At 41.6% G+C, this 62469-nt stretch overlaps 2 long non-coding RNA genes across 3 annotated transcripts; both read right to left on the bottom strand.

The window, feature by feature from the left end:
* Positions 1-21491: 21491 nt before the first annotated feature.
* LOC130681909 (uncharacterized) lies at positions 21492-30618 on the bottom strand. Its single transcript, XR_008995186.1, has 3 exons — positions 30505-30618; positions 25452-25494; positions 21492-22173 (listed from the first exon to the last, which is right to left on the bottom strand). It is a non-coding gene; the product is annotated as an uncharacterized LOC130681909 (long non-coding RNA).
* Positions 30619-52318: 21700 nt separating this feature from the next.
* Positions 52319-59056, bottom strand: LOC130682707 (uncharacterized). Of its 2 annotated transcripts, none has more exons than XR_008995999.1 (2): positions 58822-59056; positions 52319-53492 (listed from the first exon to the last, which is right to left on the bottom strand). It is a non-coding gene; the product is annotated as an uncharacterized LOC130682707 (long non-coding RNA). The 2 variants fall into 2 exon arrangements; XR_008995998.1 differs by having other exon boundaries at positions 58849-59056.
* Between the last annotated feature and the right edge of the window lie 3413 nt (positions 59057-62469).

The following is a 62469-nucleotide window of genomic DNA, read 5'->3' as shown; positions in this document are numbered from 1 at the left end:
ATTTTCTTCCAGAGTTATGCACTAAATGAAATTAGCTGGAGAACGTTTGATGGCGCAGAATCCTGGTTTTGAAGATGTTTACGCTCTATGCCGGACGCGCCTGATGATGTTCTCTATGGCACAATTAATTTTGCAAAGTTCAGAAATGTTCCAAATAGAGCCCCTGGCACGCAGTCACAGGGCTCTGCAGACACACCTTTAGTAGGAAGCTGGTTTGTTTGTTTCATTTGTAATTTATTTGATGTACAAGCACGAAGGCCAACGTATTTTTTAGAGACCTTTGGGTGAAATTCCAAAGCAAGTTTTAAATTGGCAAAATGAAGCTTATTTTCTTAAATAAAATTTCTCTGTTGATAATATAACTAAAATAAGCCAACAAAACACCGGTGAGTACGTTTTGAATGAAAAGTAGGCTTCCTTAGATGAAAGTATCTCTTTCGCAGTAAAACAGGTTCATACTAGTGTCCTATAGGCCAATTCCATCCATGCGAATATTTTGAACACCAACATGAAATGCTTCCTCTTATCCCTAAGTCTTTGGAAAACATGCTTCTACTGCAGGTATGCGAAGCCCTGTTTATGATGCACAACACTGCTATTTGTTCACCCCCATTCCTAAGTCCATGATGATTTGGGCAATTTATCATTATTCATGTTGGAGAATCCATTGTGCCTTTCCCATTAGGTACAGTACCTACACTCGTAATAGTTTTTAGGAACCCCATGAAAATAGTATAATTTATTTTCACATCAGAAGGACACAATTTAACATTTAGATCTAAGGATGTGTTTAAATATGTATTAACATAGATGTCTTTACAGTAATGCAAACTTAAAAATATATATAATTTTTCATTTTTTTTTAATGGAGAAAGGAATTTAACAAAGGCAAAAGTGCCTCTGACCCAAGAAAATCATAATGTAGCCCTGTTGCCTAGGGTTGAAAAATTCCTTTTCATTAAAAAAAATAATGCATTTTCAGCATATTACATAAAATACTAACTTCTGTGACTTTGTTTTCCATATACATGTCTATACACACATATATACATACATACATATATATATTTACATATATAGAGAGAGCAGGGGCAGGGGAGAGAAGAGACAGAAACATTCAGGAAATAGTAATGCCTAGCCTAGAATCCACTGGATACACACCATGTATCCAGAACTGTCCACTGCCTCATTTAATCCTCACAAAACAACTGTAAAATAGGTACTGTTATCACACCTCGGGGCTGATGCATTTTAATGAGTCCTGAGATTTATGCAATTTGTGTGTTCCTCTTAAGGAAGAACAAGTGCAGCAAGCCCATGCCGCTCCAGCACCACCCAACACGAGAGCAAGTGACATAAGGAAAATCCAAATGGAAAGAGACCTCAGTCTCAGCTTATTGTGGTTAAAATATTTTACTTCTACCAATTGTACAAAAACACATGACCACATGAATGCATTGCTAGGGCTCCTGCCAGGGCCCTGGATGGGGGCCTAGAAAAAAAGCCTTGAAGCTTACACTTAATTAGCTTCACAGAGAACCTGCCACCTATTTAGACCCATTTCATAGGACAGGAAACTTAGGAACTTGCCACAGCTTCTAAGAAGCACCATAGTGCCCTCACCCTACCAAAGTCTCATTTGAAGAGTAGTGATATACCCACTTTTCAAGAGAAATAATGGATTTTATATTTCCATAACAAAGCAAGGGCTTTAAAAATATCATAGTAATGTTCTGATTATGACCAGGGCATAACTCAGTTTGTAGCACTCGATATGCTACTGTTACTGATGCTAACAGGAGTAAACTTTATATAAACGTTATATAGAAGGTAGATTAACCACTGTGGATTCTTAAAGGAATTTCAGCTCAATTTCAACTGCTATGGATTGATACCATTTTTATTTCCCTTGTCATATGTCAGTCTATGTAGTAAATACTATTTTATAATTTGCTTTTTTTGCAATTTCATGAGATGCTGCAATCAGAAGTATTTTATTTGTTGCTTATATCAAATAATTTTAAGATCATAACACATAGCAATTTTCATTAAATGTTCAAAGAATGAAATAGAAAATATCACATAATTAGAAGTAAAAGGGTAGGTTATATAACAAGCTAAAATTAAATGGGAATGAAGAAGCAAAATGTTGAACTTTACCTCTTAGAAAGGAGAGTTTGGCTTCCTAGTAAACGTTTTGTGCCCAGGATTTGTGCTGTTATTTCCAGCTATAGGCTATTCTCTCTACTTTTCTGTTTTGCTCATTTCTTTTTTTGTAAATAAGATTTCATTTGAAATGGTGAAATATAAAATAATCTCTAAGTGAATCAAAAATCATAATCAACCTTTAAAGAAAGTTCTGGAAATGAAAGGCTTTGTTGTTTGAAAGGATCAATCACCCACAAAAGCAGCAACCTTGAGATGATAAGATTTAGTTATTAAATTATGTCTTGGCCCTTAAACTGGCTTCTCAGGATGTGTGATCTAACATGTATAGTGTTTATCAATCACTGAAATAAGATATGGCTTTGTTCCTGGAAGGTTTTTGGAACAGAATAAAAATCTACAAATTGGGCACAGTTACTAAACCAGTGAATAGTGGAAATGAGTGAAACTGTTCTTCATTTTAAATCTGACTGATAAATGCATATTTAAATTGGTTTATTTTAGAGCACAGTTTTGGACAAGACTTTAAACTTTAATTAGGTCTCTGTAACAAGAAGACATATGAGAGTAATCAGCTAGTTTTCTCTAGATGTTTTATTCTTTATCCTGACTGGCCTGGAATATTATTTGAAGGGCATGAAAAATGCAATAAGTACCGTGAAAGACAGTATCTGCCCAGGATTCTGTTCAGAATAATTCTTTCAGATAAAAGATTTCAGGGTGTTATATAAACTATTTTGTTAAATTATTATGTTTTTATTATTTACTCCTACATTATTCTCCAACAGGATTGCATTTTGTTTTTGTTTTTGTTTTTTTTTAATTTACCCTGTGCCTTCCAGAGAGCCCTAAGGTAGTTTACAAGGGAAGATGAATATTAAAAAAAAAAAAAGGAAAGATAAAAACACAACTCTGGCTGAGTCAACCAATAGCATTTGAGCACAAAACTTCGCTCCAAGCTTCCTTATTGCCAAGTGAAATAGGGGAACTGAAGATGTTCATAACTCTCATTGTCAAGTGGAAGGAATTATAGTTTATTCAGGAGACAGTCTTGGCCGAAGCTCTGAGAGGAATTGACTATAGGATCCTTCTATGAGAGATATTCAAGTCTACATCAAGAGGGACATCACCCAACATGGTTTTGGCCATCTTTTGGTGGCAGAGCTAATATACTGTTTCTGGTGAATATACTGTTTCTGGTGAAATTACTGTTGTGAAAAGTAAGTAACTAGACTCCTGCAGAGGTTTGTGTTTTTTTTTTATAGTGGCATTTGAAAGCAAGCCAAGGACCAATAGCAAATCTTGATTTCCCAGTTTCTTTCTCTATAAAAAGGGGTTATTAAAAATACCTACCTCCTAGAGTGGTGGAAACAAAAGAATTAATTTCTATGAAACCACTTATTGCTGTGTTTAATTCGTTAGTGTTTTCCTTAGCTAAGGTACATATATATGTATAGTTTTTCCTCCTGTCTTACAATTTGTCTTTTATTGTAAACCACCTCAAATCCATTCTGAAAGCATGTTTGGTGTAAGTGGCTGACACAAAGTAAGCAATAAATATTAGCTTCATATAGTATCAGTATTATGATTTCTACTACCACTCCTAAATCTATCACAGAAGATATATGAGCCTGCTCTAAGGCTAGGTATGTTTGTGAGGTGGTTATGAAGTCCTGATATCCTTAAGTGGGTAAAGTTTAGAGGACAATGAGGAGTAAATAGGTAATATTAAGACACCCATGGAATCATCTGGGTTCTTGCGTATTCCTTTTTATTGTTTGCCCATCATCTCTTGTCCTACATTGTTTGATTTGAGGAGCATTGCATAAGGGTCCCTTTCCCGGATAGACTAACATTTAGTTAATGCTCTAGGTCTTCAGACTTTCACCTTTAAAAATCTTGTTAAATTTCCTATACTTCTGAGATATTAAATGATCTAGCTGTTAAAGCTAACTCCCAGACCCCACCAGAAGCCTAGGGTTGGGGGTGGGGGGTATATTAGGAATGTGGAGGGAGCCAGGGAGAAGAGTAGGGAACACCACAAGCAAACCCTCTCTTCCTGAGTAAACCCAGTCTGCCCCCCTGCTCCTCCCCCTTCTCCATACCTCCCATTTGGCCCCAACAAACTGCCGTCTGGTTGGAGTCTCCATTTCGAATCCTTGTCCTTCCTCTCGGTAACCTCCTTTTTCTTCTGCCTCTCACACTGTCTCTTTTCTGCAGGTCTCCACTCTGACCTCATGTCTTATCTTATGGTCCTCCATCCCTTCACCTTTCCTCTCTTCCTTCTGACTTCCTTCTGACCAAGCCCTCTCCTCTGTCCCCACTTTCTTCTATCTTCCCTGTGTTCTTTATCAGCTGTCTCAAGTCATTTGGGGGCAAAGCAACACATTAAAATTGATGCTGCCTTATTCCTTATAGTCCATCATAGACCCAGAATCCTGTGCTAATATTCTCAGTTGAGCTAATGGATCCCACAAAAGAGCAATTTACTCCATTCTCGGTGGTGATATTAAGCCCATTATTTAATTTATTCCTACAGCTACTGCACTCAGTGTGTTGCTAGAGGCATCTTGCACAGATGGAGAAAGAAGCCAAAAGATTAAGGAATTGAGCTGAGGTCAAACCAGAGGTAGTGAAGTGGTTTCAAATCAGACCCAAAGTCCTTAAATCCTTAAATATATTATTCTAACTACTGCATTTAACCCACAGCCTGCAATGCTCTGTACAAGATCAAAAAATCTAAAACCAAAAGAGAGTGAGTTTTTGTTTCCAGTTTCTGACGTCAAGAGTTTTCAATAGTTACACATTTGCCAACAGACTTAATTCAAGGTCTCTAAAACATTGGGTAGCTGAAAAATAATGAGTCAGTTAAATAATTAATTTCAGTAACAGCAATGTCCCTAGGGTTTTCTTTGGTACCTAATCTGGTACACTGCCTGGGTCTCATATCGGAAAACAGAAGTGGCCATCACTATGGCAGCTCTGGTCTACAGGGACATTTCTGTGGACGATTCCCCTGCTGGAACTTAAAGTGACTGAGGACACCACTCTCAAAGGAAATGTCTGCAGCTTTGTGATTCTTTTTTGTGACATGCCCGAGAAATTTTGGGTTTCTGGCTATTTGTTTAGTCATAGAATTATATGCTCAAAGAGGTGACAGATGCCTTAACACTACCTAAATAAAGGTATCATCCAATTCAAATCTGAGTGCTCATAGAAACTCATTCTACTCCCCTAGGTAGGCCTAACCTGGGCTACAACAATTAATCTTAGCTTACTAGATTTTTTTCTTAACTCTGGGAAAGAAGAACAGTTGTACATGTGACTCTTAGGTTGAGAGATTAATATTGGTTATTAACACAAATAGTCTTAGTGCTGGGCACTTTCTTCATGTTATAGAACCAGAGCTCAAAGAAGTAAAATGAAGATTTGAACATATCAGTCTAATTCCAAAGTGATTATAACGACTTAGAAGACACTGGCTAAAAGTAGGGTTCAGAATACTCAGTAGATAATAGCAACGATCATACACTGGGCACTTACAGAGTGCTAGGCACTCATTCTAGCCTCTCTGCAACATGGGAGTTGCAGGGAGGGTTGTTATTCCCATTTACAAGGGAGGCCACACAGATTCTGACAACAGTGCAATTCAGACCACCACAGCCTGGCTCTGAAACCCACACTCCTAACAGTTGGCCCCTGTATTTCACTATCAGTCCTGGCTACTAACCCTTTTGCCACTTCCAGTTTCAAAAGCTTCACTAGGATCTTACCTACAACTTATCATCACTGTACCTGAGGCTTTGGCAAAGTTGGGTTTTAACTGAGCACTATGCAAAGTCCTTCCCAACCCAAAGGCATGCTCTGTATGTCTATCCTTTGCCCAGTTTGATCCTCTCCTCTCTTCCTTGGCTTACATCTAACTCTCTCTCATACAGCTCTGCTTCTGGTTGTATTACTATTGAGATAGATGACATGCTGTTTCTTCTGCATGTGATTTGAGTTCTGTCTATCAGACAGTAATGTGTCTTTGTAGGAGCTGGCTCACCCCATTGTCCCCAAGTTTCTCTTCTGCCTTGAGACCTCATGATCAGATTTTCACACTACCATTTACCTCTGTGGGATTACTGCTTCCTTCAACATGAGAGTGTCTTTATAGTCAGAACTGTCCTGACAGTCAGGAGCATCCCCAGATACTTCCATTGGGTTTAAAGAGAATGTTCCTTTTGCTTATGCCTTACAATATCTTTATTTTACACACAGCAGTTTAATTAGAAGTTGCTCAGCATTATACTAAAAATGTATTCAGTTACTGAGGCTTGGATGTTTAATACATTTGTCCATCTTTAGGAAATAAAAATTTCTGTTAAAGAACAAAGACTATGAGACTTTGAAACAAAAACTATGGGTCAGAGAGGCATAAGAATTCCATAAATACAGTTGTCAGTATAACAGCTATCAATGAAGATTGATCAATGAAGATTGCTTTGCTGCAAGTGGTGGAAATGTAATCTTAACCAAGTTTGCAATGCAGGGAAAAGGGAGTGGGGACAGTTCATGGAAAAGCATAAAAACTCTCTGATGGTTATGTAGATTCATGATCAGGGTTGTGGAGGGAAGGTCAGTTCCTACACAAAGGAAGGTGTGATGGGTAGGTTTATGAGGAAGCATAAGATGGGATAAAAATGTACCTCTGTGATTTTTAGATTTTTTCATTCAGTATTCCCTGAGCGCTTAGTACCTACAAACACTAAGGATTTAACAGTGAGCAAAACAAACAGAGCCCTTATCTCACAAAGTTTACCTTGTAAGACCCTTTCAAAACATAGTCAGAATGTATTTTATTCGCCTGTTACAAAAAAAAAATCTCTGCTTTAAAATTAATTTCCTATTAATTAACTATAAATAGTTTTCTATTGCTCTATTTTTTATCTTTTGTTCCAATCACAGCACTAGATTAAGTTAGACCTGAGTGCTTAAAACATAAACATTTTATTTCTCAAAAGCCTCAGGTTAATTATTGTTCATAAAAGTATTAGAAATTAACATATAATATTCAGCCTAGAGGATATATAGGAAATTTGTTGTTCCTTTGATTTTAAACTCTTTTTAGTTAGCTAAAAGTAAAAATAAAATATGCAATCATATCAGTTGGTTTAAAAATCAACACTTCATTGATTTTAAGTATTTTCTAATTGCTATTTAAGGTTGAGGGAAACACAAAATAATCTCTTTTTTTCCCCCAGCCACTAACACAGCAATGGATCTACATATTCATATTTTTGTTCCCTTATCTTGTATCCCTATACTTCAGTTCACTAGTTTCCAAAGATGTTGAGAAGTTGACCAGAGGTTTATGAAAAAAAGGAATCCCTAATCAAAGAATTTTGGGTGACAGTGAGTTCAATAAACCCAAACAACTTTTTAGATTACAGGCCATTTTAGAGTCCTTAGTTCATTGTGGATCTCCAATTATAATATAATGTGATGTGATGTGATAATATGATGTAAGTGTGGAGGACACTGTCCTATATTCATTCTCCTGTGTTTTACTAACAATAGCCTGATTGCCTTTTGGGGAGCCACCCTGCCCCTATTCTTAGTCCTTTGGTTCTGGTGGGTTATCCCTCATTCCCTGGTTTATGAAATAGTCATATGACCAGGGAAGGGCAAGGAGGTATCTAACAACCAATTCCCCAAAGAACAATAGCCTTGTTTGTAGTGCTTGCCAAGTTCCATAGTGTGAGGACTCCCACCATGCCACTTTCAAGCCACCAAGGTGAAATCACTGCCTATGGAGCTGGGAAGACATGTACACAGTGAGCTGCGGAAACATCCAGCACACTATCAGATATGTCCCAGACGAAGTGACTCAGGCCATTTATCCCTCCAAGTACATGACTCAAGCCAGACCAGCTCCTTAGGCCAGCTCCTTGAATTTGTTTTTTTGGAACCACTGTGGAAGAGGCATGGTTTTTAGCTGGGTTTGCTGATATGAAGGAATTAGAATTAAGTCTGGTGATTTACTTGCCATGCGGTGCATTTCAAAGGAGACTGGCTGTGAATGCAGGCACCTCAGAAGAAAGCAGCAGAACCTAGGGATGGAGAGACCAAGGTCTGGTGTCGTTCTGAGCCCCTGCATCCAGTCCAGCTGGAACCTCAAGTCTCTGCAGTTACATGAGCCAACAAATCCCCTTCCTGCCTGCCTCCCCTCCTCATTCTCTCTCTCTCTCTTTGCTTTTTATTTTATTAAAGCTGTTTGAATTGGGCTCTGTTCCATTGAAAGAATACGATTATGCTATTCTTTTTTTCCAAGAGACTCTCATGAGATTACTATTTCCCAGAGCAACTTGGGAACTGCGGTTCTAGCTCATTCTCCCCCATGCACATCACAGGGTTCTGGACACTCTGCGGAACTTCCTCTTCTCTGTCTTTACCTAGAAACCTGAATTGGTAACTGTCTTCTAAACTTCTGATATGACTATTCTAAAGGCTGTTTAGATTCAACATATTTCAAATGAAACTCTTATTTTCTGCTGAATATACACTCCTCCTAAGTTCCCAGTTTTCACTAGCTTATGCACAAATTTCTGTTCCTGACTAAGAAGAACAACAGAGAAAAACACAAAACTCTTGCCTTATAAAGCTCTGATTCTAGAAAGAGAAACAAACAATAAGCACATCAACAAATAGGTAGATAATATAATGTCAATGTCAACTTGAAATAAATACTTTGGAAAAAGTAAGTGGGTTTAAGGGAAATGACAGGGGCTGCTATTCTACATGGGATAATTGGGGGGGGTCTCCCTGAGAAGGAGTTTTTGAGCAGAGTCAAAGGAAATAAGAGACAGAGACTTGGAAATATCTGGGGGAACAACAGATGCATGGCTGACATCTTTCAGAACTGCAAGGAGGCCAGGGCAGCTGGAACTTGGGGAGCATGGAGAGTCAGAGAGGCACCCGGAGGCCAGATTAGGTGGAGCATTGTAAGTGTGATAAGGACTTTTGATTTTCTTCTATACATGACCCTTCTGGCCTACATGTAAATAGCAAATTGTACGGGTCATGAAGAAAAATGCGGAGGCCATTGAGGGGCCTATTACAGTTGTCAGGGGAGAGACCATGTTAGCTTAGACTCTCATACTTCTGGCTACTTGGGTTGGGTATCTTTTTGAGTTGTTCTTCTCTTTCACTTGCTGCATTCCTACTTAGATGCCCAACTGTGAATTTTGTTTGTACAAGGCACCAAATAGACATTGGAAGCAGGTTGAGTTTCCCAGGTTCAGATTCTCAGTGTAGAGAAGTTAATTAGGGAGTGCTCTTAGGAAAACAGCCCATAGAACAGAAGGAAAGGAAGCAAGATAGGGCAGACAAAGAAGTTCAACTTAGTGCAGGAAGTTCTGAAGCTGGGACACCCTTCGGAGTTGTCTTGTGCTGTGGTGAGAGGGAGGGGCCTTTACACACTACGCGAAGTAGTCATTGGACACCAACCATCCCAGGAAGAGGGCATGGCCTTGTGTAAAGGGGCTTGACAGCTGAGGGCTCTCTGTTGGCAGCATTTCCAGTGACCTGGATAGTAAGATCTTTACTTAAGAGGGCCCAGGAACCATGTCATGACACCCACCATACCATCCTGTTTTACATTTGTCATTGCCCTGATTTAATTTCTCATTTCTCCTGCTTAGACTACAGCCTACTATGCTATCTCCAGAATTATACTCCCAGTAAAAGCCAAATTGCTCCTTATTGCCTAAAGAATTACATTTAGACTCCTTAGCCCAGCATTTAGAAGCTCCTAAGAGCCAAACATCATCTCCCCATCTCACACTCTGTAGACAGGCCTATTTGGCATACCCTGAAGTCCATGCTTCTGCTTGAACCTGAAATGCTCTCCACTTCATCTATCAAAATCCTGGAGGGCAGCTAAATTCTACCTTCCTCTTTCTCCAGAACCTCCATTTTAGTCCTCATTTCATTCTGCCTGGAGTGAGTTGTCTACTTGTTAGCTGGGTAGGAGCAGCAATGAAGTCCTCATTGTTTCACCCCCTCAGTCCCTTAATAGCATTAGCATAGTGGGCACCTAATACCTGTTGGCTGACTTGGTCTCTTTCAGCTTTCATCAGTGGCTGGACGATGTCCTGTGATGGCAGAACAGCAGAGTGCCTGAGAGCAGGCCTCCTAGGTCCATACTACCTGGGTCCAAATTTGGAACCCACACTTACTAGGTCTGTTATCATGGGCACTTTTAACATTTTATGTCTCCATTTGCCCATCTGTAAAATGAGGGTAATAACACCACCACCTTCAGAGAATTGTTGTCAGGATTAAATGAATTCATACAAGTAGAGCATTTAAAACAGTGGCTGCCATGTAATAGCACATGTAAGTGTTGGCCCATAATAGTACTTAGAGATTGTTAGGTGACCTGCCTGTGTCACCAGTCCTGGTGTTGACTGAGCTCAACCAGATGGCTGTAGAGGAGGCTGCTGTTCTCACTGAGATTTCCACACTCAGTGAAGGGGCCTTTGCACAGCTCTTCTTTAGGGGAATCTGTTCATAGAGCTCTTGTTTTCCTCTTATGAGCATTCCTTTAATGAGTGAGGATATTCTTGCAAAATATTCTGGAATTCTGTGCTTTCCTGGGGCCCTTTCAAACTGGACTCAGACCTGGTTTTATAATGAAGGTTACGCAGTTTTCCAATGTTGCAAGCAAAGAATGAGTACAAAGCATTGCATTTATAGTGAAGAGATTCACAGCTACTTCTGAACTGAAAGAGGCTTTAGAAATCACCTACTCTGGGAGACAAGAAAACAAGGAGAGTATGTGACTTGTCTAATTCACACAGATTTATCCAAGTTGAAGGACAAAGTTACTCAATAACATGATCTAGTTTTTGCCTAAAGACACCATAATTCAAACAAAGGTAGATCTAACTTGCTAAATCTCCACAGAACCAAACAAGAAATTTTTTTAATTTAAATACATTTTTGTTTTATTTAACTTATCATTTTATTTAAAATTTCTCCTAGATTTGACACAATACCTACTGGTCTCATAATGACCTTTTCTTGTGAAGACAAATAGTGACCATAATCATTCATTCACTTATGCATTCATTGATGGACTCAAAAAAAGTGTGTGGAGTGCCTTTTATGCATCAAGCACTAAACTAAAAATTGGAAACTCAGAAACAAATAAGCCCTAGTGTTCTGTGACTGATCCACATCAGTGGACACCGTGCATCTTCTGGGTAACTCGAATTCAAGCAACTTCAGCACTTGGGTTCAGGTTAAGAATCTATCTTCGTCAGCTGGAGGTTAAATATTATCAGTCGCAACGTCAGTGATTGCATTCAGAGCAAAGCTGCCATAGATACAATCAATCATCATTAAGTAAGAATGGTTTTCTAAAACCAAACACATACTGTGTTCTAGTCTCCTCCTCCCTTTCCCTTTCTGCGACTGACTGAACTCTGCAAAAGCCAGGACCAGAAAAGATGCCATTACAAATTTTGTAGCACAACATTGTGTTGTTATGACACAATATTAATGTAGATATTAACGTGTTTCTATGAGATGTTATTGAGCGTTAGGTGAAAAAAAAAAAATCCAGTCAAAAGAATTAGGAAAATTCTGGGTGCAAAAGCATTGAAGAGATTTCAGTCTTTCAAGCGTGCTTCCTTTTTTGAACTTTAAACATGCTAATCGCATCATGGGTCTCTACAAAGGGGATGAAGTTTTTGACCTAAGTCAGACTAACTTGCCTGCAAAACCCTTTGTTGCAGTGCATTTGTCCCTGAATATGTTCAAAGTCAAGGTCAATTGAGTACGTTTTAGATCTACCACCCATGAAGTTTTGCTTTTTTTCTCATTAAAAAATTATTTTATAGTAGCTTAAACCTACCTAGTATATATCACATAATATTTCATATTTTAATACTATTTTATATTGAGAAAAATGACTCAAGTCTAAGAATCTTGTCTTTACTTGAAAATCATTATTCAAGTACCCCTTACCTCTGTGCTACCAGTTGCTTATTTGGGGCTCATGGCAGGCATCTCTAATCCATTGCAGCACTCTTTCCATGCAGTTCTGAAAGAGTTTTGGCATCTTTCCCAGTGCCATACTTAGGGCTTTGGCCAAATTTCCAATCCATGAAATTTGGCCTGCTGGATTGAAATTATAACTTGCCTTTGTTGTTAACAACAGCTACCTGTAATTTACAATGTGCCTACTATATGCCATTGCCAAGCCTTTCACCTAGAATCTCTCATTCACCTCCATTTCAACTGCCATCACACTGGTTTAAGTTGCCAGTGGCTCTCATCCAGACAATTGCAATCACCTAACCAATCCTATGCCTTCCCCTACACTAAGAAAAAACCTCAAAACACTTCCATCATCTATAAGGCCTGCAGGACTGGACCTTGCCTACCTCCTCAATTCCTGTTCTTATCACTTACCTGAGGTGCAGCTATTGATCCACAGCTGGGTTTGCATGTCTGGAAGCTCATTCCGCTATTAAGGGATGAAGCCCCAGAAAATTCAGTCATGCTAATCAACTCACAAGGGATTAATGTGTAATGCACAATGCTAGTTTATTAATTTAAAATGAGAAGTAGAGCAATCAAACCAACCAGACGCTGTGTTGGCTTGTTTGTGACCTCTTTCTGGGGGCTATAAAGGGCAGTCACTGAGAGCTTGTGGGCTAGAATTAGACTGCTTGACTGTGTATTAACCAACTGGATGATCTCGGGCAAGTGGATCAGTACGCCTTCCAGTGTCTACTTCTCCATCAGTAAAAAGGGAATGATAATAATAAAATGCACCTCCCTGGGTTGCTATCATGAGGCCTAAATGTGAACATATACCTGTTATGCACCACTTAGAATGGAAACTGATGCGTAGTAACACAATAAATATTAGTTACTGTTCCTAGGATGGAAATCTACTTAAAGATCTAAGTTAATATTAGAGCAAAGGGAATTAAATAATCTTAAACAGATTCTTTTTGTAAGTCATATTAACCTCATAAATTACTCTTTATATATTCATCCATTTAATAGTTACTGATAACCAAAGAATTTCAAACCTTACCAGATTCACTTGGTAGTCCCTCATCCCATAAATGTAAGTGAATGAATTAATGAATGAATATTGAAATGAAAATTCATAAATCAATTCATATTTTTGCACTTGATTGAATCTGTCACTACTCCTACTCCAACTTCCAGCCCCCTCCTTACTTCCAGTTTGAAATGCTTAAAAAATCAATTAAGGTTAAAGCTCTTCACGTAAAGACCCTGCCTGCCCCTCCCATCTCCTCTCTTCCCCTCTTCTACTTGAATTCTGTTTGCACCCTCATGTCTCTTTTCCTCACACGTGCCAAGCCCCTTCCATCCTTACATTTCCTTCATGCTACTTCATCTGCTTGGAATTTCTCACCCCCAACCCTCATGTCTACTTGACTTCTGAGAAGCCTCCCTTACTCCCCAGATTAGGTTAGATTCCTTCATTGCACTTACCATAATTGCAATTTAATGATCATTGTTTACTGTATTTCTTCCCAGTAAAATCTATGAGGACAAAAACTCTTCTTTTTTGTTTACCATTGAATCCCCAGTATCCTGCTCATAGGTATGTGTTCAATCAGTAGTTGCTGAATGAATGAATATAATCTTTCAACAACCTGTATTTCCTGCATGGAAAGCCAAAGCTTTAAGTTGTCAAGTGATACAACCAAGTCACACAGTCACATTTGGCAAAATAAGTTTCTAACCCAGAACTTTTTGACTCCCACCCAAGCTCTTTACCACTTGATTTCTGCAAGCTACATGCCAGTCACCACACCCATTGTTCTCTTTAGCTTAAACTACATTCTACCTCATATCCTCACATCATAGCCTTTCTATCCTGAGCTCAGGACTTCTTTCATTCTTGAACCTACCCAGAACTTCCCTATCATATGTAAATGTATCATTTACTGCTCTAATTATAATATGCTACATTTTATCTCATTGACTTATTTTCTCTCCCATAACCCTGCAATTCCACTCCTACATGTATACCCCACAGAAATATGTACATGATCACCTACAGGCATGCACTGGTATTTGCATAACAGCACTACCCATAATAACCCCCAAACGGAAACTATCCAAATACCAATCCAAGTAGAATGGATCAACTATTTTACACTTACACAATGACACATTGTATAGCAACAAGAATGAATGGTCTACAACTTTATGTGACAATATGGATGAATCTCAAAAAGCAATGTAAGGGAAAGAAGGCAAGCACATGCTATATGATTCCATGAATATAAAAAGTTCAAAAACTGGCCAAACTAATTAAAGCCATTAAAAGTAAGGATAGTGACCACTCTTGCAAGAGCAGTGATTGGAAGAGGTGGCAAGGGGTTTTAGGGTACAGATGATGTTCTGTTTCTTATTCTGGGTGGTATTTATCAGTTGGTGTTTCTGTGGAAATTCATATATATATAATGTATACAGTATTCTTTATGTATATCACGCTTCTATAATAGGTTTTACAAAACAACTTTTTATCTGCTCTGATTACTTCAATTTACAGACACCAATTTGAAATCTAATGCCACTGTCCAATGTGCTGGTCACCCACTATTTGCCCAGATGAGAGCTTCCCATGCATGTAAAGAGTCCACTTTTAGTTGTTTAAAGTCTCATATGGGAAAAACAGCCCCCACCTGTGACAACCAAAAATGTCCTGACATTGCCAAATGTCCCCAGGGAAACAAATTGATCCCAGTTGAGAACCACAGGCCTAAAAGGGCTTACTTAGCTGATATTCTCACCTCCATCCCTAGCCTTCATCCTCTCTCATATCCTTCTATTCTCTCACTTGTACAAATCCAGCCATATGGCCTCCTTGCTGTTTTGAAGATACTAGGCATGCTGTCCCCTCACTTCCATACCTGCAGTGTTCTTCCTCCAGGTGTCTACATGACTCACACCCTCACCTCCTTCGAGGACTTGCCCAAAGGTCACCATCTCAGTGAGATTTCCCCTGGCTTCCTTATTTTAAATTGTTATCTTCCATACTCCCTACTTCTCTACTTTGATTAATTTTTCTCTTTAGCTTTATTACCCTCTAACTAGTATAAAGTTTGTTTGTTATCTGTCTCCCCTGTGAAAATGTAAGATCCAAGAGGATGAGGATGTTGTTTTCTTCACCGCTCTATCTCCTATGCCTAGAATAGTGTCTGGAACATAGTAGGTGCTCAATTAAAGCTCATTGGATAATCAATGAATAAAATTTGTAGCCCAATTCAGGGTCTGATATGCATATGGGAGGCAATCAATGAGTACTAGCTCCCTTTTCTTCACTCTTCTGTGATTAAACCACTGTTGTAAATGGATTACTTCAGGACTGAATCACTGAGTTTCTTCTGTCCTACTGCTCTCCTTGTAATTTACACACCTAAGATTAGGATCTGCCCCTTAGCCCCAGGTGGTACCATGACCGTGGCTGATTAGTGCTCTTGGTCTTGCCTACTACATTCCTTCCCACCACTTCTGGTCATGCTTAGCACACCTGCAGGACATTCATCTGCTCATACCTCACCTAACCTTCCTAGTGGAGATTACCTGTCTGCATTGCCACCTTTCTGTCCCTAGATTCTCCAGGTGCTGTGACCCTCTACTCCCTCACTTTCCTTGAACTGAGCTGCACACTGTCCTCATTCCTCCCGTCCTACCAGCAATAGTGCCACGCACCACCTTCCCAGAGACAGACATGGTCTGATCTCCAGTTCTAACATGACCTACCTACATCCCCAACTCCACAACTTCCTTCTGTCCAGATCTTGGAAAAATGGAGAGAGATTACATCTGCCTTTTCTCTGTTCACTCACCAGGAAACCTGAAATTGTGGCAGGTCTGTCCTTGAAAGGCTTGCCTGAATTTTCCTGCTTCCACTTGACTGTAATTTGAGCCAGCACTTGGAGCCGTAGAAACCTGACACCATTTAATAAGCAAACAACTGTAAAGGCCAGGAGTCAACATGCCGTTGGAGCTTCCAGTGACGGAGGACTTGGACTAGGGATTGGTCATCATTTTTAGTGCATTAATGTGACATTAGACAGTTTCTTTGGCAGGCATCACAATAATGTCAGCAGGGACTTATTTAGTAAAGTAATTAGTTGCCTGTGGTAAGAAAGAATCAAGAAACCAAAGACATAATATTTCTACCTCAGGTTTGCTTGTGTGCCTATTGAGGGGAAGTGTTTGGGTCAAAATCCAGATAATCCAAAGCATAAACTTGTGAAAATTTGTAAAACAACACTCTGAAAACTAAATTTTTAACAAGAATTTGCTCTATGGACACAGTACTGAAGTGCTCACATAAGCAAAACGATTTCACCATAATGCATTTGTGATAAAAACTGATGATCATTTATCAAGCTGTCTGTGGAATCCATGATTTGAACTGACACTGATGGCATAAACAGATATTCGAGATTATTAAGAATTTCATGAATAGCTCAAGGAATTCAAGGACACCAGTTGAAAAGACTATTATGATTTGGTTTCTGGACATCTGGCCATGGTATCCAGCCAACTCACCCTCCTCCCTCTTCTCTCCTCCCATTCCGACTTCTAAGTTTTCCTACAAGCTACTGAAGGAAGGGGCTGAGACAGATAAGCCCTCCATGCCCTTGAACTTTTCAGTTCCTGAACACTACTTGGGATGGCAGCCATTTATCACCTTCACAATGGAGGCTGCAGGGGTGGACAAGAATCTGGCTTCCTGGCTGGTTCTGTTTTCTAAAATAGTCTGAAAACAATAAATATGCTTGTCACTCTATCAGTCCTGCAGAGGAGGCAATGTAAAGTGAGAAAGGGCAGAAATTGCTTGATCTGCATGACCACACAGGTTATATATGGGTTATATGAATTGGAGATATTCCTCTGCAGTCAGATGTCAGAATCTCGAGTGCCAAGGCTGTGAACAACTAGATAGTATTTTATAGTCTTCTTAAATAAACCTCATTTTATTAATTGTGCTCCATTTTATATTTGAACGGTAACAAATATAAGTAGCTGTTGCATCTTCATTTTTTAAAAAAAAGAAGCCACATTTCTTAATAATCTCATTTTTGGAATTTCCCAAGTCTCTGGTAAAACGCCTAAATATCTAGATCTTGGCAGAGCTCCAAGTTGTCTCAGAAATGACTCTACAGTGCTTCAGTGAGCAGTGGCATAACACAAAACATGTTGATCTTGTGATGAGTCATTAATTAGTGACATTTATTGAACACTCACTGTATTACAAGGCAGCATACTTGCACAGTACAAAAAAAAATATGAGAAAGGGAGCCCAAGGGAATAATCAGAGGAAGTTTCTAGGTAAAAGGAATGGGTCAATGGAGAAACAGCTGTACTTACAAAGTACACCAAAACCGTACTTCCTTACCCAAAACTTGTTCCATGATAATAAATAAGTAAAACATGAGCTATAAACAGAAAAGCACAGCAGAATCAAAAATATTTTCCTGTAAAGAGAACCGATGTGGAGCATCTTGGTTAAAAAAATTCACAACAGAGTCAGTGGAAGTCATAATAAAAGTCTGCACTGCTTTCCTCTGTGATGTTTCAAGTCTCTGTAGCAATAGCTCTGATTCTGGTCTGTAGTAATTGACTTACAGGGACAAGAAGTTGCCAGCATTTTCCTCCTTAAACCTTATGCATCTGTAGAAAACCTGGCTTCCATACAAACTAAATAATTGTGAATTTAAAGCAAAGTTAATAGGTGTATAGGGTCAGTGTATCTAGTGGAAAAATTTTATTAACAGGCAACCTTGAAGTGGAAGACAGTTTCCTACAACAGCAATTAGATCAAACTGCAGTCTATAATACTGAGTTCCTCTCTATTTCTCCATAAAGGACTAGACAGTTTGCTTACTTTAAATACTTTTAAGTAAAATTGCTTGCTTCATTCATTTTAGAAAAATTCCCCTCTATGGGGAAAAAAAATCCACATGTGAATTTCCTTCCCTGTCAGATTGCTGACCCAGAGTAGCAGAAGTGCCATCAAGCCTGCAGGGTCAGACTGTGTGTTCCCTGCAGGTCCTCACTGCCCCTTGCTGCTGGGAACCATGGCCCCATTTCCCTTTGGGGAACCGTGTAACGCAGGTAGCTGTAACCTCATTCCTGTCTCCAGAGATGGCCCTGGGTGTCCGATGTTGTTCAAATAGGGTGTCTCTGGCCACAGTGATTGGGTCAAAGACTGACCTTGATCTAGGCCAGGCCAATGAAACCCAGTTTGGGGATTACTAAATCGGTGGCCACCATCTTGCTTCCCAGGGGAGAGTCTGCTTGAGAGTGAAGCTAACATGGAGGAAAGCAGAGGTGAAAGATGGGAAAAACCAGGCACTTGAAGCCATCTTCTGAGCATCTGGATCTAATATAAGCAAAACTCTGGTTCTAGCTGACTGACCATATACTTCCCCACTCCTTACCCCTTGCCAGTCCCTACCCAGCTGCCAGGGTGTCTACCAACTCACACCTCGCCAAACATCTGGTGCAGATCACCTGTTTAGACTGCCCGTCACTGTCTCCAGAATGTCCAGGAAGTGCCTCGCCTGCTGGGATTTCCTCCCATGAGAACCTGCACGCCATCCTCCTTTTGTCCTCTTACGCCCCACCTCTCCCACCCCAGACACCTTCCCAAGGCAGGTCTGGTCTCCACTTCAAACATGTCCTGCCTGCTCAATGAGCAACTCAACTTCATTCTCTCAAAACCATGGACACTTTAGTACTATAACCAATACATCAGTTTTCCTTAAGGTGATTAGAATTAGGTTTCTGTCACTTGCAACTGGAATAGCCTTTGGTCTTCACTGCAATAGAACATAATCTCTTTACAGCAGACTTATTTTTCTGAAAAAGCCAAGAGTCACCTAGAGTCAGGCTTTTTGAAAAAGACAGGCATTGAAGTATGAGAGTACCATTTTGTGCATAAAATATCTTGCAATGAAACACAATGAGTATAAAGTAAAATATGATGTAAGTAATTTCAAACATGCCTCTAGTAATTCAAAAGGGGAGACTCCATGGTGCCACCTTAAACTGAAGTGGTGCTTATTTAAATGTCTGTCATCACATAACTGGTAACCAAATGAGTGGCTTTAGAGCAACACACTCTCCAGTGTGGCTGACAGACCACCTACACTGGTAATATCTGGTTTAAAATTTAGATCCCTTGGATTTACTCTGGGCCCACTGAAGCAGAATCTCTGGGAATTGGGCTTGGGAATGTCCATTTTAGACAATATTCCAGGTAATTTTCTAGGCATATAAGAGTTTGAGCACCACTGCTTTAAGACCTCTTTCCTGTTGTTTTTTTTTTAGTTCATCTTCAGCTGTTACTGTCTGAACCTAAAAAGTAATTCTCAGAACATGTCATCCATTTGTAAGATTGAGATAATTTAGGAATGCTTAGAGGTTGGATGTGGTCAGCTTGGGCTAAGTCAACTATGGTAACAAATGACCGAAATATTAATGACTTACAATGTCAGAGGTTTATTTCTTATGCATTTACATTGCCATCCCAGTTACACTCCAGAATGCTGGGCTATTGGAACAATCTTTTTCTGGGACATAGTTGGTCTGGCAGGATAGGGTAAACAGACTAGGTAGACTAAAGGCTGTCTCCTAAAGTGTCTGCAGAGAAGTGACACATGTTACTTACAGAGCCACATCACATTGGCCAAAGTAGGTCATTAACTACTCCTGTGTTCAGCAGAGTAGGGAAAGATAATCTTATAAAAAAAGAATAGTACAGGGAGGAGCGCCAAACATTTTAGACAGAAATATAATCTACCACATACAACATTTGATCACGTTGGCCTTGTGTTCTTGAAAAAAATGGGGGCATCTGTGGTTGGATAAGTTTGGGGACTGCTGCATAATATACCCATTTCTGGAGCTACACAATGTAAACCACATATTAAAGGCTCCCAGAAGTTCTGCAATGGAAAAAAATTAAGATTGTTTAACTCCACATTTCTAAGCATTGTTTTCATGTAACCCTCTTCAAACACTGTCTTAACATACCTCAACAAGTTGAGGTGCACTGAAGAAGGGCATCATTTGTGTTGCAGACAAAAGAATATTTTCCTTTCCTCCTATCACAAAGCATGCATGGGGACAGTCGTGGTCGAATGTTGCATAATAAATTCTGGTAGCTTTAAGCTATTCATATATTTTTAAAATTCTGGTATTGTACTAAGCCATCAAAAACCTGGGGAATTCTATGCAAATATCTTTAATACTGTTCTAACTAGTTTTAGGCTGTTGAAACTTAATAGTGTTTCTGGAAAGCACATAAGAAATGAATCTAATAAGCAGGTTCTTCCAGGTATGGAAGTGTTCCAGAGAAGATTTTATACTTTTAAATCTTTCTCATTACCATGTTTGGAATTAGGCAATTCCTGTAAATTGAAGCAATGCATTTTTCTTTTCCATTTATGGGAACCTGTCATTTTAAACATTTATAAGCAATTCTGTAGTCATAAATAAGCATATAAATGCTCAGCCCTAGGAAAGTCACAATCAGGGAAAACTAACTTTCTCCCTTTTCTCTAATTCCACCCAGTGCACCTTTGTGCCTGCACTGGGATGCTAGTGATGTATGATGTTTATGTTGCTGCATAAGTGGAATTTTCATTTCTCAAAGTCATTATGTAGCTGGAGCAGGCCACAAACAGAGGTGGCCGTGGTCACTGCCTAAGTTTTTCAGTTTTAAGTCACTGGTGGTGAACACTTTGAAAACCTAGCCTTTTTCCCTGACACCTTTCTCTCCTTTATCACTGCCTCTCAGTCTTTCCCTGTTCCCTCCTTCTAGGTCTACTCCTTGAGTAATGGGGTTCTTCTGATTCTACCCCTGGTTCTCAGCTTGGTCTCTATCTGCCAGGGTGAGTCATCTGGCTTTCTGCCCACCTGGGTTTGTGTCCACTCCACTTCACTCCTGACGTTTGGTACCATATTCTAATTGCCAACAGGTCATATCCATTTGGTGCTGCATATTTGCTTCAAAACAAATGCATCCTGCACCCCAATAAACTCTTCATTTTTTTCCTCCCCAAACTTGTTCTTCTATTCTATTTCCATTCATTGTTCAAACACTTATTTAGTCTCCTAAGTTAAAAATGGGGCTTTATTTCTGTCCCTTCCATTTCTCTCACCCCTAAGCTCATGCCCACACTCTGTACAATCTCAGAAATGTGAGACTTGAAACTTCCTACCCCTACGCACTGTCTTAGTTCAGATGCTGACTTGCTTATATTACATGTTGTCTGAGGGTTGGCTTCACCTCTACTCCAACAGTCTTCTTTACTCCGAGACCCACCCTGGAGAAGCAGCCCTTTCTCATGTGGCAGGGGGAGAAGAGTCACTTTGTAATGCCACAATGGATCTTAAAGGTTTTACTCAGAAGTGGCAAAGAACACTTCTACTCACATTTTATTGGCCACTCACATAGCCAAGCCTGACCTAAATTGAGGCAGAAAAAGAGAAACATCTCACAGGGAGATGGAGCAAATAATTAGAATATTTTCTAACAGTGATAGAATGTCCCACAGTTCCTATATTTGAAATGTTATCCCATGTCCCTTCTTTCCCCCATTCTTCAAAATCCTCAAAGCTTTATAACTACCTCCTTTGTGAAGTGCTGTTGGCACTAGGCACTTACTTCACTTCTTTGCATTCTGTCGGGATGACTCCAGCCCCACCTCTGATAAAGTGTTTGTCACACTCTACTGAGAGCATCTGGTTACATTGTCCTTCCATCATAGGCAAGGACCACGGCCTCCTGATTTCTCTATCCCCAGTTCCAAGCATCCAGATACTCAGAACATGTCAACAGAATGGATGAATGAGGTAGTTTGTTGCTTGGCCATTTATAAGCAAGGCTGGGAAAGCTTTTCTGCTAATATGCAGTGGTAGGTGGCCAAGTAACTCATGCTGGGAGAAAGAACACATAAAAAACAGTGAGAAAGTTAGTTTGTTTTTCCTCTATGTCCACCATGCATTGTGTAATTTTCTTATTTTGCCATCAGTCCACTATGTATCAAGAACAAATGCCTCGAGATATACTATTTATGCATATAACCTTGACATTTATACACTTGTAATATTCAAATGAAAACAAATTATACCCATATAGTATTTGTCAAAACTGCTTCAAATCAGGTTATCTATTGAAAGACAAAACCAGCAAAATCATCGTGATCAACTGTCATTAAGTTTCCTCTTTGATAGCCTTTTGGGAAATTACTAAATCAAATTTCCGAGATGTTCCATTTTACCTCCTAAGCATTGCAGATGCATCCCTGTCATCTCCTCACCAGCCCTGCCTTAGTTCAGGTTCTCAACACTCTTTACCCCCACGTTTCCTGCACACCCTTCTTTGGTTTCCCTCTGCCCAGAATGCCCTCCTGGCACCCTCGCAGCCCCCTCTGATCAAGGAAAGCTTTTTATCAGGCATCACCTTCCTCTGAACTCTCCCCATGCCTTCTCTTCATCATACTTCAGCATTAAATCCTGGCCCTGTATATCTTTTTATCATTGTGTTCTATCATATTGCATTGTAATTATTAGTTTGTGTATGCTTTCTCTTAATAGGATAAGAGTCCTTTGAAAGCAGGTATTGTGTCCCTTTCCTTTCCTACTCAGAGCACAGTGTCTTTGCACATATCTAAGGCTCTCCATTAACGTTTGTTACATTGAATTGCTATTGAACTGAAGGCAAAAATTATGACTTACACATTTTGTGGTAATATAATACAATTAAACACACTTTTTTTGACTAGTGTTTTAACATGTTAGTATTTTCATGATTCACAGAAAATGTAGTCTTTCCAGTACTAGACAATGTATTTTGCATGAATTAATGTGAATTTTAATGTTTGTATACAAGTTCCATGCAAAAGTTCTTGGAAATGGACCAATTCTTATAAGAAGTTAGACTACTTTAAAGGAAATATTCTTCCTAGGTTATTATATGTCTAAAGAAAATTTAAAAGATACTGTAAGTCTCTTTATTATCTTTTCCATAGAAAACAAAAATGAAACTTCCACTGAAACATAAGAACTAAAGAAATAAAGGGAATTTCAGTTAATGTGCCTTAGAAAAACAGTACAACATGCTAATTTGACCAGCTCTTCTAAAGGAAATGAAGCCAAGTATAAATTACACCCATTTAATTAGCTCAAGAATGAAATTTTTAGTTTTGGTAACTCTATACGTGTTATGTAAGGGATCATGAGTGTAGGGAGAGAAAGAGGGTGAAAGAGGTTGTAATTTAAGTAAATCTTCCCAGAACCTTGGATTGTACCAGGAACATGGCCAGAATAAGCAAGGCTACTGACTTTTGCCAGGGTCATGTTAAGAGGTTACTTTATCATAGCCCTTGCTTGAAAAACATAATTTGAGCATAGAAGGGCCCCCAGCGTTCAGTGATCTCCATGTGCTTCTCATTACGGTCAGAAGAAGAAATGCTGTGGTGGCTTCTGTGAATGGAATGGGAATTTTCAAATCTCTTTCCGATTTGGCATAAAGGCTGTGTGCCAGCCTGGACATCAGAAAGGCCCAGCTATTTCTAGAGTACAGGGACTCGCGGTCATACAGTCACCTATGAACTACTGTGAATGGTTACTTAGTTGCCCATCTTCAGTGTGGGAAAGCATCTAACTAAGCTCAGAATGGCTATCTACCTTATAGTAAATAACATCATGATTTGAAAAGTATAAGTCAATAGCAAACTATGATTAGTGAGTTCTCTTGCTGGCTGAGCTATTACGGATTTGGAAGCTACCAGAAATGACCTGTCATGTCTGCACTTACTCACCTACTCCCTGCCAAGATAGGATGTTATAGTATGCTCTACTTCCCAGCCCTACTGCCCATCAGCAACCAGGATAGTATGAAAACTAAGCCAAGTTGTAGCATCACTGTTAGCTGCTTATCCAATATGCACTTCCCTCTTTTTTCTGACCAAACACTTATCCAGCTAAATATTCACTTTCCTAACCAATGAGACTAAGTACATGTTTTCCTGGGATTTCTGGTAAAGCCTTTGATTTCCTGTTAAAAGGAAACAGAGACACCACTTCCTTTCAAAGCAGGTGTGATGCTGGAACTACAGCAAACATCTGGGAAAATGAGGCACTAAGGGTAGAAGAGCAGACAGAATGACTTGCATCCTTCGTGGCATTATGAGCTGCAAACAATGGCACAACCACCGTCTCTGGATTTCACACATTCTGGTAATGTGTGAAAAATAAAGCTGTTCATTGAAGGCACTGTTATTTGAGTTTTCTGTTACCTGTAGCCACACACATTCCTAATTGATACATCAAGTCTGTTAACAGAAGCTCGGTCAGGGATGGCTCAGAGAAAGCCAGCCTGAGGCTATTAGTAGTAGAGAGAGAGAAGTTTAGAAAAGGTAGAAGCTAGTCAGGTTTTCCTTTCTTTTTTCGAATGTCCCTTCCATCCCTCCCTCCCATCTCATAAAATTCTAGACCAGTCTTGGAAGATGGAATGAAAAGTTCCTATTTTAAAATATTAGTCCTGATACATGACATACCAACATTATAACTTCATTTCTTTTAATCATTAAGTTTCTTCAAAACTAAGAGTCAATTGCATCTATCCTACATATGTTAGTTTTTCACCAAAGTTTGTGATTTAAGAGAACTGGTCAATGGAAAATGAAATAAGTCTCACGTTTACTTATAGCCTTTTAATAAAAAAAGTTGCAACTCTTTCACACCAAATTTTACATAATCTAATCTCCATTATGAAAATTCTACCTCACGACTCCAGCTGTAGTTACAGTATTCACCTTTTAATAGTCAGGTGTAAGACTCAGGTATAAGACTTCCATGTGGATTCCATAATTATATTTTGCAAACTGTATTTTTATATGATATTCCCTGTAGTCATTTTCTAAGTGCTAACATGTAGGTTTCTATAGGCATAGATCACATTTCTATTTTAAATAAAAAACAAATTCTCCAAACTGGTAACGTCTGCTTGATCAACTGGGTTATGGGTGTTTGCATCTGGAGCACAGCCAGACCTGAGGCCCATGCAAACATGCAATTACACTAGAGCCATCACATCAAAGCCAGTTTCTGTCCTGCCTCCAATGTTAGGCTTGGCACATTGTTCCATCTCCCTCTGCTCTAAAACTCAAAGAGTATTCAGAAGAGTGGGTATAAAAGGTCTGCTTGCTTACCTTCCTTTAACTCTCCCACTTGGAGAGGGGCCCACCAAGGAATCTAGAAATGAAACAAATGCATCACTTAAGCATTCTTACTAATATAACAGCCACCATTGACTGAAAATTTACCATGTTCCAAGAGCTGTGCTAAACTCCGTGCAGACACCATCCCCGGTAGCTCTCACAGTCTGTAAGTTGATAGTAGTCTCCTGATATGAGGTCCCCCATGCATCCAGTCAATCCCTAGACACATTTTTCTCTTTCCTACATTTTTTTTTCCCTTTAGCTTATATGTTGTATCTAGTTAGCACTAGCAGGACATTTGATCTTGCTCAGACAAGTAAGTAAGGAATAAAATATTTATAAAATTCAGAGCCTGCATTTGCTTAGGTCTGTGAGCACCTTTTCTCAAAGTCCTCAGATCTCTATGGATTAATCCAGCATCTCCCAGACCTTATCCTTTCAATGCTCAGGAAAGGAATGGTTTCTAATAGGATAGAAGGTTTATTAGCACCTGGCCTTGGGAATGTGCCTGGCAACTTTTCTTTAGAACTGGGTTTGCTCTAGTCAAGCTTATGAAATGCTCTGAGCTTTTCATTTTATTTTCCAGACCATCTACCCAGTCATCTATTTCAACCATCTGTCTAAGTTCTGCAATGGTTTTTTATGTTCTACACATCATAAATAAAGTGGCTCCCACTATGCATCTATTTCTTATCATTTATTGTGCTCTTACATTGAGATCTATGATTCTGTTCTCATTCTCTACAGTTAGGTTCCTTAGGATACTGCCTTCTTTCAGTGTCATGCTAACTCCTCCCCCATTTTTTTTTTTTTTACAACTTCACTATTGATCTTGTTGCATCATGTTTAAACAAGAAATAGTAGTGCATGGTGTTCTACTTCAAAGAACCATGACTATTAAAGTGAGTGTTTCTTAATTGTAAGAAAGAGACGGAAAGATCAAAGTGAACTTGCTTATTAAAAATAATTTGATTTTAACAACAGCCAGTTCTCAAATAAATCAAATTGAATCCCAAATTGTGTGGGGGCAAAAGGTGTTCCTGAAAGTGCCATAAAATTCAAATCTAGTGTCATTAAATCCAGAAATTTGGGAAACTCTTTCATCTTAATTAGAACGGTCATTTACATATTTATCTCATTTAATTTTCATAAGCCCAAGAGGTAGATCACATATTGAATATCCCCACCTAACTCAGATATTATTCTGAGACACAACCAATCAAGTAACTCACCAGAGGTGACTCAGTAAATGCAAGACGTAGAATTGGTCTCAAGTCTTTTCTCTTAATTTCCCTTCCTGTCCTGAATATAGGAATATAGTCTTCTATCATTTATCTTGTGGAAATAAAGTATTTCCACAAGAGAGCAGGCTGCCAGAAAGCACACTTGCACTGTGATGGGTAGAGACAGATCCTACAGGAGAGGCTGGTTCACAAGTTGAGGACTTTCTGGGAGGAGTGGCCAAATAGAGATATGAAAAAGGTACCAGGAGGTAAGAGAGGGGTGAATAGAGGGAGGTGGGAAAACATGTCGTAACTTTCCTTGGACCCTAGAAACCCATGTACCATTGTGAACATCATTTTGCTGTCTCCTATGATGCACTATCTCTGCCCCTGTGCCTGGCATAGCAGCAGTCCTGTTGCAGTATATGTAACTGAAGTCCTCCAAATAGCTGATACTTCAGAAGAGAAACAATGATAATAAATGTCTTCCAATAATAACAGCTGATAAAAAGAACTATCATTATGAAGTGCTTACTCATTAATTATCATCACCACTAAAAATCACGAGCATTGGTTGAGCCCTCACTATGTACCAGACATTGTTGTAAACTCTTTGCATACATTATCTCACATAATTTTAACAATTATTTGATCAAGTAGATACTATTATTGTCCTCCTTTACAGAGGAGGAAACTAAGGCATAGGCAGGAAAGCTACTTATCTAAGAACATGGATGCAAGCCCAGGGATTTGACTCAATGTCTGTGCATGGCTTACATGTTTCATTCAAAAGATTTCTGTTCACTCCCTACTGGTGCCTGGCTCTGAGCTAAAGCTGACACAATCCCTGCCCTCCTACAACTCAGTCTCGCAGAGACAGTAGTCAAGTGATGATTGAACCAAACATGTAACTGCAATGGCATCAAGGACCCTGAAGGAAGGGTTTGCAGTGCTAGGCCCTAGTTTCACCAGTCATCACAGTGCGATTCCTATTCTACACATGGGCTGCAGAAGCAAGGTTTAGGGAGGGAAGGGGAAATATTTAGGCACTTGTCTGAGAATGATCTACCAAGTTATGAATCAATTATTTCACTCTGGGGCACGTCACATTTTAGCTGCCATTAGCAAGGCATTTACGTTGGAAGCCTAAGTGGCAATTATGTGCACATTAAGAGCTCAAGAACATAGATTTTACTTTAGCACAACTCACCCTATATTTATTGGCAAAGGCTTCCTACTGCTTATGTAACAGAGACCAGGCATTTAACTGCCCCACGTGGGCATGCAGGCAAGAGACACCCAGCAGGGAACCCATGCTTACATTTTAACTTTTCATCTGTTTTGTGGAATGGAGAACTTGGATTAAAGGCTGTGTTTATTTCTGTTCAAAGCATGGGAAATAAAAGGTCTGTGCAGATTGTTAAGGATACCATATAGACAATTCATAAACTTCTGTGGTCAGTTTAGCCACTATAGTCAGGACCAGTGACTCACTCTGAACTGGGTTTTGTTAGTTCTTAGAATATTGTTTTGGTTTTGTCCTTAGCAAAGTTGATGTGCTCATGACAAACACTGCTAGTTGGGAGCGCAGTGGTGGAGGTAGGAGTGTGTGAAATATTCTGTGTGACAAAAGTTTGCTCCAACTGTCCTAGTTATTCCCGGACTACATTTGACCCAAGGAGCTTTTTAATTTGGGAGACCCCTTAAATTGGAGCATCTGGTGAAAACCCCACAGTCTGTGGAGGAGAAAGCAGAGGTGAAGTGGTCTGACTGATATTATCATGGGCCTGCCAGGGGCACAGATGGGCTTAGAACTCCAGCCTCCAGAGAGCCACAATCCACAGCTCTTACTCAACCTAAGCTGACCCCTGGACTGAAACTCTTAATTTCTCTGGGTGTTATTGTTTCTTCTCTTGTCCCTCTTTCATACCTTAAATGCTGTGACACACATTAAAATGGCATGTGCTTACATACCAACAATGGCTTGTAGTTATTGTCAACAAAAGCAATAGTTAGGTCATTCTTCTCTGTTTTCTATGAGTATAGAGTTTTGAACAGAAAACATTTAACAGAGGGAGACATAAAAATGCATAGACAAGGAACAAGGAAGAGCCTCATAAATTTAATAAATTCTACAAGTCATTTTAATGTTATGTGTAAGAGAAGAAAATACATACCTGATGGTAGTAAATGTGACAGACATGGAGCTGTGCATTTCAGTAATTCTGTTTCTTTTCTAATTAGGCAGGGATGATTCAACGAGAAGGGCAGGATTTCAAGTATGTAGACAGGGCGAAAGCTTATGTATGCTACCAGAATGGCAAATACCTAAACCTGGGTGTCCAATACAATAGCCACTAAGCACATGGGGCGATTTTAGTTGAAATTAATAAAGCTAAATAGAATTTAAAAATTCAATTCCTCCATCACACTAGTCACATTTCAAGTGCTCAATAGCCACATGAATGTTCATCATTGTGGAAGTTCTTTTGGACAGCACTGACACTGAGGATGCGTCAGAGAAAAGGAAAGATGGGTGAATGGGGGAGAAAGGGTAGCACAAGGTAATGTTTACCAAGAAAAGGATGTGCTTGATTAAAAAAACCAAGAGATGGGATATACTGATGTGATCCAGGGAAAGATCATGAATTGGGTTTGATCTTAGACTCAAGGCATTGGCTAAGTTTTAAAAATGGTGCACACTCTGGCCAGAATATATACGCACGTATGGCATCATCAGGGGCTGAAGGGAAAGAGGAGAAGGAAAATGCATCCCAACAATGACTGGAATGCATCAGTTTTAGCTGGTAGATATTCTTTTGTAAAGAAAAAAGTGTACCTTCCAGAAAACTATGAAGCAGCAAAAAGATCAGTGGTTTCCAGGGCCTATGGAGGGGAGGGAAGGGAGCAGTGGAGTGCAGAGGATTTTCAGAGTGGGGAGACTCTTCTGTGGCATGCAAAAATGGTGAATACATGTCACTATACATTTGTCAAAACCAGTGGAATGTACAACATAAAGAGTGAACCCTAATGTAAACTATGGACTTTATTTCAGAATTATATATCAATATAGTATCATCAATCTAACACATGTACCACACTACTGCAAGGTGTTAATAATAGGGGAGCCTGGAGGTGGGGTGGGAAGTGGGTAGGGGTAAATGGGAACTCACTGTTTTTCCTGTAAACCTTAAACTAGTTTTTCTGTAAAGCTAAAACTGCTCTAAGAAATAAAATCTGTGAAGTAACTATTTCCCATAAAATATTTTCAAGCACTCTATAAGTCTTCATTTTCACATAAATGATGAGATGACAATAAGCACATTGATGTAGTCAGCTGATAATCTAATTATGTGTTTATTAAAATATTTGTCATATAAAAAAAAGTGCACCTTCCTCCAGGTGTGCACAGTACAGTGTCAGGCACTCACCTTGGTGAGCCAACTGCAAACTGGGTTTTAGTCTATACTTGCCCCCTTCCTCAGGGGCCTTGTGCACAAACTGCACAACCATACATGGTAGTTCTATTGGGGCCCCATCTGTTACCATTGTGGGGCTCCAAACAGGGCTGGTGTGGTTGTAGGGACTGGGAACAAAGGCTAACCATCTCTGTAGGGTGCCAGAGACTGATTGGAGAAAGAGTCTTTTGAGAACAGATCACAGTAAACCATATGAGAAATACTGTTTTTCATTAGTGGAGAGCCAAGGACAGAACTCTGAAAGATGCTCAGAACTGGCAGAAAAGTGGGGTGGTAAGAGGTCTAAAGGAACATGGGTGACAAAGCCAGGAAGGCAGGAGGCAAACCACAGCAATACCGTACCTAGAAGTTGATGTCTGAGATGTGGCAGCTCCCTCTCTCCTGGGATGCAGAGTTGACAGCTGTCTTGATGAGCACAGTTCTGCAAGAGGCCAGTACCTGGTGGAAGAGACAGCTTCTGGGAGAAAGGGTTAAGACTTCCGGATATTCACACCAGGCTATATACGCACGTATGGCATCATCAGGGGCTGGAGGGAAAGAGGAGAAGGAAAATGCATCCCAACAATGACTGGAATGCATCAGCTGTGCAAAACAAAACTCCTGAGAAAACTGAGCTGTGTCTTGTGGTTCCAAGAACTAGTAATGGGATAGAAAGCTTTTGCTTCCAGGCCCATGGTGTGAGCCCAACCCAGGTTAGGAGTTGGAAAGTGCTTCAGATGCTAACGTAAAAGGAAGCAAGGGGCAGGTCCAGCCTTCTAGTATCAGTAACCCTGAAAAGAACCACCTGCCACAATAGGTAACCCTAGCAGCCAGTCTCACGAATGGTGGGGGAGGGAGCTGCTCTGTGCCAGCAGCTCTTTCTTAGCCATGAAGGGCATCTCTTCAGCATGGGACTGGAGCACTGTGGAAAATTGCTACTGCCCCTGGGAATATAGGTCAGTGCCTTCCTAAGCCTGGGCTTGGAGCCCTGATTCCAAATAGACCTGGGATGCTTATTAACAAGGCAGACTTCCAGGGCCCACCCTAGACCAAATGAATCTGTACCTTTAGGGGCAGGGCCTGGGAATCTGCATGTTAGTCAGCTTCCTAAGTGATCCTGTGTACACTGCAATTGGAAGGTTATGATGCAGACTGGTGGTTCTCAAACTCCAGCAGGCACCGGAGTCACGTGGGTGGCTCGCTGGCCCCACCTCCGGCCTTGCCAATTCGGTATGTGGAATGGGGCCTGAGAACTTACATCCCTATTAAGTGCCCAGGGATGCTGCTGGGATTAAGGCCACCCTTTGAGAAACATTACTGTTGACAGAGAATCTCTCTTTAGCGGGCGATTTCCTAAAAACTAAGAAAATGTAAGATTCCACATATCATTCATCCACCTAAATGAACGAGCTTCTGCCACCCTGTTATTCAGCTGCCTAACACCCATGCTCTCCTTTGCACCTTGTTAGATAACTTGGAGTTTTAAACTAACAATAGGAAAAGGCCTCTCACCTGGCCAGCTCTAATCTTGTACATTGTTCTCTTCCAAATGTTTATGTTATCATCAGGCCTGTCTTTTCTCCTGGTTTGTCGTGACCTACAGAAAACCATCCAGCTTTGTGTTACCTTGGGCTTCTAAAACAAAAAGCAGCCCCTTTCTTCACTAACCATAAAGAGATACCCTGCAAAAAAAAAGAGAAACCTGAACATTTTCTGAAATTCAGAAAGTGTTCTTCTGGGGAGCTTTCTGGGACAGGACGTCTCCATCATCAGCCAGCGGAAGCCCAGCTTCTGATAAACACCACTTTCCCTCCGCAGATCAAAGGGAGCCATTTATTGAAGGAAGGGATGGAAGTATTTGATGAGGCCCTCCTGCAGACTCCCCGTAAACAGGATAAGCCCTATCAATGAAGGCTTAGCCACGCCAGGCGGCCGTCCCCAGGAACAATGGAGTAGCAAGGACTGCGAGTGGTGAGGAAAGAACTTCAGTGCTGACAAGATTGTTCTGCCAAGAGAATGGCCGTAAACAGGATTAGTTGTAATGAGATTATCAACTCAGGACCTGGAGGTCTGAGCAGAGAGTTCAGTGTTGCATAAAGACAAGACACAGAAGTAGCTTGTCGGGGAGAGGATTACAGTGCAAGGGGCAAGGGCTTTCCCTTCCTGATCACCCCTGGCCCAGGGATGCTGTCGCTTCTGTGACTGCAAAGGTTGCTTTACCCACCCACAGCTAAAGCATAAAGCAGTAGTTCTCAGTCAGGGAATACTGGCAATGTCTGCACACAGTTTCGGTTGTCACCGTTGGCAAGGAGGGTTGCTGCTGGCATCTAGGGGGCCAAGGCCAGGGATTCTGCTCAGCATCCCACCATGCACAGGATGGCTCCCACAATACCCCTTCCTGGATCCTGAATCTCACCCAGACCTATGGTCAAGGAAAGAATGAGCAGGCTGCCCTCAGGAGCTGGGCTGCCAGTGATAGAACCTAACTTAGAAATTACAAAGAGTAGTGCAGGCAGCACCAGGGGCCTGGAGGTTGGAGGGCAGGGCGGGATCTCGGGCACAGTTCTGAGTCCTCATTGATACAGAGGGTTTATGTCACAGGTGGTCTTAGAAGCTGTGGGAGTGGTTGCAATTACAAAGGGGCAAAAAGTGTAGTGTGACAAAGGGGCAAAAGTGAACAGGACCCCCTATGGGAAATGGCAAACAATTCTGCAATGCCTTGTAATTTCAGTTTTTTATGTGTAGCTGTGTAGCTGACCTTCACATTTAGACTCTCTGCTGTTGGGGCAGATTTAAACATTTTTCTTTTTAAATTTTGATCATCTTAGTGCCTTGGATAGAGTAGATGCTTCAGAATTAAGTGAATTCAATTAAATTATATAGTTAGATAAACCTGTTTTCTCCATCATTAGATTTCTGGAAAGAGCTTCTTTCTTGCCTCTACGTCCTTTACTTTTACCTATTTGGAATCTGCCACCATTACACAGCTGAAGTGTCTCTTTAGCAAGCTGCCTGACTTCTATGTCAAATGCATTGCCAAATCCACTGGCCTGTGCTCAGGTCACCTTCTGTAGTCTCTGCAGCAACTGGCAGGGAGAACGCCTCTCCGTCATTTACCTGTTGCCTCCTACGGCTTCCACATCACTATGTTTGCTTGGCTCTTTTTCAATCTTCTTCAACATTACTTTATAGCCCCTCAAATTGGCCCTGTTCCTCTCTCAGCCCCCTGAAAGCATATTATTGTTCAGATTTCTTCTTGTCCCTCTCCTCTCCTTTTTCAAACTCTACCTTGACAACCTCATCTACGGTCTCAGCTGTGGCTTCTATGAAGATGACTTCCTAATCTAAGACTCAAGCCCTGATATCTTTCCTGATAATTTTGGGCCTGGTCCTCTAGAATTGGGAGAAGGAGCTGCACCCCATAACAAAACAGCCAGCATCTCTGGGTTGGTGCTAGAAAGCAACACTGGTCTAGGAGAATGAACAAGGACAGTGGTAGAGTGGGGAACACAGCAGGAAGGCTGACTTACAGGGTCAGTCTGCCAGGACACACCCTTGAAGGACTGGAGTAGGGAAGAGGGAGAGATGCAAGGTGCAGGCAGCTCTGGGGTCAGTTCAAGATTCCTCTCCAGGGCCCTGAGTTCTGACATTAGCATGGCTCTCCCATGGGTCAGCGTCCTCTCCACAGGATCGGGAACAACACATAGGTACTGAATTCCAGGCCATATTTCCGTGAGGCTTCACCGCATCACTGCACTGGGACCTCCTGGCTCCTTCCTCCATGCTCACTTGGCATTTGTACTCCAAGGTTCTGTGCTTGGCTTGCTTCTTTCTACTTCCTTTTCCACTTTGCAGGGTGATTGCATCCACTCCCATGGCTTGAGATACTATTTTTAGGTTGGCAACTCACAAATATGTATATCCAGCCTTAATGCCAGGCCAGTAATTCTACTTATAATTCCATAAAAACCCAAAAACCAACATGCCCCAGACTGAAGGCTTCTCTCCTCCTCCAAGCAGACTCTGTGTCTTCACCTTTTTCTCTCTCCTGATAGTGATACAACCAGCACCCCCAGCCATCCAAGCTAGAAACTGGGGCATCATCTGTGACTCATCTACTTTCCTCCACCTATAAATCTGTTTGTTTGCCTTTTAATCATTTTGTTCATTTATCCACAGTTTTCCTTTCCTACTGTTACTATCTTGGTTATGCCTGGCACCTCTCACCTGATTAGTCCAGCAGTTTCCTAACAGTCACTTGTATCCAGTTTTGCAACATCCCAGTCAGTCTCCCATGCCACTCTGTAATTTTCTTTACACAGTGAGAAGCTAATGATCTTACTCCATGGTTCAGTGACTACTCATTGCTTACCACCAGATAAAATTTAAACACAATACCTGGCACACAATCTCCTTCCTGATTTGCCCTCTTCCTCTTGGGTTTATTTACAGCTGTTTTCCTAGCAGTGCCTCATGCTTTATCTACAACCAGCAGCAGCCCCTGAATAGTCCTGCTGTTTCCTAATTTTGTGCCTCTGCACATGGGTGCCCATTACCTGGAATGTCCTTCCCCTGTATCCTGGTGAACGCCAGTTCATCCTTCTTGTATCAACTTCTCTTTGAAGCTTTCTCTGACCTCTTCTTTTTTCTCTACTACCACATCCCTTGCATATACCTGAAATCTAGCATTTAGCAGATGGGTTTGTAATTCCATGTTGAGGCTTTTATCTTCACTAAAATCTGAGCTCCTTGAAGAGGGAGACCTTGAGAAATCTCATGATTTCTCTCCCCTCTGCAGCTAGCACAATACTTCTAAAACTGTTTCTGAGTTTCAGTCCCATGAGTTACTGAAAGGTACTTCTCAGATGAGAATCCATGACCAAATATGTTTGGGGAAAGCTGCACATTGACAATACATATGAGCTCAGGGAAGTCTTTCAGCAGAAACCTGTTCAATCTAGTTTAACTCCACCCCTCCAAACCCCAGGGCAGGAGGAGACCCTGAAACAAATCCTTACAGCACTTGTGCAAGGGGGCGAAGATGGCTGTCTGCCCAGGGTGAACTGGGGGACAGCAAAGAGGGCTGGCCCAAGCTCAAGGGGCTCTGGTAGCATTTCTGGAGGAAGTGATTTCCATCATTCACCATAGGATAGCCACCAATTTAAGCTCCAGAAGGGAAACTCTCTAGTCTCCTAACACTTAGATTGAATCTCAAGATTGGAGGCAAATATCAAGAGAGTTTCATTACGCAAAGAAAGTCAAGTCTTCTGGGATGCTCTCTTCTCATATGCATTCTGTGGTCAGACTCAACTTTGAACTGGTCTGCCCCAGGCTGAATAATATTCCTAAAACTTAACACCTTCCATCTACTATCCCATTGTTATTTATATTTTCCTGCGTTTGTTTTTGTGGTCTCCAATCACAATACTTTAGGTTTCCGAAGGCAGGCCCTGGTCATTTGCACTGTTTTCCTGTAGACTGTGAAAATCTCAAGCACATAGTGGGCACTCAACCAATGTTTATCGAATGCAGTAAACACAAGCATAATTTAATATTTCCTATTTGCATGGAGGCAGCAGAGATGCAAATGTGATAATACAGGGACCAGGCTCCCATACTTGGAGGCCCTGGGGGGCATTTTCTGGAACTGCTGAGGCTGGGGGGATTGGAGCCTGTTTCTACTACTTCTATCCATAAGAAAATGAATTCACTAGTTCCTATTTAACTCTCAGATCTATAGATGGGAGGAGGGGGCAGAACAGGATCTCTGATCTGGATACCCAGCACATTTCCCCAAAGAAGGGCAATTGTTTTAAAGACATGGGGCTCTAATTCCAGTTTTGCACATGAGCAGCACCACACGGGGGTTTAGGGCAAACGATGTGCTCAATGCATGGACTGGACTCCTGGCTTTACCTCTTGCTTCCTCTGTGACTCTGGGCAAATTACTTGACCTCTCTGTGCCTCAGTTCCCTCATCTATAAAATGGGGATGATAATTATAATACCTGCCTCCCAGGATTCTTATGAGGATTAAATGAGTTACAATTCATGTGAATTTAGAAGAGTACCTGGCATGTACTGTATAAAGTGTTTGTAAAATCAATCATCAATATTAGTTTCTATGTTGGGATAGATCCCATGGATGAGACAATGAGTAATGGCCAGATAGTGCAAATTATCTGTAGTGCCAGCATCTACTGTTTATAGTAATAAAAGCTAGTGCTTCCATTGTCTGATTCTATCCCCCAAACAATCTACACGGGTATTATTTTCATAATTTATAGAGAAAATAGTCTCAGAGGTTAAGATGCTCAATGCTGTTCCAGCTCCACATTAGGTGATGGAGCCAGGCTTCAAGTTCACATCTGTTCCACTCCTAAGCCCCATCCTTTATCCTCAAATGATACTTTCTTCTGTGGAGGATGTTTGGGTTAGAGGCAGCCCAGTACTTCTCATGAGTTACTGCTCAGGAAGAAGTTCATAAGCCTCTTAAATCAAACAATGCATGTTGTATCCCCCCTATATGTATAGAACTAATTACTACTTTTATTGGAAAAGTTAAGTTTGTACATGACACTTTATTTTGCACACTTCTTTTTCTGTTAAAAAGTAAGTCTCTTTCCTCTTTCATCTTCTCTATCCCCACCAGTTCCATTTCCTCAAGTCTTAGGTAACATTTCACAAGCAATCTATGCATTTGTAAAATCTTTATAATATGTAGAAAAGAGATCATACTTCCTACACTGGTGTCCCCCTTTTGTTACTTTAACATTGTAAATCCACTCTTATTTGTAGTATTTTCTTGTACATGTTGGGATGTTTTTGTTGAAAATCTACTGACTGCACTCACAGCTCATGGTCCCAGCTGCCATAACCAGATCCACAATCTTGCTGGGCCTTACATTCTTGTCTCAGTAGGGGTTTCTAGCATTCTTTGTGCACCAAGCTCCTCTGCGGATCAGAGCAGGGGACTGTGCTAGAATTCTTTCTGTCATTTTCCCCTACCAGGGCTTTCTCTTGAAAACAAGATATTCAGCATTCAGCATAGCTTTCCCAAGTCCCCCACCCCAGCCCTTCTCTCTCTTTCTGTAACACACACACAGACACACACACCAGCTCAGAGCCTCTCCTTTTTCCCAGCCTTATAGAAATTCCTGCCTATTCATATTTCTAAGCAGGACAGGGACCTCTATATGAATTGAGCAGGGGATCAGCACACTACAGCTGACTCATCTTGGTCATAAACTGTGAGAGCTGGAGGCCCCAGAGATTAACCTACTTCTCCCTCATCATTTGACAGACAAGGAAAACAATGCTCAGGGAGGATAAGTAACTTCCCCCAAGTCCCACAGCAAGCCAGTGGTAGAACCAGTAAAGTCATGTGCATGGGGCTACATGCAGTAGTCTAGACACAAATGCCACAAACTGGAATTAATTTAGAGGTGATCATGATGACAGCAACAAGATTTTTCATTCAGAATAGGGGATTGTGCATTAACTCTCTCTTTTAAGAGGATGTTTCTTTCAGAAATGATCTATGCATTTATAAATCTTTTAAAAACATACAAATGAGGTCATCCATTCACAGTGAGACCAGCTTCTTTGTCTACATCCCCAATGCACAGATGAGGAAAAGGAGGCCCAGGGTGTGACTCAGCAGCTCACTGCAAGAATTTCCTGGACGTCTGCCTGGGCTTCTGTCAATTGGTTGAAGTATTCTTACTAAGGCCTTATTGTTTAGAATGTGTTCTTTGGTGTCCTGCTTATCTCTAAGCTGAAGAAATGTGTGTGTGTATGTGTTTTTTTTTTTTAATCCTGTTTGCTTTTTCAACCTTCAGCTTCCATGACCTTAAGAAGTAAAAAAAAAAAAAGAAGCATAAACTGAGCTGGTCTAAAAGCAGCCTGTTTGCAATGTGATATGGGACGTGGACTGGGACCAGCTAGGCCTCGGTATAGCGTTCTCTAAACACATTTCAACAGTTTTTCCAAATGGCAATTGGTTTATTTCCACTAAAACACTTGAAGATGCTGAATTCACAGCATATTCCCTAAACTACTGAATGAGTGGTGGTAAATGGTAGTTTTGTAAGTCAGAAAGGGAAATAGCTAATAGAAATACATGCATATATTTTTACTTTGAAGCTTAGGCACATTTTAACATCCCTTGTATTTAGCCAAATGTATTTTTAAGGTTATAATTGGTAAATTCAACATTCCTATAGTCCATAGTTTTTATTAAGATTGATTATTTGATAGACCAGATAACCTCTAATGTCACTTGCTGCTTTAAAGTGTATGATTCCCTATAAAATGAAAGTCATTGGCTTCCTAAACCTGGAATACCTGGTGAATTACTGGAACCAGCTTTGGAAAGTATTTCTTAATTGTTTTTGTTTGTTTCAAATACATATATAGCACTTATGTACTGTTTTGCCAAAAGTCATAACCTCCTCTGTTAGTGTAGATGTAACGAGCGATTTTCCTGGGTCAGAACTTCATGGAAAAGCACAGATGGAACGATGGTCCGTTCCCGACCTAAGTGGTGGAATTATGTGGTTCATACTGTGCGGGCAGGAATAATCTCAGACTTTGGGAACTGCTCTGTCTCATCCTCTCTAACCTCCTTTCCTCTCATCTAAGGAGGCAGAGTGAGGTAGGTCAATATGACTAAATTCATGATAGTGGAAGGAAATGTAGTATAACTTTTCAGGTCCTACCTTAGTGCCTATGACTAATGGAACGTTAATTACAATGTTAAATAAGTCTTGAGAAGATTTCAAAGCAAAGTCTGCTCTTCTTGTCACTCCATTAACTTACTTCCCAGAGTCTCACCCTATTGAAAACTGCTTCTTCTCATTGGCTGTCCTCAACAGTCCAATCCAGGTGGGATATTTCAGATATTTTAGTCCTTCAAAAGGGGCATTCAAGACTCCTCCCAATTTTCTACATGCCTCCCATGTTTCCCTCTACCAGCCCCAGTGAAAGTTCAACCAACACCTTGCCTCTTCTTGAAGAGTCTGCAACTGCCCCCAGCCCCTGGCTGCCTGCAGTGCTCCCTTAATCCAGAGGCCTGGTAGGACCAGCTGGGGTCTCCCACCGCCCGCTGGCTCACAGTCATGGCCACTGTGACCACCTTTAGGGTTTTTCTCGCTGCTTTGGTCAAAACCCCCATATCCACCAATGTTTTCACCAATTCAGCCATACTTGCCTTTCTTTGCCAATACTTACAAAATCCATGCCCCACCCCAATTTCTCAGAAGTTGCCACCAATTTCTCCATCAGAACTTCTGCAGTTATCTCTAGGATCTGGCCACCAGGGGTGGTTTTGTGCCCCTTTGTCCCATTCTGAGGGGATCATTTGGCAATGTCTGGACACACTGGTCACAACTTAGGGAGGGAAGTGCTATTGGCATCTAGTGGGTGCTGCAAAACGCCCCACTCTGCACAGGACAGCCCCTCACAATGAAGAAGTATCTGCTCCCAAGTTCCAGTAGAGCCAAGGTTGAAAAACCCTGCTCTGGAAGATAGCAAAGGCCTTAATTCTCTTTTTGCACCTTTGGCAGAAAGACAAAAACAAGCAAAACAAAATAAAATCCATCCTCAAGGCATACACCTGGAACCTGCTGTTCTCTTCCCCACGTCTCAGCTCAGGATTGGAGAAAACAAGCAGGATTATGGAACCAGCCTTTCCATTCTCCCTGGCCCTTCTCCCCACTGGGCAGGGGCTGGGGTGGGGGGGCTCCACCTGGGCAGAAGAATCCATTCGGACCAGTGGCTTTCAACCCTGGCTGCACATCAGGTTCACATCCTTTCAAATATTTAGAATATGGATACTCAGAATTCAAATCGAATTTGTCTGGGATGGGGTCTGGCTGCTATTTTTAAAGAAGCTCCAAAGTGCAGTCTGGAGTGGAGGCTAAGCATCAGTATTTTTTTCAGATCTTTAAGTGATTCTAAGGTGCCTTCAAGGTTGGGAACTACTGCAGTAAGTATTTGCTGATTAATTGTCAAGTTCGTTTTAAAAGTTTTGTTGGTCAACTGATTAATTCTCCATAGCAACAGTGACTGTTTAATCATCTGCAGGGGAATTTTTGAAGAAGTACAAGACAGTATCCCTGCTCTCAAGCAGCTTATAACCCCACAGGAGAAATAGTAATAATTTGTAATATATGTAAGTGCTAACTTAGTGGCACAGCAGTTGGTAGGATAAGATCGGGCCTGGGAGGTCAGGGTCAAGGGGAAGATTCAGGCCCCAGAGAAGTGACAGCACCTAGTAAGCAGAGAAGAGGACGGGGTCTCACACAGCCAAGAAAAATCACTACAACCTGTTTCTTGAGGACATCCTTGGTGCCAGTTGCTTATTAGCACATCATCCCAAATATTAAAACCACAAGGTAGTTAGATATCATCCCTATTTTCCAGAGAAAGAAACTGAGGCTGAGGGAATTTAATCTCAAGGCCACAGTGAGCAATACATGGCACAGCCAGGATTCCAGCCCAGAACGCGCTGATTCCAGAGCCTGGTTCCCTTCTGCTACAATGGGCTGGGACCAGTGTGACCGAGGCTCCCGCTTGCTGTTTAGCACTGCAGCCTCAGGAGCGCATCAGTTTTGCCAAAGCCCAGGGCGCAGTGAGTCTTCTTCAGCTGGGGCTTTCTGGTGAGGGGGAAGTTCACGCACATCCATCATCAGTCCTAGCAGGTCTGTAGAGAAAAATGAAAGCTCCTTCATCCAGGATTCTCACCTGACTCTGGTCAGCTAGCTCACCACACACATGTGGGCAACATGCTGTTATTGACTCTATATAAAGAGCTCTGCCCAGTGCTCTGGGCTGCATGGCTGTGAGAGAGCAGAGGCTGGAGGGGTGGCAATGCCAAGGGCAGAGACTGAGACGGCTGGAGGGGAACAGAGAGGCCCAGAGGCAGAGACCTGCTTGCTGCATGCAGACTTGCTCTGAAGTGGACAGGATTCTAGTGCTTGACCTGTCACTGTGAGAGTAAAGCTCTTACCGCAAGAAACCTTTCACCCCAAGAACGTTCCATTGTCATTTTTCGATCTCACCAAATCAAGAATGAACTTGCCCGGGACTCAAACCCATTGGTGAAACAGCATGTAGGGTGGAAACATGGTATGGATTGATCAGCAAACATTTATAGAGCACTCTCTCTACAGAAAATGTGGGGCATTGCTATGAAGAACTCAAAGAGCTTGCAATGAAATCTCCAGGGTTTTCTATCAATAAGATTACAATTTAGTTGGGAAGATAAAGAGTTACATCAGATCAAAACATTCAGAAGTGCCAATTGATATTTCATTAAATTAGTGATTATTTATTAGATGCCATTAGACAAGTTAAGTCTTAACCTAATGAGTATCACAGATAACAGTGCTGATACGTTTAGGGAAGAGTTGTAGCTTTTCTCCCTTTAAAAGACCTACAGTAACATATACATTGACACTTCAGTGAGTGGTGCAGTGGTACCTACTGTTTTAATTATCCAATTTACTACTGTAGAATTGCCATTTGTTTTTCCTATACCTCAGTAAGTCTAAGAATTCTTTCCCTATTATCTGCTTCTCCAGCTGAGATGATCATCACTCTTGTTTCCCATTCAATGTTTCTAAGTTGAGAGCTGCTGGTCATCGATAATTTTATAGCTAATTTAATTAAACATGAATTAATTGAGTACTAAGTAGGATATATGCATCTTGATCAGTGTGTTGACTGCTGGCAATACAGACAGTGAGTATTATTTATAACTGGCCTTTATAGAGTTCAAAGTCAAGCACAGAAAAAACACATGGAAATAATTAAATGGTAGTACACTGTGATAAAAACAATAAGGTCTGTTCACTGTTCAAAGGTAGCTCATTCATTCATTCATTCATTTAGCAAATATATTTCTAGTGTCTATTTCCTCTGGTCACTACCCAAAGCATGTAGTATACATTTGAGACAAAAACAGACACAGTCCCTAACCTTCTCATGGAACTTGCAACTCAATGGAAGAACAGACAACAAGCAAGTGAATGAACAAACAGTAAAACCAGTATGTAATTCCGCAAATATTGAGTTTTGTAAAGGAAACAAACAGGCAGCAGCAATGAGGATGAGGTGGACCTACTCTCCTGAAGTGGCTGGAAAGGTTCCTCAGGTAGGTCAGCTGAGGGCCGAAGAACAAAAGAGTCCAGCAGGCAAGGGCAGAGGTGAGGGCCTCCAGGTCAGGAGACACAGCACTGGCTGAGGCTCGGAGATGGGACTGGGACAGGAGTGTTGGAGGACCTACAATGGGTGCCGTGGCTAACGTGGAGAGCGTGGAGAGTGTGGAGATGAGGCTGAGGCAGATCCGACAAGGCTTGCGGACCCCAGTAAGGAATTGTATTTGAAGTCCAGTGAGCGGTTGGGGTGCATGGAGAAATAGGTGAGGGGGATAAAGAGGCACAAAATCTTAATTACAATGTAAGTTAGTCACAGGAATGAAAGCACAGCATAGAAAATAGAGTCAGTTGTTCTGTAACATCTTTCTGTGTTGACAGATAGTAATTGCATTAGTTCAGGTGAGCATTTAATAATGTTGATAAGTGTCGTCATATCACTGTTGTATTCTTGAAACCTATATAATATTATATATCCACCATATTTAAAATATATATTTGTGTGTATACACACACACACACACACACACACACACACACACACACACACACACACAGAAAAATAAAGCCCAACAAGAAGCCATTAAAGGACATTAAATTGGGGATGGTGATGATCCATTTAGGTTTTAGAAAATTACTCTGGGTACTAAGCAGACACTGTTTGGGAGTGGGACACCTGTGGCAATGGGGAGAACAGAGAGGAGGCTGAGGTGACCTGGACTGGGTGGGGGGTGTTGGGCATGCAAAAAAAATGGCTGGATTTGGGGTTTGGAGAGAGAAGTGGCAGGGCTGTGACAGATGTGGGAGAGCGAGCAACAGAGAAGGCGCACAGGAAGCCTTGAGGAGGCTGCCGCACACACAGCCTGAGGCTCCAGGAAGAGCTTGGCACTGAGGATGGAAATGAACAAGCCCCAGGGAACTGCATAGCGTCCAAGGCTAGGAGCGGATTTAAATCACTCACGAATGAAACAGAGAGGGAGCCCTGTCCCAGGTAATGCCAGCATTCATGGGAACTAAGCTATGCACTGGGTTCGGGTCCCTTCAACAGTTTCTTATCACCAGTACCTAAAAGCAACATGGTGTGGGTGAATGGGGCAGGGTACATGTTGTACCTGACTGCTTTCTGTTTTCAGATGCAGAGGAGCAGAAAGTAAGAAGCTGCTTGTGCGGAGGGGAGAAAGGGAGGCAGATTCCTGGGAAGCTGAGGAAGCCCGATCCTCAGGCCCCTTCACTACCACGGGCCCCTACAAGGCCTGAATATAATTTTATATTTGTAATTTTGTTTGTTTTTTTCTAAACAGGGCCCCCAGATTACATACACAAAATGGGGCTCTACCCTTGGTAGAGACAAAGGAATAGACCATGAAATCAAAACTACCAGTGACCTGAGAGTTGGCTGCTGACAGGGCTTCCTTATTGTACCTCTGTGCTGGGTCAACTAGAAGTGTAGGCAGATTCTTTTAAGAAGGGCTTTACTGTTCAAAGCTACTTTCTGCTCTGCTCACATACACTTAAGAATCGCGGTGATGACACTGCAGGACGAGGGTAAAAGCCTATGTCAAGGCCAAGAACCTTGAGTTCAGCTATGGCATCACTGTGGCCCCCAGGACACTCTGTAGGCAGCTGAGGAATGGACCAATGCAGGAAACCAAGAGAACATCTAGTTCTTCAAACCCAGAAAGTTTAGAAAAAGGGAGAAGGAGTAAAAATGAGTAAGAAGACAGGGCACATGATTTGCAGGGACCAGTGTAAAATGGAAATGTTGATGGGCCCCTTGTTCAATAAGTATTAAGGATTTCAAGACAATGACTGTAGAGTAGAAAATCAAGACTGGGGACCCTTCTGAGCATGGGGCCCTATGTGGTTCCATAGATCACACATCCACGAAGGCAGCCCTGGGGATGGGAGAAAACAGGGGCAAGGTTCTCCCATTTCCTGGGCATGTACAATAGCCCAGACACAGGGCAAGACAGTCACGGTTCATTTTATACTCAGAAATAGTATCATCAGCATTTTTCACAGGTGAGAAAAAGTCTCAAAATGGTTAGGTAATTTATGTTTGTGTGTGCTGCAGGGGAGAGAAAGAAGGAACCAGAAAGTCATTGCCCAGGTATTGGTCAGAAGCAGGAAGCTGGGCTTTCATCTGTAAGCTCATTTAACAAAGCCAGTGTCAAAATGCTGTGAACCACAATTGAGGGAGTGAGTAGGTAATTGAAAACACCTTTGTCCTTTGACATTTCCTTGAGCCACTAAGCTTTGTGCTGTCATTCCAACAAAAGCAGACACATTTGGAAGCTTCTAGACTTTCAGTTTTCGTATTTAGCTACTATGGTTGGCACAGGGTTAAATGACTATTGCTTTATTTGCAATTTATTTATATTAAAAGTAAAATGTCAAGTTCACACAGGGTGAAATAAAGGACTCTTTCTAAACATGCAAACAAACTCAAGTGTTTGCTGCCAAAAAAATCGAAACAAACCCAACCAGAGACAAGAAATATCTCCTCAGCTCAAACAGTACATTTCTTCCACATGGCCTTTTTAATAGATGAAAGGAAATCCTGAAATTCAAGACCAGACTCAATCAAATATTAATTTAATTTTGTTCCTCAGTAGACACCAAGTTAAGGGAGATTTGCTACTTATCTGACTAATTAGAGCAGTGTGGACACCCACATTACAAACTGAGGGAAAAACATCCAGTAAGGGACTGGAATTTCCTGGTATTTTGCCAACAATCTTCAATGTCACTTGAACAGCATCCTGTCCTCATTCATGCTTGTTTATTTATGCTTATCTATAAAGCATAATTAAGAATTCTTTTATAGAAAAGACAATTACTTTGCTTACTTGGGATAAACATACGCACATGTTCTTACACATGAGGTTCAAACATAAAGATGTTCTTCACCTTTATGATGTTTAAGTAGGGCCTGCATACTCCTGAACCCCAGAAATGATGGATGTGTGGCTTTTAAAGTACAAGTGAATCTGACATGATTATCACCAAGAAGACACAGGCTATATCGATAAAAGGAACTGAAGTTGAGCCTGTAATGTGCCTGTACCAACTCTGTGGCCCTTGAAACTAGTGAAACAGGTAGGGTGCTTCCTTTGATCTGCATGTGAAACTCAGGGCCTCCAGGGGAAGGGCGTTTATAGGATCATCATTCTGGTACTTTTCTGAAAATGGGGGAGATGGAAACTGGCATTTTCTTTCACCCATCACCCTATATAAAAGTAGCAGGCAAGCCAATGAATTCAATCACTCCATGTAAGGAAACCATCTGCCATCAGTACGGAAACAGCAGGTCTGATGGGTTTGGTGGACACCAAGACATGGTTCTAAACAAGGAATTTAGGTTCTTCAGAGAAACTCTGTGAGAGCAACAGTATTACTGACATTTCTGTAGATATGTTTTGGCCTACTCCATGAGTAAGATGCAACTGAGAGAGTGGAGCCAAGATGGCGGCGTGAGTAGAGCAGCGGAAAGCTCCTCCCAAAACCACATATATCTATGAAAATATAACAAAGACAACTCTTCCTAGAATAAAGATCAGAGGACACAGGACAACATCCAGACCACATCCACACCTGCGAGAACCCAGTGCCTCGTAAAGGGGGTAAGATACAAGCCCCGGCCCAGCGGGACCCGAGCGCCCTTTGCCCCAGCTCCCGGCGGGAGAAGAATAGGCAGAGCAGGAGGGAGACGGAGCCCAGGACTGCTGAACACCCAGCCCCAGCCACCCGGGCCAGAGCGCAGACACAGTGCGTGTGTGGGACCCTGGATACTAGGGAAACAGGGAAGCAAGAACAGTGAGAGGGGACCGGAGGCCTGGCGCTGGAGGACATAAGAAAAGCGAGTAGCCAGTTTTTTTTTTTTTCTTTTGCTGTTTGTTTTGGCGAGCGCTTTTTGGAAGTCTTAAAGGGATAGGGACCCCAATACTAGGGAAACAGGGCAGCAAGACTGGTGAGCAGATGCCTGAGGCTGGCGCCAGAGAATAAAGAAAAACGAGCGGCCATTTTATTTTTATTTTTTTAATTAAAAAAAATTTTTTTTTTCTTTTTTGGTCCTTCTTTTGTTTTGGTGGGTGCTTTTTGGAAGTCTTAAAGGGGCAGGGAGGGACACTTAATCCAGAGGTAGGGAATCCGGGATCTCTGGGCACCCTAACCCCTGGGCTGCAGGGAGCAGGGAGGCCCCTTACGGAGATAAATACCCTCCCAGCCACTCCTGCTCCAACGCGACTCCACCACTTTGGAGCAGATGCCCGAGCCAGGCCACGCCCACAGCAACGGCAGAGATAAACTCCACAGCAGCCGGGCAGGAAGCAGAAGCCCTGTCTGTGCGCAGATACCCAGCACAAGCCACTAGAGGTCGCTGTTCTCCCAGGAGAGGAGGGCCACAAACCAACAAGAAGGGAAGTTCTTCCAGCCATCACTCGTCCCAGCTCTGCAAACTATTCCTATCACCATGAAAAGGCAAAGCTACAGGCAGACAAAGATCACAGAGACAACACCAGAGAAGGAGACAGACCTAACCAGTCTTCCTGACAAAGAATTCAAAATAAAAATCATAAACATGCTGACAGAGATGCAGAGAAATACGCAAGAGATATGGGATGAAGTCCGGAGGGAGATCACAGATGCCAGAAAGGAGATTACAGAAATGAAACAAACTCTGGAAGGGTTTATAAGCAGAATGGATAGGATGCAAGAGGCCATTGATGGAATTGAAACCAGAGAACTGGAACGCAAAGAAGCTGACATACAGAGAGATAAAAGGATCTACAGGAATGAAACAATATTAAGAGAACTGTGTGACCAATCCAAAAGGAACAATATCCGTATTATAGGGGTACCAGAAGAAGAAGAGAGAGGAAAAGGGATGGAAACTATCTTGGAAGAAATAATTGCTGAAAACTTCCCCAAACTGGGGGAGGAAATAATTGAACAGACCACAGAAATACACAGAACCCCCAACAGAAAGGATCCAAGGTGGATAACAACAAGACACATAATAATTAAAATGGCAAACATCAAGGACAAGGAAAGAGTTTTAAAGGCAGCTAGAGAGGAAAAGGTCACCTATAAAGGGAAACCCATCAGGCTAACATCAGACTTCTCAACAGAAACCCTACAGGCCAGAAGAGAATGGCATGATATATTTAATGCAATGAAACAGAAGGGCCTTGAACCAAGGATACTGTATCCAGCACGACTATCATTTAAATATGGTGGTGGGATTAAACAATTCCCAGACAAACAAAAGCTGAGGGAATATGCTTCCCACAAACCACCTCTACAGGACATCTTACAGGGACTGCTCTAGATGGGAGCACTCCTAGAAAGAGCACAGAACAAAACACCCAACATATGAAGAATGGAGGAGGAGGAATAAGAAGGGAGAGAAGAAAAGAATCTCCAGACAGTGTATATAACAGCTCAATAAGTGAGCTAAGTTAGGCAGTCAGATACTAAAGAGGCTAACCTTGAACCTTTGGTAACCACGAATTTAAAGCCTACAATGGCAACAAGTACATATCTTTCAATAGTCACCCTAAATGTTAATGGACTGAATGCACCAATCAAAAGACACAGAGTAACAGAATGGATAAAAAAGCAAGACCCATCTATATGCTGCTTACAAGAAACTCACCTCAAACCCAAAGACATGTACAGACTAAAAGTCAAGGGATGGAAAAACATATTTCAGGCAAACAACAGCGAGAAGAAAGCAGGGGTTGCAGTACTAATATCAGACAAAATAGACTTCAAAACAAAGAAAGTAACAAGAGATAAAGAAGGACACTACATAATGATAAAGGGCTAAGTCCAACAAGAGGATATAACCATTCTAAATATATATGCACCCAACACAGGAACACCAGCATATGTGAAAAAAATACTAACAGAACTAAAGGGGGAAATAGACTGCAATGCATTCATTCTAGGAGACTTCAACACACCACTCGCCCCAAAGGATAGATCCACCGGGCTGAAAATAAGTAAGGACACGGAAGCACTGAACAACACAGTAGAGCAGATGGACCTAATAGACATCTACAGAACTCTACATCCAAAAGCAACAGGATACACATTCTTCTCAAGTGCACATGGAACGTTCTCCAGAATAGACCACATACTAGGCCAAAAAGAGCCTCAGTAAATTCCAAAAGATTGAAATCCTACCAACCAACTTTTCAGACCACAAAGGCATAAAACTAGAAATAAACTGTACAAAGAAAGCAAAAAGGCTCACAAACACATGGAGGCTTAACAACACGCTCCTAAATAATCAATGGATCAATGACCAAATCGAAATGGAGATCCAGCAATATATGGAAACAAATGACAACAACAACACTAAGTCCCAACTTCTGTGGGACACAGCAAAAGCAGTCTTAAGAGGAAAGTATATAGCAATCCAAGCATATTTAAAAAAGGAAGAACAATCCCAAACAAATGGTCTAATGTCACAATTATTGAAATTGGAAAAAGAAGAACAAATGAGGCCTAAGGTCAGCAGAAGGAGGGACATAATAAAGATCAGAGAAGAAATAAATAAAATTGAGAAGAATAAAACAATAGCAAAAATCAATGAAACCAAGAGCTGGTTCTTTAAGAAAATAAACAAAATAGATAAGCCTCTAGCCAGACTTATTAAGAGGAAAAGAGAGTCAACACAAATCAACAGTATCAGAAACGAGAAAGGAAAAGTCACGACGGACCCCACAGAAATACAAAGAATTATTAGAGAATACTAGGAAAACCTATATGCTAACAAGCTGGGAAACCTAGGAGAAATGGACAACTTTCTAGAAAAATACAACCTTCCAAGACTGATCCAGAAAGAAACAGAAAATCTAAACAGACCAATTACCAGCAACGAAATTGAAGTGGTAATCAAAAAACTACCAAAGAACAAAACCCCCAGGCCAGATGGATTTACCTCGGAATTTTATCAGACATACAGGGAAGATATAGTACCCATTCTCCTTAAAGTTTTCCAAAAAATAGAGGAGGAGGGGATACTCCCAAACTCATTCTATGAAGCTAACATCACCCTAATACCAAAACCAGGCAAAGACCCCACCAAAAAAGAAAACTACAGACCAATATCCCTGATGAACGTAGATGCAAAAATACTCAACAAAATATTAGCAAACCGAATTCAAAAATACATCAAAAGGATCATACACCATGACCAAGTGGGATTCATCCCAGGGATGCAAGGATGGTACAACATTCGAAAGTCCATCAACATCATCCACCACATCAACAAAAAGAAAGACAAAAACCACATGATCATCTCCATAGATGCTGAAAAAGCATTTGACAAAGTTCAACATCCATTCATGATAAAAACTCTCAGCAGAATAGGAATAGAGGGCAAGTACCTCAACATAATAAAGGCCATCTATGATAAACCCACAGCCAACATTATATTGAACAGCGAGAAGCTGAAAGCATTTCCTCTGAGATCGGGAACTAGACAGGGATGCCCACTCTCTCCACTGTTATTTAACATAGTACTGGAGGTCCTAGCCACGGCAATCAGACAAAATAAAGAAATACAAGGAATCCAGATTGGTAAAGAAGAAGTTAAACTGTCAGTATTTGCAGATGACATGATACTGTACATAAAAAACCCTAAAGACTCCACCCCAAAACTACTAGAACTGATATCGGAATACAGCAAAGTTGCAGGATACAAAATCAACACACAGAAATCTGTGGCTTTCCTATATACCAACAATGAACCAACAGAGAGAGAAATCAGGAAAACAACTCCATTCACAATTGCATCAAAAAAAATAAAATACCTAGGAATAAACCTAACCAAAGAAGTGAAAGACTTATACTCTGAAAACTACAAGTCACTCTTAAGAGAAATTAAAGGGGACACTAACAGATGGAAACTCATCCCATGCTCGTGGCTAGGAAGAATTAATATCGTTAAAATGGCCATCCTGCCCAAAGCAATATACAGATTTGATGCAATCCCTATGAAACTACCAGCAACATTCTTCAATGAACTGGAACAAATAATTCAAAAATTCATATGGAAACACCAAAGACCCCGAATAGCCAAAGCAATCCTGAGAAAGAAGAATAAAGTAGGGGGGATCTCACTCCCCAACTTCAAGCTCTACTATAAAGCCATAGTAATCAAGACAATTTGGTACTGGCACAAGAGCAGAGCCACAGACCAATGGAACAGACTAGAGAATCCAGACATTAACCCAGACATATATGGTCAATTAATATTTGATAAAGGAGCCATGGACATACAATGGCGAAATGACAGTCTCTTCAACAGGTGGTGCTGGCAAAACTGGACAGCTACATGTAGGAGAATGAAACTGGACCATTGTCTAACCCCATATACAAAAGTAAACTCAAAATGGATCAAAGACCTGAATGTAAGTCACGAAACCATTAAACTCTTGGAAGAAAATATAGGCAAAAACCTCTTAGACATAAACATGAGTGACCTCTTCTTGAACATATCTCCCCGGGCAAGGAAAACAACAGCAAAAATGAACAAGTGGGACATATTAAGCTGAAAAGCTTCTGTACAGCTAAAGACACCATCAATAGAACAAAAAGGAACCCTACAGTATGGGAGAATATATTTGAAAATGACAGATCCGATAAAGGCTTGATGTCCAGAATATATAAAGAGCTCACACGCCTCAACAAACATAAAACACATAACCCAATTAAAAAATGGGCAGAGGAACTGAACAGACAGTTCTCCAAAAAAGAAATACAGATGACCAACAGACACATGAAAAGATGCTCCACATCGCTAATTATCACAGAAATGCAAATTAAAACTACAATGAGGTATCACCTCACAGCAGTAAGGATGGCTGCCATCCAAAAGACAAACAACAACAAATGTTGGTGAGGCTGTGGAGAAAGGGGAACCCTCCTACACTGCTGGTGGGAATGTAAATTAGTTCAACCATTTTGGAAAGCAGTATGGAGGTACATCAAAATGGTCAAAACAGACTTACCATTTGACCCAGGAATTGCACTCCTAGGAATTTACCCTAAGAATGCAGCAATCAAGTTAGAGAAAGACCAATGCACCCCTATGTTTATCGCAGCACTATTTACAATAGCCAAGAATTGGAAGCAACCTAAATGTCCATCGATAGATGAATGGATAAAGAAGAAGTGGTACATATACACAATGGAATACTACTCAGCCATAAGAAAAGGGCAAATCCTACCATTTGCAGCAACATGGATGGAGCTGGAGAGTATTATGCTCAGTGTAACAAGCCAAGCGGAGAAAGAGAAATACCAAATGATTTCACTCATCTGTGGAATATAAGAAGAAAGGAAAAACTGAAGGAACAAAACAGCAGCAGAATCACAGAACTCAAGAATGGACTAACAGGTACCAAAGGGAAAGGGACTGGGAAGGATGGGTGTGTAGGAAGGGATAAGGAAGGGGGGGAAGAAGAAGGGGGATATTAAGATTAGCATGCATGGCGGGGGGTAGAAAGGGGAGGGCTGTACAACACAGAGAAGGCAAGTAGTGATTCTACAACATTTTGCTATGCTGATGGACAGTGACTGTAAAGGGTTTTATAGTGGGGACCTGGTATAGGGGAGAGCCTAGTAAATATAATATTCCTCATGTAAGTGTAGATTAATGAAACAAAAAAAAAAAAAAAAGGCGGTTCCTGTGTGGTGACCTCCAATGAGTTCTACACAAGGGTATAAAGGGCATATAAAGGTGTAGGCAAAGGGCCTGTTTGTGTTTATACAGAGGATCAAAGCCTAATTTGGCTACCCCGAAAATGAATTAAGATATGATATGAAAAAGAACTTCCAACATCAGCACTCTCTGGAAGACTCATGCCAAAAGATGATCATCAAAAAACCCCAACAAAGATCCACGCACTGCTACAGGTGTGGATGCACTCATCCCACCAGTTCCTGAACTTGCTATCGCGTTCGCTCCTTGTGGCGGTGACGACAGCGATACGTACACAGACCTGGTTCACTTCAGTTCTTTATTCTTGCTCGGAAGGTCGGGAGAATGTGAGTGAGAAGAAGCAACAGCCGGAGAGAGCGAGTGAGAGGAAGAATGAGAGGAGAGAGACTCTCCTTCTCTTTCCTGCTTACGCCTTATATAAAGGAAGCTGGCCTATGGTGATCAAGATCATGCGTGACCTTTAAGCTGATTGGTAGCATGCCTTCTGCATGAGTTGAGCACGAGCGCGGAAGCATGGGGCAAGCCTATAGGAGCAACTTCCTTATGCTAATGCCACCAAACCAGGAAGGGTGGTGCCCAGGAAGCGGGCGCCATCTTAGGGCGTTGGTCAGCTACAGTGGAACGGCGGTGTTCAGCCATAGTGGGACTCAGCCTCAGCCGTAGGCCGGCCCCTACATCTCCCCCCTTTTTGTTTTTTAACACAATGAGGCTCGGGGACCGTGCCTGTCTTAGGTTGTCAGGGAGGCGCAGCATCCTTACCCGTCATAGGGCAACAGACAGCTAAGGTCTGCACCCTGTCTTAGGTTGGTATGCGTACCTCCTGATCTTACCCGTCTTTGACTACTGGTCCAACATATTGAGCTACACCCTAGGGGAGATGCCTTCCTCTATAGCTGCCATGGCCTGCACCAGAGCCATAACAGACTTTTCTCCCAAGTAGGAGAAGACCTACAAGGAGTAATATACCCATAACACCCATGCCTGACCAGGCTTTGGTGGCATTTAGCACGGCTTCAGCAAACTGAGCTACAGACAGCGCCTCTACCTTTTGGGAACTAACATTCAATATTTCTAGCCATAGCTGAGTGGTGAGCACGTCAAACTCACTGGACCAATTGGTGGATAACATCTTGCCTAATTCCCTGGACAGATTGGCAGCTTTAGAGAGGTTATGAAAAGGAATGCCAGTAACACATAGAGCTGTCAAAGGGCAGATATGGGAGATTAAGTGTACTATTGGTAGAGAAAAAGGCGGGAAAGGTATGTGCAGTTTCAGTCACCGGGAGTGGTAGAGGCCAAGCCTTCACCAGACCCCAAAGTTCTCTGGGTTCCGCTATCGCCTGCTGAAGGATCAGTAGCAGGATCAGCATCAGTGGGGTCGGCATCTTGCACTTCCGGTTCTGGTCTTGCCACTCTCCGTGTCAGGCGTTCAGGCACCCAGATGGGATTGTTTCGGTCCTGTGGGAAAACACAAACAGAGCCTCGGTTCCAGATTAACACTGGATCCGGCCTTTCCATGATCCTTCCATTACATCCTTCCACATAACTGCAGGCATGTCTTTAGGCCTGGAACGGCGATTATGCCGCTCTGCTGCACTGTGGCCATCTTTGTCCAATGTCAAAAAATTTAAAATGAATAATATGATGTTAAGTTTGTCTCTGGGGGATCTGAAGTCTGCCCCATTCCCCCTTTTTGTTTATAGAGAGCATTTTTAAGGTTCAGGTTGGTGCGCTCTACCACGCCTTGCCCTTGAGGGTTGTAGGGAATACCTGTGGTATGGGTGATATTCATTACCCTTAAAAATCTAAGAAAGGATTGGGATGTATATGCTGGTCCATTATCAGTTTTTACATGCTTGGGCTTTCCCCAGGCCGAAAACGCCTGAAGGCAGTGAGTTATGACATCTGTAGTTTTTTCCCCTGTATGGCAAGAGGCGAAAATGATGCTTGAGCAGGTGTCAACAGACACATGAATATATTTCATCTTGTCAAACTCTGGAATATGAGTGACATCCATTTGCCAAATGTGATTGGGCAGTAGTCCCTTTGGATTGACTCCCTCTGAAACGGTGGGTAAGAGTGTAACACACCATTTACAACTTACTACTATGGCTCTAGCTTGGTCTCTAGTAATATTATATTTTAAGCGAAGGGTGTTTGAATTCACATGAAATTGTTTGTGAAATTGTGTGGCTTGTTCTACATGGTCAAATATCACTGAGATGTTAGACTCACGGGTCAGGGCATCGGCACGTCTGTTTCCCTCAGCAATGGGTCCTGGGAGGGAAGTGTGGGCTCTTACATGTCCAATAAAGAAAGGTGTTGATCGATCCCAGATCAGTTGTTGTAGCTTTCTAAAAATACTGGCAATGGGGGAAGACTGGCTAATATAACTTACATTCTCTAAGATGGACACAGCATTCACTACATACTGACTATCTGCTAAAAGGTTAAAAGATTCCTGTGAGAAAAGTGTAAAGGCTTGTGCTACAGCCAACAGCTCTGTTTGTTGGGCTGAAGTGGTTGGAAAACTGTATGTCCAAGATTGGTCACCAGTGACCACAGTCCCGATGCCATTCTTTGACCCATCAGTGAACACCACCTTAGCCTTGGGTATGGGATTACATCTTGTGTTTTTAGGAAAGATGACGGGATTAGAGAGGCAGAACTGTAACCAAGGATGTTTTGGGTAGTGGTTGTCAAAGGAAGCATTGGTGATGGTGTAAGCAACAGCCCATGCATCACAGCATGCAGTAAGACATTCAATCTGCTCAGCAGTATAAGGTGTTATTATTATGTTTGGGGGAATCCCAAATGTTTTTATAGCTGTCCTGATTCCCTTGATGATCAGATCAGCTATACTCTGAGGATACCATCTTAATGTTTTTCCTGGAGAGTGGGCCAGATATACCCAGAGAATTGGCCCTTCCTGCCAAAGTACCCCTGTTGGGCTATTATTACTGGGTATCACTATAAGGAATAGCAATTTGCCATAGTCTATTCTATCTACCTGGGCAAGCTGCAAGCGGGATTGGACTAGGCTCAAGGCTTCCTTGGCTGGCTTGCTTACTGAGAGAGCGCGGAGATGATAAATCAGAATCGCCCTTCAGTATCTCATATAATGGACTGAGCTCTTCATCTGTAAGCTTTAGGAATGGCCTTACCCAATTTATATCTCCAAGGAGTTTTTGAAAATCATTGAGGGTGCTTAGATGATCTGTTCTTATGATCACTTTTAATGGTCTAACAATAGTATCTTCCAATTTTATTCCTAAATACTGTTTGGTACAAGTTACCTGCACCTTTTCTGGTGCTAGTTCTAAGCCCCATTGTTTAAAATGTTCTTGCAAGAAGCAGAGGCCTTCTTCTACTACACTGTTCCTTTCATGACATAAGAGAATATCATCCATATAATGATAGATAATCACTTCAGGGAACCTTTTCCTAACTTCTGCCAGGGCCTTATGTACAAACAATTGGCACATAGTAGGGCTATTCGCCATGCCTTGTGGCAACACCTTCCATTCATACCGCTCATCTGGGTGACCATGATTGACGGCTGGTACCGTGAAGGCGAACCTTTTACAATCCTCAGGATGAAGAGGGATGGAAAAGAAACAATCTTTGATATCTATTACAATGGTCTTCCAATCTTTTGGCAGGGCCATAGGCAATGGTAAACCTAATTGTACTGATCCCATGAGAATCATCTGTTTATTTACAGCTCTTAGATCATGCAGCAATCTCCATTTTCCTGATTTCTTTCTTATGACAAATATGGGTGTATTCCATGGGGAAGTAGAACTTTGAAGATGCCCTGCGGCAATTTGCTCTTGCACTAATGTGTGGGCTGCTTCCCTTTTCTCTTTAGTAAGGGGCCACTGAGGAACCCACACGGGCTCCTCTGATCGCCATTGTATTTTTAGTTCTTGTCTGTCCTCAATGGCCCCGAGGAAAATCCCAGTCCTGGGCCTCCAATCCTACTGGGTACCACTCCTGAGAGCGGGATGGGTGTCTCTCTGCCAGTCAAGTTTTTTCCTATGCCTCCAATCCCTGTATGGCCCTGCTTCCTCATAATGGACTTTGCCTGATTACTATAGAAGGTTTCTGTTGTTAGTTGAAGATTCATCTGGGTCAGTATGTCTCTTCCCCAGAGAGACACTGGTATGCTCAGCACATAAGGTTGAACTACTCCCTCATGCCCTTCCGGATCTTTCCAGGGGAGTGTGGCAGCACTACATAATGGGGCTTGAGCTATGCCCAGCCCTCTTAGAGTCTGAGCAGCTCGGTTTAGAGGCCAATCTTTAGGCCACTCAGCTTCCCTTATAATGCTGCGATCTGCCCCTGTGTCTAATAGTCCTAAGAAGTTCCTATCTCTAATCTTCAGGACAAGCATAGGCCTGTCTCCCAGCTCCATTGTGAAACAGGTCAGAGGGGCCCCAGATGATCCAAATCCTGATTGACCTCTTTTCATGTTTTTATGTCCATATTGTCTATGCTTACTAGGAAGCATAAGAATTTGAGCAATGCGGTCTCCAGAAATGATGGCTGTAATGCCTCTTGGGGAGGAGACCATAATCTTTACTACTCCCTCATAATCTGGGTCAATAACTCCAGGGTGTACTATCAATCCTGCTTTGGTTGTGGAATTCCGGCCCAATAGGAGTTCCACTGTATCCTTAGGTAATGGACCTTTAAAATCTGACTCTACTAACTGGACCCCCATCTCGGGTGTCAATACGAGTCTGGTGGTGGCACGGATGTCCACTCCTGCGCTCCCTGCAGTGGCTCTCCTTGGTTCTTCAACTCCAAGCTGGATCCTTGATCTGTCAGATGAAAATGTGTCCTGGGAATTTGTTGGATCACCCCATACATTTGAGGGCCCTGAGGTGGGGGGCCTGGCCTCCCGTATTTTGCCTGCTGCGGGGGTAGTGGGCGTCCCTCCACATCTACTACTGATCTGCACTCTCTTGCCCAATGGTTTCCTTTTCTACATCTGGGACATAATCTCGGTTGTGGTTTGATGTTGGTCACACTGGCTCCTCCTCCACCTAATTTCGGGCAATCTCGCTTTAAATGACCCATCTGCTTGCAATGGAAGCATGCCCCGGGAGGGGTACCCCTGCTATGCGCCTGTTGCAGTCTCTGAGTTATGGCTGTGGCTATCACTTGTCCTTGCACTACACTATCATTGATGTCTCGGCAAACTTTGAGGTACACATTTAAATCTTTATTTTTCCAAGGCCTGATAGCTTCTTTACACCATTTCACCATTTATTTGCTTGCTCATAGGCCAACTGTTTTACTAGGGGCATGGCTGTGTCAGCATCTCCAAATATACGGCCTGCGGTTTGCATCAGTCTCGCCAAGAAATCTGCGTAAGGCTCATTTGATCCTTGGAGTACTCTGAATAGTTGACCCTGTAAATCACCAGAGCCCTGGAGTGTTTTCCAGGCCTTGACAGCTGCTGTAGCTATTTGCATATACACTGCAGGCGGGTAATTTATCTGATTATGCTGTCCTAAGTAAGGTCCTGTGCCCATCAGCATCTCTAGGTTCCACTGATTGTTCCCTGCGGCAGCGTTACGCTGGGCAGTGTCTTGTGAAAGCTCTGCCCACGCAGTTTTGAATAGCAGGTATTGACCTCCAGTAAGGCATGAGGCTCTGGCTACATCAGCCCAATCATCTGGTGTTAGATTCTGAGTGGCTAATGACTCCACTATGGCCACAGTGAACGCTGCTTGCACTCCATAGGTGGTGGCAGCTTCCTTTAGGCTTTTTACAAGCTTAAAATCTAGGGCTTGATGGTATCTTTGCTGGGTGTTTGGATCTTCTATTACTGGGAAGGCTGCATTCCCCTCCATGGTTAGCCATTCCCTCCATCTATTCTTGCCCAATTGTTCTTGCACCCCTGGCCACCACAACATGAGTAACTCTGGTAAGGGGGTGGCTCTGCTCTATAGATTGGAGAGCAAAATGGATGATTTGGGGCGGTTGGCACAATCACTTCTACCTTACTGCTCTTATTGGGGAGAGGGGCCGAACTAGTCTCTCCTTCCTCTCTGCTTATTCTCAGTTGGCTCAGTGAGGGGTACAATGTGGGCTGATGTCCTCTCTGAGCAGCCCTAGCCTCTAACTCTTTTCCTGATAATTCTTGGTCCTCTTCCTCATCAGAGGACCCCCCCTGTGTAGATCCTCTTTCAGATGCTCTCGCAGAGGCTCTTTCTTCTTTCACTTCCTCAAGAACCTCCTCTCCTTCCCTTATGGCCTCTCTACAACTAGGTTTATTCTCCTTTAGGCAGCTCCTAACCAGTCCCCATATGGGGAGCGTCCCAGCCGGGAGCGGCTCCCTGCGATCTGCGTTGCGCAGATCCTCGCCTAACTTTTTCCACACGGGGGTAGTGATTCTTCCTGCATCTAGGAACCACGGAGCATGCTTCTCTACTGTGTGGAGGAAAGCCCTTGCGGTTTTTGTTTTTAATGGTGTTCCGTTGCCCCTTAGGAGTGCTCTCAAAGGCTCTTCTGCTCTCAGTCTAGACCCTTCAGACCCCATGTTAATAGTGAAGAGATTAAGATATACTCCTGATGTCTATAGGTAGGGGGTACTCTTATCACTAATTTACATTCGTCACTATACCACGAACTTTCCTTGCTTCGTTGCTATCCCGTGAACTTTCACTGGCACCCTTACTTCATCTAACATTCTTAGCAACAACAAACACAATAATAAGCACAAGGATGAACAAGATGAACAGACAGAATAGAAATCCCCACCTCGGCTGCTTACTTTCGTTTTGCTTGTTGATCCACTCACCCTCCTCTTTCGAGGTGCCCTCCCGAACGATCCTTCCGAATGGAGTCCACTGGTACTGCTTCAGGGTAAGAAGCTCTATGGCGTCCGTGTCCGCCAGTTTCTCCTCTGGGTGGTTGGAGAAAAATTCCCGGGTTTCGGCACCAGATATCGTGTTCGCTCCTTGTGGCAGTGACGACAGCGATATGTACACAGACCTGGTTCACTTCAGTTCTTTATTCTTGCTCGGAAGGTCGGGAGAAGGTGAGTGAGAAGAAGCAACAGCCGGAGAGAGCGAGTAAGAGGAAGAATGAGAGGAGAGAGACTCTCCTTCTCTTTCCTGCTTATGCCTTATATAAAGGAAGCTGGCCTATGGTGATCAAGATCATGTGTGACCTTTAAGCTGATTAGTAGCATGCCTTCTGCATGAGTTGAGCACGAGCGCGGAAGCATGGGGCAAGCCTATAGGAGCAACTTCCTTATGCTAATGCCACCAAACCAGGAAGGGTGGCGCCCAGGAAGCGGGCGCCATCTTAGGGCGTTGGTCAGCTACAGTGGAAGGGCAGTGTTCAGCCATAGTGGGACTCAGCCTCGGCCGTAGGCCGGCCCCTACAACTTGCCACTGGAATGAAGAAGAAGATATCTAAGCTGGCCTGTGCATACAGTAAAACAACAAATTTGACTGGATCTATACTGCTGGAACTCAACCAAGAATTAGGAGAAGTGCAAATTGTAGTGCTCCAATATCTTACAACTACAGACTATTTACTGTTAAAAGAACATATGGGATGTGAACAGTCCCCAGGAATGGGTTGTTTTAATTTGCCTGATTTCTCTCAGACTGTTCAAGTTCAGTTGGACAATATCCACCATATCATAGATAAGTTTTCACAAATGCCTAAGGTGCCTAACTGGTTTTCTTGGTTTCACTGGAGATGGCTGGTAATTACAGGTATGCTTTGGTTATGTAACTATACTCCTATTATGTTAATATGTGTGCGCAATTTAATTAGTAGTTTAAAACCTATCCATGCTGAAGTTACTCTACAAGAAGATATGTCAAAGAAATAATCAATCTTCCCATGCTTTCTTCCGCCTGCTACTTCTATAGCTTTTCTTCTTCCTTCCTAATTACAACCCTTAAATAGAATTTGTGCCTCATATCGAATTTACCGAGTATCATAATTATTCCAAGTGGTAAAGATACCTCAAGACAAATGCTGGGCATAGAAGCCACAGGGCATAAATATGCAAAGAAGTAAAATGCTAACCTTTTCAAACAATAAGGCTTCTCTCTCACTTACCAACTTTACATTTCCCTGTATGGCCCGGGAAGATGACTGGTTAGCCAGAGATGGGTAAGATTCCTCAAGGGAGGAACAACCTAAGACAGGCACAGTCGCAGGGGGGCCATCAAGTGAGAAATTGGGGATCAACAGAGGTGAGGCTTAGTACCTCACCCCCCTGTTCTGAGAGAAATCTTCTGCATATGTGGATGTTTTATTGCCCTTGTCTAGGTTGGATTAACACATAGTCTACAGGCACACACCTGATCATCTACATTTGCTCTCTTACAACACTAAACTATGTTTTCTACCTTTATCTTGTATCTACCTACCACTTCAGCATTTTATTAAAAATAATAATAATAAAGAGAGAAATGTGGTATCCACATATAAATCAAGTATAAAAATCAAATGAGTATTCATATTTGAACTGACTGTTTAGAGTTCATAATGCATAAGCAAAACCGAAAGTTTCTGTGATGACTGCCCTTGTACTGTTCACCATGTAACTTATTCACTATGTAAGAATTTGTTCTCCATGTAAGAACTTGTTCGTTACGCTTCAGAAGATTGGAGACTGATGAAAATTAGGCTTGGGGTGGATTAATGATTCTCCATTGAGCATTGACTCCCCTATACAGAATTTTATTGTTGTTAACAACCATTTGATCAATAAATATGAGAGATGCCCTCTCAAAAAAAAAAAAGTGCACACTTACAATTGTAAAATAAATAAGTAACCGGGATGTAATGTATAGCATAAGGAATATAGTCAAAATATTGTAACAACTTGGTATGGTGATAGCTGGTACCTAGAATTATCATGTATATAAATGTTGAATCACTGTGTTGTACACCTGAAACTAATGTAATACTGTGTGTCAACTACCCTTCAATAAAAAATAATTATCTACAAAAAATTAATTAATTAATTAAAAAAAAAAGATGCAACTGAGATCTTGTGCCTAACTTCAGAGGCAGGGAAAACCCTGAATTTCTTAAGTAAACAGCACAACACATAAAGAAAGCCCAATACTTAGTCAAGTAAGTCTTGAATCAGTTTATCAGCATGTACATAGTATGAAGGTCAGTTTGCTGAGTCAGTTTTATGTCAGTTTTTGCTTCAAATATTTTGATGCTTTCTTATTAGGTGCATAAAAGTTTAGGATTGTTACATTAAGAAATTCCATACCTGAAATGAAACATACAATGAAGGGATTTGAAAGCAGATTAGATGTAGTAGAAGAGATGGTAAATGGAATAGAAATTAGAGAAGAGGAATACAAAGAAGCTGAGGCACAGAGAGAAAAAGTTTCTCCAAGAATGAAAGAATATTGAGAGACTGTGTGACCAATCCAAATGGAACAATATTTGCATTATAGGGGTACCAGAAGAAGAAGAGATAGAAAAAGGATAGAAAGTGTCATTGAGGAGGTAATTGCTGAAAAATTCCCCAGTCTGGGGAAGGAAATAGTCTCTCAAGCCATGGAGGTGCACAGATCTCCCAACACAAGGAACCCAAGGAAGATAACATCAAGACATATAATAATTAAAATGGCAAAGATCAAGGATAAAGACAGACTTTTAAAAGCAGCTAGAGAGAGAAAAAAGATCACCTATAAAGGAAAACCCATCAGGCTATCATCAGACTTCTCAATTGTAGGCCAGAAGGGAGTGGCATGATATATTTAATGTAATGAAGCAGAAGGGCCTTGAATCAAGCATACTCTGCCCGACAAGGTTATCATTTAAATTTGAAGGAGGGATTAAACAATTTTCAGATAAGCAAAAGTTGAGAGAATTTACCTCCCACAAACCACCTCTACAGTGCATTGTGGAGGGACTCTTATAGATGGAAGTATTCCTAAGGCTAAATAGATGTCACCCAAGGGATAGACAAAGAGTACACAATATGATTCATAACATACAAAGAATGGAGGAGGAAGAAAAAGGAGGAAAAAAAGAACTTTTGGGTTGTGTTTGTAATAGCATACGAAGTGAATTAAATTAGACTGTTAGATAGTAAGGGAATTACCCTTGAACCTTTGGTAACCAAAAATCTAAAGCCTGCGATGAAAATAAGTACATAAGTATCAATAATCACTGTAAATGTAAATGGTCTGAATGCACCAATCAAAAGACATAGAGTCACTGAATGGATAAAAAAACAAGACCCACCTATATGTTGCCTACAAGAGACTTACTTCAAACCCAAAGACATACACAGACTAAAAGTAAAGGGATGGAAAAAGATATTTTATGCAACTAACAGGGAAAAAAAAACAGGCGCTGCAGCACTTGCATCGGACAAAATAGACTACAAAACAAAGAAAGTAACAAGAGACAAAGAAGGACATAG

Source organism: Manis pentadactyla, chromosome 2 (assembly GCF_030020395.1).
Source record: "Manis pentadactyla isolate mManPen7 chromosome 2, mManPen7.hap1, whole genome shotgun sequence".
Classification (NCBI taxonomy): Eukaryota; Metazoa; Chordata; class Mammalia; order Pholidota; family Manidae; genus Manis; species Manis pentadactyla.
Note: the sequence above shows the minus strand (reverse complement) of the source record. Positions and strands in the feature narration are given on the sequence as shown.